The following is a 71,239-nucleotide window of genomic DNA, read 5'->3' as shown; positions in this document are numbered from 1 at the left end:
GCACAGGAGGAGGAAACACATGGACTGTGCACAGGAGGAGGAGGAGACACATGGACTGTGCACAGGAGGAGGAGACACATGGACTGTGCACAGGAGGAGGAGGAGACACATGGACTGCACAGGAGGAGGAGGAGACACATGGACTGTGCACTGGAGGAAGATGAGACACATGGACTGTGCACTGGAGGAGGATGAGACACATGGACTGTGCACAGGAGGAGAAGGAAACACATGGACTGCACAGGAGGAGGAGACACATGGACTGTGCACAGGAGGAGACACATGGACTGTGCACAGGAGGAGGAGGAGATACACAGACTGTGCACAGGAGGAGAAGGAGACACACGGACTGTGCACAGGAGGAGGAAACACATGGACTGTGCACAGGAGGAGGAGGAGACACATGGACTGTGCACAGGAGGAGGAGACACATGGACTGTGCACAGGAAGAGAAAGAAACACATGGACTGTGCACAGGAGGAGGAGACACATGGACTGTGCACAGAAGGAGGAGACACATGGACTGTGCACAGGAAGAGAAAGAAACACATGGACTGTGCACAGGAGGAGGAGACACATGGACTATGCACAGGAGGAGACACATGGACTGTGCACAGGAGGAGACACATGGACTGTGCAGAGGAGGAGGAGGAGACACATGGACTGTGCACAGGAGGAGGAGGAGACACATGGACTGCACAGGAGGAGGAGGAGACACAGGCTGTGCACAGGAGGAGAAGGAAACACATGGACTGTGCACAGGAGGAGGAGACACATGGACTGTGCACAGAAGGAGGAGACACATGGACTGTGCACAGGAGGAGGAGGAGACACATGGACTGTGCACAGGAGGAGGAGGAGACACATGGACTGTGCACAGGAGGAGGAGGAGACACATGGACTGTGCACTGGAGGAGGAGGAGATACATGGACTGTGCACAGGAGGAGAAGGAAACACATGGACTGCACAGGAGGAGGAGACACATGGACTGTGCACAGGAGGAGACACATGGACTGTGCACAGGAGGAGGAGGAGATACACAGACTGTGCACAGGAGGAGAAGGAGACACACGGACTGCGCACAGGAGGAGGAAACACATGGACTGTGCACAGGAGGAGGAGGAGACACATGGACTGTGCACAGGAGGAGGAGGAGACACATGGACTGTGCACAGGAGGAGGAGGAGACACATGGACTGTGCACAGGAGGAGGAGACACATGGACTGTGCACAGGAAGAGAAGGAAACACATGGACTGTGTACAGGAGGAGGAGGAGACACATCGACTGTGCACAGGAGGAGGAGGAGACACATGGACTGTGCACAGGAGGAGGAGGAGACACATGGACTGTGCACAGGAGGAGAAGGAGACACACGGACTGTGCACAGGAGGAGGAAACACATGGACTGTGCACAGGAGGAGGAGGTGACACATGGACTTTGCACAGGACTGGACTGTGCATAGGAGGAGGAGATACACGGACTGTGCACAGGAGGAGAAGGAGACACACGGACTGTGCACAGAAGGAGAAGGAAACACAATGGACTGTGCACAAGAAGAGGAGGAGACACATGGACTGCACAGGAGGAGAAGGAAACACATGGACTGTGCACAGGAGGAGGAAGAGACGCATGAACTGTGCAAAGGAGGAGACGCATGGACTGTGCGCAGGAGGAGGAGACACACGGACTGTGCGCAGGAGGAGGAGACACATGGACTGTGCATAGGCAAAGGAAGAGACATATGGACTTTGTGCAGGAGGAGAATAATGGACTGTGCACAGGAGGAGGAGGAGACACATGGACTGTGCACAAGAGAAGGAGGAGACGCATGGACTGTGCACAGGAAGAGGAGGAGAGACATGAACTGTGCAAAGGAGGAGACACATGGACTGTGCACAGGAGGGGGAGATGACACATGAACTGTGCACAAGAGGAGGAGGAGACACATGGACTGTGCGCAGGAGGAGAAGGAGGCACATCGGCTGTGTGCAGGAGAAGGAAGAGACATATGGACTGTGTGCAGGAGGAGAATAATGGACTGTGCACAGGAGGAGACACATGGACTGTGCACAGGAGGAGGAGGAAACACATAGACTGTGCACAGGAGGAAAAGGAGACACATGGACTGTGCACAGGAGTAGGAGGAGACACATGGACTGTGCACAGGAGGAGGAGACACATGGACTGTGCACAGGAGGAGGAGGAGACACATGGACTTTGCACAGGAGGAGGAGGAGACACATGGACTGTACACAGGAGGAGGAGGAGACACATGGACTGTGCACAGGAGGAGGAGGAGACACATGGACTTTGCACAGGAGGAGGAGACACATGGACTGTACACAGGAGGAGGAGGAGACACATGGACTGTGCACAGGAGGAGGAGGAGACACATGGACTGTACACAGGAGGAGGAGGAGACACATGGACTGTGCACAGGAGGAGGAGGAGACACATGGACTGTGCACAGGAGGAGGAGGAGACACATGGACTGTGCACAGGAGGAGGAGGAGACACAGACTGTGCACAGGAGGAGGAGGAGACACAATGGACTGTGCGCAGGAGAATGTTAGAAAGTGCTCACAAAAAACCCTAATGCTCGGACTGATTTATGTAAACTTACTGACCTCAGGACTAAGGTTAAAACATCCTTAATGTCCACACATGTTAATGCTTTTATCAAAAAGTTAATTTTACCCTCAGGGGGACAGAGGAGGCAAATTAATGGCTTATTTAGTCAAGAAACAAAAGCAAAGATCATATATTCACGAAAAAGCATCCGCTGCCAAAACACAAGATACTAAGCAGATTGTTATAGTGAGCTCCACCATTTATCAGCAAACTCATCGCAACCTGACACTCGTAAAATTGATGGCTCCCTGGCTAAGCTACAGCTCCCGCCCCTCTCCGAGGAAGAACAAGACGTTTTACAGCCTCCTGTTACTATAAATGACGTCTTTAATTTGATCCCTAATGGAAAGTGCCCTGGACCTGACATTCTGACAATTATTTATTATAAAAAATTTATAGAAATTCTTCCCCACTTCACGGCCGAATGTAATAACTTTCTAGAAGGAGGCAAACACGGCATTAGAGGCCCCACATAATTCCTGGGGAAGATACTGGCCAATGCTAAATGTGGACGTGAAGACTAAAACTTTACCAGAGCTTGTCTTACCAGAACAGGCAGGCACAGCTCGGGGACTGCCATTGTTCCTGTTGGGCATCGACAGAGAAGGTTTTGACGGGGTCAGTTGGAAGTTCATGAGACTGTTCTATATAAAATCACTTGATAGTAATTAGTCAGATAAGTAGCTTGGCCAAACTTCCAGTAACTTCAAGTCACAGATTCCGATATAACAGGCTGAAAACACTATGGGACACATTTACTAAACCGTCTCCGGAGTTCACCGAAAGTGCATTGTCCGACGATAATACCCTGTGCCGCGATTCACTAAGATCGTGCCCCGATATCCTGCATGTGTCGCTTCCCCGCTCAGTTCTCCCGGAGTTCACCTTCTTCTTCCCGGTGCATGTAAGCGCTTGATCATGCGACACAATTTGAAAGTTAAATCCTGCGATCAGTTCGAATTAGTCGGATCATCCAATTGCCCGCCCCCTAATTTGTGCCGCATGGAAGCCAGCGCAGCTGCGCCACAATCCGATCGCGTGGGACACAATCCCAGCGCACACCCCTGTTAAATACCTGTCCAAGCCATGTATTCCCTGAAAAAGGCAAACAGTCCAACAAAAAAGCAAGCAGCGACTCTTAGTAAATAAGCCCCTATATACTCGAAAGTTCCTGCTCCGTGAATCCACTTAAGCTCTTAGATCCATCACTTTATATTGTAATTCATTTAACGATACAAGGAGAGGTAGGGAAAGAGTTCTGCTCATGCCTCTGGTTGCTTGGTCTTAGGAGAGGTTCATGCCCTTCATGACAGTCTTGCATCTTCGGCTTCATATGAGTTGCCCACCAGCTTTTAAGCCGCCCCAGATCACATGACTCTTGCAGGACCTATGTCCTCACACATCCCCTCTGCGATGTTTAACCAGCGGAGATCACCGGAACACTCACATGCAGCTCCGCCACGTAAGTAATGGTATCACCTAATTTCCCACAGCCCTTTATTCAAGGAATTTTTTTCCCTTAAATAGGTATGGCAACCCTGCCTGGTGCCATCCGTAAGCCTAAGGCTTATATACGAATGAATGGCACTCTGTCGCGAAGCTTCTCTACAGTAGAGTTGCCCACTCTTGCCATACCATAGAGACCTTGAATAGCCATATCCAACTTGAGGAAAATATTCTGAGCCTGAAAATTGGGGGACACCACCATAGGACTGCTGCCTTTGCGGATGATTTTTTTAATCTATACCTCCAAACCACACTGCACCCTAAAAATTATAACTGATATATTCACTGAATTTGGAAAACTCGCCTTTTTCAAGGTTAACATAGAGAAATCAGAGAGCACCCTTCTTCGTTGGTCGCAGACTCAATAAAATACTTTAGGGATCAGACTTACAGAAGACCGAAACTCAACTACAGACCATAACTACGTGGTATAATTGAATAGGTTTGACTTGATGGACTGATGTCATTCTGTCACCGTTCTTCCCTCCATAAACCTGAGTATTTGATGAAATGGGAAAAAGAGCTACAGATGCAACTCAATCTTCAGGACACAGAAAAGGTTTTTCAAGATGCATTTGTGTCCAAGTCTTGGAGGTGCACGATTGAACAAGGCTCGCTGCTCCATATTTGGTGGTCCTGTCCCCGGATTAGGTTCAGTTACTATCTGAAAATAATAGAATCTGCTCAGACAACTTACCCCTGGACCCTCTGCTTCTATTATTATGGCGACCATCTCCAGAATTCACTCCGAAAATGATTAATCTGCCTACCCAGTTAGACTACTTATCCCACAAATTTGGAGGCAAAGTGGTTCACTGGAGCCTCGGCACAAGAAAGAGATTCCTAACCATCCGGGATCCCTGGTCCAAATATGTAAAGGTCACCGCTGACCAGCCGGCACACACCTCAACACTAACCCAACAAGACTATCCCTGCCCCATATCCCTCCTAACACCTGTCCCAAATTCCATGATTTCACTGTCCAAAGAAAAGCCAAGTATTTATGTCTTACTTGATGTCTTGGCTCATCATCTCAGATGCTCATATAATTATTTTTAACTCTCTTTTAGTTTCCCAGAGACTAAACTTTCTAGTGAAAATAAACGGACTCTGGTTGTTTAATCTTCCATTTTTAAGTAGCTCTGTGCGCTGCACGTCATAGTATTTGGAGCTGGATGTCATTCTGTATATCTCTGCATCTGACTAACTGTCTTGTTTTTTTTTCTGAATACCAATAAAAACAGTTTTAAAAGAAAAGCCGGCAACTCATTAATGTATCTACCGCCCAGCAAGTGTCTCCTCCTCCTCCTGTGCACAGTCCATGTGTCTCCTCCTGTGCACAGTCCATGTGTCTCCTCCTCCTGTGCACAGTCCATGTGTCTCCTCCTCCTGTGCACAGTCCATGTGTCTCCTCCTTCTCTTGTGCACAGTCCATGTGTCTCCTCCTCCTCCTGTGCACAGTCCATGTGTCTTCTCCTCCTGTGCACAGTCCAGGTGTCTCCTCCTCCTGTGCACAGTCCATGTGTCTCCTCCTCCTGTGCACAGTCCATGTGTCTCCTCCTCCTCCTGTGCACAGTCCATGTGTCTCCTCCTCCTCCTGTGCACAGTCCAGGTGTCTCCTCCTCCTCCTGTGCACAGTCCATGTGTCTCCTCCTCCTCCTGTGCACAGTCCATGTGTCTCCTCCTCCTCCTGTGCACAGTCCATGTGTCTTCTCCCCCTACTGTGCACAGTCCATGTGTCTCTTCCCCCTCCTGTGCAGTCCATGTGTCTCCTCCTCCTCCTGTGTACAGTCCATGTGTCTCCTCTTCCTGTGAACAGTCCATGTGTCTCCTCCTCCTGGTCACAGTCCATGTGTCTCCTCCCCCTCCTGTGCACAGTCCATGTGTCTCCTCCCCCTACTGTGCACAGTCCATGTGTCTCTTTCCCCTCCTGTGCACAGTCCATGTGTCTCCTCCTCCTCCTGTGTACAGTCCATGTGTCTCCTCCTCCTCCTGTGCACAGTCCATGTGTCTCCTCCTCCTCCTGTGCACAGTCCATGTGTCTCTTCCCCCTCCTGTGCACAGTCCATGTGTCTCCTCCTCCTCCTGTGCACAGTCCATGTGTCTCCTCCTTCTGTGCATAATCCATGTGTGTCCTCCTCCTGTGCGTAGGAGGCGGAGACACATGGATTGTGCACAGGAGGAGGAGACACATGGACCGTAGAGAGAAAAAGGAGACACACGGAAAGTATAAATGATGACACCATGACCGTGCACAGGAGGAGGAGACACATGGACTGTGCACAGGAGGAGGAGACACACGGACTGTGCAAAGGAGGAGGAGACACATGGACTGTGCACAGGAGACACATGGGGCACATTTACTAAGGGTCCTCACACCACATTTCCGTCGCGTTTCCCGACTATTTCCGATTTATGGCTCATTTAACAGGGGTTTTTGGCGCACGCGATCGGATTTTGGCGCAATCGTGCCGACTTTCATGTGCCACAAATCGGGAGGCGTGGACAACCACACTGATCCGGACTGAGCGCAGGATTTAAAATTCAAATTGTTTTGCAAGACTTGCATTCACATACACCATGAAGAAGAAGGTGAACTCCAGCGGCCCTCAGGATATCAGGCACCGGACTTCATCCTCGTCAGACAACGCACCTCTGGGATTGCGACAGGACCGGGTAAGTAAATGTGCCCCATGATCTTAGATTTCGGAGTTGTTCCAGCTAATTCAGGGATCTGCATCCGCATGGACATTGTTAATCCTAGGAGATGAGGGACATGTGGTGGTGTCACTCCTGGGGAGGAGGGGGTCACTCCAGGTGTGGGCCCAGTGCTGATAGGACGTGACTATCCTGAGGTGAACCCCTCCCCCACCTCCCCGTTCTGTGTACACAGCAGTATGTATGTTAGTAAACATCTGCACCTGTGTGTATGTGTGATGTATACAGGCGCCATCACAGCTGTAGCCCTGGCCGCACACTGCGGTGCTACTCAAAATCTGGTGGGGACCCCCATAATGTCATTTTCTCTATTATAAGCTGCACGTAACCGGCCCCTGGGGGACAGGACACAAACAAAATACCCCTCAATAACTGACCCCAAGAGATGCTGCCCCCCTGTATCTCCCGGCAGATGGGGAAGGATGAAGACTTCCCTCCTCCTCACCTCCTTCCAGCATGGCCTCCTGTATTACCTCTCTTGAGCTTCACATTTAGCCACTGGACTCATCTTTTTCTCTCCCTGACTAATTGTACAGGTGGGAAATCTGACCTGGAAGAAGCCGGGTCATGGACCAGATGATCACACTGCTTTCAGATCTCTGCTGCTTTGCTCTCCATCTCACAGGCCACACGTTGGCATGAAGATGATTAACATGAGTTTTTCTTCCCTAAAACTATGGAGACTCTATTAGGAGGTTACTGTCAGGGAAGGGGTGGGGTAGTTATAATAAGGGAGGCGCTGTCATTTGGCTACTGTGGGTGACACTGTGTCTTATCTACTTTAGGGGCAACTGTCACTTGGCTACTTTGAGGCAATTTGACTATATTGGCTACTGCGGAGGCACTGTTGTTATATTGGCTATTGTGGGGGCACTGTCACTATATTGGTTACTCAGGGACGACTTTAAGAAATGGACTACTATGGGGACACTGTTACTAGACACTGAGGGACTGATACTATATTGGCTACTGTGGAGGCACTGATACTTTTTTGGCTACTGTGGAGGCACTGATACTTTTTTTGGCTACTGTGGAGGCACTGATACTATATTGGCTACTGTGGAGGCACTGATACTATACTAGCTACTGTGGAGGCCCTTACACTATACTGGCTACTGTAGAGGCACTGATACAATACTGGCTACTGTGGTGGTACTGATACTATACTGGCTACTTTGGAGGCCCTTACACTATACTGGCTTCTGTGGATGCACTGATACTATATTGGCTACTGTGGAGGTGCTTACACTATACTGGCTACTGGGGAGGCACTCACACTATACTGGCTACTGTGGAGGCCTTTATACTATACTGGCTACTGTGGAGACACTGATACTATACTGGTTACTGTGGAGACCCTTATACTATACTGGCTACTGTGGAGGCACTGATACTATACTGGCTACTGTGGAGGCCCTTATACTATACTGGCTTCTGTGGATGCACTGATACTATATTGGCTACTGTGGAGGTGCTTACACTATACTGGCTACTGGGGAGGCACTCACACTATACTGGCTACTGTGGAGGCCTTTATACTATACTGGCTACTGTGGAGGCACTGATACTATACTGGTTACTGTGGAGGCCCTTATACTATACTGGCTACTGTGGAGGCACTGATACTATACTGGCTACTGTGGAGGCACTGATACTATACTGGCTACTGTGGAGGCCCTTATACTATACTGGCTACTGTGGAGGCACTGATACTATACAGGCTACTGTGGAGATACTGATACTATACTGGCTACTGTGGATGCACTGATACTATACTAGCTACTGTGGAGGCCCTTATACTATACTGGCTTCTGTGGATGCACTGATACTATATTGTCTACTGTGGAGGTGCTTACACTATACTGGCTACTGGGGAGGCACTCACACTATACTGGCTACTGTGGAGGCCCTTATACTATACTGGCTACTGTGGATGCACTGATACTACACTGGTTACTGTGGAGGCCCTTATACTATACTGGCTACTGTGGAGGCACTGATACTATACTGGTTACTGTGGAGGCCCTTATACTATACTGGCTACTGTGGAGGCACTGATACTATACTAGCTACTGTGGAGGCCCTTAAACTATACTGGCTACTGTGGAGATACTGATACTGTAGTGGCTACTGTGGAAGTCCTTATACTATACTGGCTACTGTGGAGATACTGATACTATACTGGCTACTGTGGAGGCCCTTAAACTATACTGGCTACTGTGGAGGCACTGATACTATACTGGTTACTGTGGAGGCCCTTATACTATACTGGCTACTGTGGAGGCACTGATACTATACTGGTTACTGTGGAGGCCCTTATACTATATTGGCTACTGTGGAGGCACTGATACTATACTGGTTACTGTGGAGGCCCTTATACTATACTGGCTTCTGTGGATGCACTGATACTATATTGTCTACTGTGGAGGTGCTTACACTATACTGGCTACTGGGGAGGCACTCACACTATACTGGCTACTGTGGAGGCCCTTATACTACACTGGCTACTGTGGATGCACTGATACTACACTGGTTACTGTGGAGGCCCTTATACTATACTGGCTACTGTGGAGGCACTGATACTATACTGGTTACTGTGGAGGCCCTTATACTATACTGGCTACTGTGGAGGCACTGATACTATACTAGCTAATGTGGAGGCCCTTAAACTATACTGGCTACTGTGGAGATACTGATACTGTAGTGGCTACTGTGGAGGTCCTTATACTATACTGGCTACTGTGGAGATACTGATACTATACTGTCTACTGTGGAGGCCCTTAAACTATACTGGCTACTGTGGAGGCACTGATACTATACTGGTTACTGTGGAGGCCCTTATACTATACTGGCTACTGTGGAGGCACTGATACTATACTGGTTACTGTGGAGGCCCTTATACTATATTGGCTACTGTGGAGGCACTGATACTATACTGGTTACTGTGGAGGCCCTTATACTATACTGACTACTGTGGAGGCACTGAGACTATACTGGTTACTGTGGAGGCCCTTATACTATACTGGCTACTGTGGATGCACTGATACTATACTAGCTACTGTGGAGGCCCTTACACTATACTGGCTACTGTGGAGATACTGATACTATACTGGCTACTGTGGATGCCCTTATATTATACTGGCTACTGTGGATGCACTGATACTATACTAGCTACTGTAGAGGTCCTTATACTATACTGGCTACTGTGGATGCACTGATACTATACTGGCTACTGTGGAGGCCCTTATACTATACTGGCTTCTGTGGATGCACTGATACTATATTGGTTACTGTGGAGGTGCTTACACTATACTGGCTACTGTGGATGCACTGATACTATACTGGCTACTATGGAGGCCCTTATACTATACTGGCTACTGTGGACGCACTGATACTATTCCGGGTACTGTGGAGGTACTGATACTATACTGGTTACTGTGGAGGCCCTTATACTATACTGGCGACTGTGGAGGCACTGATACTATACTGGTTACTGTGGAGGCCCTTATACTATACTGGCTACTGTGGAGGCACTGATACTATACTGGCTACTGTGGAGGTCCTTAGCCTATACTGGCTACTGTGGAGGCACTGATACTATACTGGCTACTGTGAAGGTCCTTACACTATACTGGCTACTGTGGAGGCACTGATACTATACTGATACTATATTGGCTACTGTGGAGGCACTGATACTATACTAGCTACTGTGGAGGTCCTTACACTATACTGGCTACTGTGGAGGCACTGATACTATACTGATACTATATTGGCTACTGTGGAGGCCCTTACACTATACTGGCTACTGTGGAGGCACTGATACTATACTGATACTATTCTGGCTACTGTAGAGTTCCTAACACTATTTTGGCTACTGTGGAGGCACTGTTACTATATTGTCTCCCCTGTGCTATGACTGTCTGTTATCTTCTCTATGAGGGGAGCTACATGGAGGACAGTCTTATACTATGGCAGATTTATCATCCAGCATTAGAGACTGGTGAATATGGCGCAGTGTAAGACTCTATCTCACTCTGTTTGTGCTCCTAAATCCATGTAGTAATCTTGGTTCTGTATCTATGTACTAAGCTTGGTTCTTGTAACATTTCTATGTAGTAGACTTGGTTCTGGTAACATATCGTTATAATAACCATGGTTCTGATGCCGTATCTGTGTAGTAACATTGGTTTTACTATTGTCTCCATGTAATAAGTTTATTTATGTCATAGTTTCTGTTTATCATAAGAGTCTGAGAAAAAGACTATGCTTGTTGTTATTGCCATCCAATGAGAGCCCAGCTTTCATTTTATAGACTGCTGTGAGAAAATGCAAGCTGAGCTCTGATTGGTTGCCACGAGCAGCTAGAGCAGGTTGGTTCTCATATCCTTCTGATGATTCTCCCATGTAACATGTTTTGTTATGTTGCTGCCCCCCTGTATATTATATGTGACCCCCAATGCTGCTCCCCTGTATATTATATGTGACCCCCAATGCTGCTCCCCTGTATATTATATGTGACCCCCAATGCTGCTCCCCTGTATATTATATGTGACCCCCGATACCGCTCCCCTGTATATTATATGTGACCCCCAATGCTGCTCCCCTGTATATTATATGTGACCCCCAATGCTGCTCCCCTGTATATTATATGTGACCCCCGATACCGTTCCCCTGTATATTATATGTGACCCCCGATACCGTTCCCCTGTATATTATATGTGACCCCCGATGCTGCTCCCCTGTATATTATATGTGACCCCCAATGCTGCTCCCCTGTATATTATATGTGACCCCCAATGCTGCTCCCCTGTATATTATATGTGACCCCCTGCAGCCCCCCTGTATATTATATGTGACCCCCAATGCTGCTCCCCTGTATATTATATGTGACCCCCAATGTTGCTCCCCTGTATATTATAAGTGACCCCCAATGCTGTTCCCCTGTATATTATATGTGAACCCCTCCAATGCTGCTCCCCTGTATATTATATGTGACCCCCGATACCGTTCCCCTGTATATTATATGTGACCCCCAATGTTGCTCCCCTGTATATTATAAGTGACCCCCGATGCTGCTCCCCTGTATATTATATGTGACCCCCGATACCGTTCCCCTGTATATTATATGCGACCCCCGATACCGTTCCCCTGTATATTATATGTGAACCCCTCCAATGCTGCTCCCCTGTATATTATGTGACCCCCGATACCGTTCCCCTGTATATTATATGTGACCCCCGATACCGTTCCCCTGTATATTATATGTGACCCCCGATGCTGCTCCCTTGTATATTATATGTGACCCCCGATGCCGCTCCCCTGTATATTATATGTGACCTCCGATACCGTTCCCCTGTATATTATATGTGACCCCCGATACCGTTCCCCTGTATATTATAAGTGACCCCCGATGCTGCTCCCCTGTATATTATATGTGACCCCCGATACCGTTCCCCTGTATATTATATGTGAACCCCTCCAATGCTGCTCCCCTGTATATTATGTGACCCCCGATACCGTTCCCCTGTATATTATATGTGACCCCCGATACCGTTCCCCTGTATATTATATGTGACCCCCGATGCTGCTCCCTTGTATATTATATGTGACCCCCGATGCCGCTCCCCTGTATATTATATGTGACCTCCGATGCTGCCCCCCCTGTATATTATATGTGACCCCCTGCAGCCCCCCTGTATATTATATGAGACCCCGATGCCGCTCCCCTGTATATTATATGTGACCCCCGATGCTGCTCCCCTGTATATTATATGTGACCCCCAATGTTGCTCCCCTGTATATTATATGTGACCCCCGATGCTGCTCCCCTGTATATTATATGTGACCCCCGATGCTGCTCCCCTGTATATTATATGTGACCCCCAATGCTGCTCCCCTGTATATTATATGTGACCCCCGATACCGCTCCCCTGTATATTATATTTGACCCCCGATACCGCTGCCCTGTATATTATATGTGACCCCCGATGCTGCTCCCCTGTATATTATATGTGACCCCCGATACCGCTCCCCTGTATATTATATGTGACCCCCAATGCTGCTCCCCTGTATATTATATGTGACCCCCAATGCTGCTCCCCTGTATATTATATTTGACCCCCGATACCGCTCCCCTGTATATTATATGTGACCCCCTCCAATGCTGCTCCCCTGTATATTATATGTGACCCCCGATGCTGCTCCCCTGTATATTATATGTGACCCCCTCCAATGCTGCTCCCCTATATATTATATGTGACCCCCGATGCTGCTCCCCTGTATATTATATGTGACCCCCGATACCGGTCCCCTGTATATTATATGTGACCCCCGATACCGTTCCCCTGTATATTATATGTGACCCCCGATACCGCTCCCCTGTATATTATATGTGACCCCCTCCAATGCTGCTCCCCTGTATATTATATGTGACCCCCGATGCTGCTCCCCTGTATATTATATGTGACCCCCTCCAATGCTGCTCCCCTGTATATTATATGTGACCCCCCCTGCTGCTCCCCTGTATATTATATGTTACCCCCTCCAATGCTGCTCCCCTGTATATTATATGTGACCCCCCCTGCTGCTCCCCTGTATATTATATGTGACCCCCGATACCGTTCCTCTGTATATTATATGTGACCCCCGATACCGTTCCTCTGTATATTATATGTGACCCCCGATACCGTTCCCCTGTATATTATATGTGACCCCCGATACCGTTCCCCTGTATATTATATGTGACCCCCGATACCGCTCCCCTGTATATTATATGTGACCCCGATACCGTTTCCCTGTATATTATATGAGACCCCGATGCCGCTCCCCTGTATATTATATGTGACCCCCGATACCGTTCCCCTGTATATTATATGCGACCCCGATACCGTTCCCCTGTATATTATATGTGAACCCCTCCAATGCTGCTCCCCTGTATATTATGTGACCCCCGATACCGTTCCCCTGTATATTATATGTGACCCCCGATATAGTTCCCCTGTATATTATATGTGACCCCCGATGCCGCTCCCCTGTATATTATATGTGACCCCCGATGCCGCTCCCCTGTATATTATATGTGACCCCCGATACCGTTCCCCTGTATATTATATGCGACCCCGATACCGTTCCCCTGTATATTATATGTGAACCCCTCCAATGCTGCTCCCCTGTATATTATGTGACCCCCGATACCGTTCCCCTGTATATTATATGTGACCCCCGATACCGTTCCCCTGTATATTATATGTGACCCCCGATGCTGCTCCCCTGTATATTATATGTGACCTCCGATGCTGCCCCCCTGTATATTATATGTGACCCCCTGCAGCCCCCCTGTATATTATATGTGACCTCCGATGCTGCCCCCCTGTATATTATATGTGACCCCCTGCGGCCCCCCTATTACCCTCTGTCCCGCTCCTGTGATGTCAGGGCAGGGTGAGGCTCGCTATCAGTGTATGCTCCACGTGTCCTGGGGTAACCGCACCCCTGCAGCGCTCTCTGTGTATCTATCAGGTGTGTGTTTATTCCCAGTGATAAGAACCGGAGCGAATGCGTCACCTCCAGGGGCACCCCACCTCGTCATCCACTGACATCCCCAAAACCTGAGCTACAGCTGCTTTAAAATCAACACGTCACTCGCTTACTCCTGCTCACACAGCTGAGGGTTTGATACAATGTACCAGTGCATACAGGAGCTGCTATTTCATAGGAGTGGAGCAAACTCTCAGCTCTGTGAGGACTGAGCGACAGGTTTTCAGGGTTGTGTCCATTCACTGACTGCCAGCAGAGGTGTGAGGAGTAGTGTAAGTGTGTGTGTTGGGGGAGGGGGGTGCTGAGTACTCATAACGGGGGTAAAGGGATTAGTAGTCCTTCTCTCTGTTCAGAATTGGCACTGAACAGTGATGGTCTGGATTAGAGGATTGGCACCTCAGTGGTTAAATGCTGCAGGGCGGTGGCCCCGGGGTCTGGCAGCAGCTGCCGCGTTCCTGGGGCCCATGTGCCTTTGGCCTTGGCAGATATCAGCTTCAGACACAAAGTGCTGGGCACAGGTGAAACAAACACACGTCTCCCCATCACATCCCATCAATGCACCAGCAGTCTCTGGATGAACCATGTGAATACATAGGATAATACATGTAATCTGGGACTTAGCTATAAGGACTGGGACTCCCTCCATTCAAGGGAAATCTCCCATCAGAATCCATCCTGATAAAGCAGGGACATTACTCATAGATCCGAGCACCGGGACTGTGGTATCTTCTTATATTTCTTATCCATGGCCTCCGTCCTTCCAAAACATTTAAAATTATTTTAATGAACCAGAAAGATTATGGGGATTGTTGCCAGAGCCTTATAGTGCTGCAGCTTCACAGGCTGTTACACTGTCTCACCCCCACCCCCTGCACTTCCTGCCTACTTCACAAATACAGAGAAAGCAGCAGGTAGGGTGACACAGTGTAACCCCCTGGGAATCCAGGTCACAGAGGGACTAGGGTAGTTCCTTAGGCTCATTAGTATAGTTTTAAAAGTTGATTTTAGAAGGAAGGAGACCACGGATAGCAGATATAAGAAGATACCACAGTCCCGGTGCCTGGGTCTATGAGCAATGTCCCTGGTTTATCAGAATGGATTGTGATGGTAGATTTCCTTTTAGAATGAACATCACAGGTTATAACGCCCGTAGTTAAAGGTGTACAATACCAGGGGTATCTCTCCTCCTCTTGTCTCCAAACTCTACAAGCAATTCTCTCCTCATGTTACTGAGCTCCACAAGCAGTTTTTTATTTCTCGTGATTCTGAGAACTTCAGACAGTTTTCTCCTGATGTATATAGACAGATATCTATATCCTGCTCATATCTCTTAGCACAACAAAATGTTCTCTGAGCTCTACAGGCAGTTCTCTACTTCTCATGTCACTGAGCACTACAGGCAGTTCTATCCTCGTGTTTCTGAGCTCTACAGACAGTTTTCTAATGTTTCTGAGCTCTACATACAGTTCTCTCCTCATGTTTCCGAGCTCTACAGACAGTTCATTACTGGGCGGCATGGAGGCTGAGTGGTTAGCCTTGCTGCGCTGGGTAATAAACCAATTTGGCAGGCTTTGTGCAGCGCTGCGTAATCTGTAGGCGCTATATAAATAAAGAATTATTATTATTACTCCTCATGTCACTGAGCCCTACAGACAGTTCTCTCCTCCTCATGTTTCTGAGCTCTACAGACAGTGCTATCCTGCTCATGTTTCTGAGCTTTACATACAGTTCTCTCCTCCTCATGTTTCTAAGATCTCTTCTCAAGTCCCTTTGTTCTACAGTTCTGTGTTCTTCCCAGATTACACACAGCTTACTGTAACATGTATGTATGAGTCTGTGCCTATACTATATGTATGTATTTATGTGTGTAGAGATGCAGAGCTGCAGTTATGTGGACCTGTAGATTACAGCAGTTGTTTATAAGGCTGCATTGTGTTATTATGGTGACAAACATGGTCTACATAGCACAATCGCACCCGCAATGCTGCAGCACCACCCACCACGTCTAGGGACTGATACTGCCGTCCTAATTTAGCCACAATCACGTCTAAGAACAGTGTGATATCACAGCTCTGCGTTATCTTCCTGTGTCCACCATGAACTAGTCCTGCACTCGCTACTGAGGGTCTATTGCAATGTATCAGTATACAGATCTCCTTATATGTGTTTGGCCTCCATTTAACATATATGAAGGACGTCCAATTGGTACCATACCTCCAGCACCTATTACCGGCCAGAAGTGGAACAACACTTTCACCAACTTCTGCCTGACCAACTCATTTACTGGCCAGACGGAAGAGCAACTTTTCTACCAGCCAGACGGAAGAGCAACTCTTTTAATAACGAGACAAAAAATCAACTCTTCTAGCGGCCAGGCGAAAGAGCAACTCTTCTAGCGGCCAGACGGAAGGCCAACTCTTCTAGCGGCCAGGCGGAAGGCCAACTCTTCTAGCGGCCAGGCGGAAGGCCAACTCTTCTAGCGGCCAGGCGGAAGGCCAACTCTTCTAGCGGCCAGGCGGAAGGCCAACTCTTCTAGCGGCCAGGCGGAAGGCCAACTCTTCTAGCGGCCAGGCGGAAGGCCAACTCTTCTAGCGGCCAGGCGGAAGGCCAACTCTTCTAGCGGCCAGGCGGAAGGCCAACTCTTCTAGCGGCCAGGCGGAAGGCCAACTCTTCTAGTGGTCAGGTGGAAGGCCAACTCTTCTAGTGGTCAGGCGGAAGGCCAACTCTTCTAGCGGCCAGGCGGAAGGCCAACTCTTCTAGCGGCCAGGCGGAAGGCCAACTCTTCTAGTGGTCAGGCGGAAGGCCAACTCTTCTAGTGGTCAGGCGGAAGGCCAACTCTTCTAGTGGTCAGGCGGAAGGCCAACTCTTCTAGTGGTCAGGCGGAAGGCCAACTCTTCTAGTGGTCAGGCGGAAGGCCAACTCTTCTAGTGGTCAGGCGGAAGGCCAACTCTTCTAGTGGTCAGGCGGAAGGCCAACTCTTCTAGTGGTCAGGCGGAAGGCCAACTCTTCGACCGCCCAGGCGGAAGGCCAACTCTTCGACCGCCCAGGCGGAAGGCCAACTCTTCGACCGCCCAGGTGGAAGGCCAACTCTTCTAGCGGCCAGGCGGAAGGCCAACTCTTCGAGCGGCCAGGCGGAAGGCCAACTCTTCGACCGGCCAGGCGGAAGGCCAACTCTTCGAGCGGCCAGGCGGAAGGCCAACTCTTCTAGCGGCCAGGCGGAAGGCCAACTCTTCGACCGGCTAGGCGGAAGGCTAACTCTTCGACCAACCAGGGGGAAGGCCAACTCTTCTGCTGCGAACAAGCAGCTCTTTTTTTCAGGCCAAGCAGAAAACCTTCTGCCAGTGAAGTTCAGGGCTAAGTCTTCTATAAGCCCGGTAGTTTACTCACTGTTCTACTGGCCAATCAGAAAACCAATTCTTCTTATGGCGCTGCCAAATATCCCTTTCCCAACACCTGCAACTAATATTCACCTTCTACAAAAGTTCCATTTATTTTCACCTCTATCTCCAAGCAGTGATTTTGTCTTCACTGATCCCATCTGTCTTCATCAAGGAAATGACAAGAATTGTTATTAGTGGAGGAACCTGCAGATGTAGATTCTTGCCCCACCACCGGAAGGCGCCGCCATCATGTCAGCAGTGAGGGCTTCACTCTGTCCCAGCTTTCCTTTTTCCTTTTTCATCTCTACATACAAAAATCTGTTGAGTAAACAGTAGTGATACATGAAGAATGAGTCCTGGGTCTGGAGACTGTGGAGGGGGGGCCCCATCTGTCTAGTGTCTGCTCAGTAACTGGGCCTTAACTGGGCCTGTCAGCGGCACACAGAAACCGCTGACACAAGGAAACACCACATAGGAGTGTGTCCTGCATGTCCCATGTCATGGCCCCCACATAATCATCAGGGGGCAGTGGGTCCTCCTATCACTGCTAGGGGTGCCTGACTTCCCTATACCATTGCCCCCCACACCAGCAGGGGGCAGTGTGTCCTCCTACCACTACTAGGGGTGACTGCCTGCCCTATACCATTTCCCCCCACACCAGCAGGGGGCAGTGTTTCTTGTCACTACTTGGGATGACTGTCCCCCATCATGGCTACCCACATCATCACACCAGCAGAGTAGGATTGAAGAGCTCACTGTAAATCCTCTGTACTTTAACCCAACTATCATTGGATCCAAACAGAACCTGGATTCATCCCAGCGGGCAGCCAGTCCACAACATTACTGCCTTCACCATGCAGGAACTGCTGGCACTCCAGCCACATGAGGCCTAGTGTTGTCATGTATCAGAAGGCACCAGAGCCCCTGCACCTCCATATGGTCTCACACTGGGCCAGAGGATCCTGGTACCTAATGTCAGGCCACTACACCATTACCGAACCTGTAGTGCTGGAGGATGGTGGAGGCAGCAGAACGGACTTCATAGAGTTTCAGGACTCAATCACATTTGAGCACTGGGCACCATTGTCCAATCTACCAATCTTGGAAATGCCAATGGCTGTGCACAGCTGTAAGACAAAAACCAACATGTAGACATCTAGCCCTCATGTTTTCTGGTATCTGCTTCTCCTCCATGTCTCCTGGTATCTGCTCCTCCTCCATGTCCCCTGGTGTACTGGTCTGTCTCCTGGTATCTGCTCCTCCTCCATGTCTCCTGGTATCTGCTCCTCCTCCATGTCTCCTGGTGTACTGGCCTGTCTCCTGGTATCTGCTCCTCCTACATGTCTCCTGCTGTACTGGCCTTTCTCCTGGTATCTGCTCCTCCTCCATGTCTCCTGGTGTACTGGCCTGTATCCTGGTCTCTGCTCCTCCTCCAGGTCTTCTGGTCTCTGCTCCTCCTCCATGTCTCCTGGTGAACTGGCCTGTCTCCTGGTCTCTGCTCCTCCTCCATGTCTCCTGGTGTACTGGCCTGTCTCCTGGTCTCTGCTCCTCCTCCATGTCTCCTGGTGTACTGGCCTGTCTCCTGGTCTCTGCTCCTCCTCCATGTCTCCTGGTGTACTGGCCTGTGTCCTGGTCTCTGCTCCTCCTCCAGGTCTTCTGGTTTCTGCTCCTCCTACATGTCTCCTGCTGTACTGGCCTTTCTCCTGGTATCTGCTATCCTACAGGTCTCCTGCTCGCAGTAATGTTCCATCCTGGATGAGCTGCACCCACCTCTGTGGGTTGTAGACGCCTCATGTTACCTCAGAGCGATGAGAAAAGAGAAATGGTCTGTGGTCCCCAACTACAGGACGCTCTTTTATAGGGGTCGTCTTGCTGATTGCTATTGTGGATGCACAATCTGTGTTAATACATAACTGGACAGGATGATGTCAGAGAAGTGATAGATTTGGAGTTACACTGTGCTGTGTATATTGGCACATGGAGAGGGAGCACAGTGTGCCGGTTGTCAGTAACACATCTATGATCTGTCACAGTACAGCGAGGAGGCGGCAGCAGCCTGGGCCGTGCTATGCACAGCGCTGGGGTTTATCTGCTGACAGGTAATGCGTGGGTGAGGGGCGGCTGTGCACAGCGCTGTGTATACTGCAGGACGCTGATCTCTCTATAAACACTGCTCTCTGCTCCTCGTCTCCTCTGTACACAGTCACGTCACCCTCCCGGGATCTGCAGAATGTGAGACGCTCCAGCGTCACCCAATTCCTCATGTAGTCCCAAGAGTCTGTGTCGCCCCTGTCTGCGCCACCTCCCCAATAATACGTCCTTATGTACTAGTCCACATACAGATCAGCGGCCCAGAAGAACCGGCCCTGCTGCTCACAGCATCAAGAGATTAGATTGTAAGCTTATTACGACTGGCGCAAGGGGCATACAAGCTTTGATAAATATCCCCCATTGTGTGTGATAGGGAGATTAGATTGTGAGCTCCTTGGGTCAAGGGTGATGGGAGTGATACATTCTGCATGATATGATATTAGATTGTGAGCTCCTGGCAGGGTCATATTGATGCCCCAGGCACCAAATCTTAGGCCGCGTTCGAACATTCCGGTTGGAAACATAAGGCAGGAGGAAGCAGAACAGTGGTAGGAAACAGCAGGAGGAAGCAGAGCAGTGGTAGGAAACAGCAGGAGGAAGGAGAGCAGTGGTAGGAAACAGCAGGAGGAAGGAGAGCAGTGGTAGGAAACAGCAGGAGGAAGGAGAGCAGTGGTAGGAAACAGCAGGAGGAAGCAGAGCAGTGGTAGGAAACAGCAGGAGGAAGGAGAGCAGTGGTAGGAAACAGCAGGAGGAAGGAGAGCAGTGGTAGGAAACAGCAGGAGGAAGCAGAGCAGTGGTAGGAAACAGCAGGAGGAAGGAGAGCAGTGGTGGGAAACAGCAGGAGGAAGTAGAGCAGTGGTAGGAAACAGCAGGGGGAAGCAGAGCAGTGGTAGGAAACAGCAGGAGGAAGGAGAGCAGTGGTAGGAAACAGCAGGAGGAAGGAGAGCAGTGGTAGGAAACAGCAGGAGAAAGCAGAGCAGTGGTAGGAAACAGCAGGAGGAAGGAGAGCAGTGGTAGGAAACAGCAGGAGGAAGGAGAACAGTGGTAGGAAACAGCAGGAGGAAGGAGAGCAGTGGTAGGAAACAGCAGGAGGAAGGAGAGCAGTGGTAGGAAACAGCAGGAGGAAGGAGAGCAGTGGTAGGAAACAGCAGGAGGAAGGAGAGCAGTGGTAGGAAACAGCAGGAGGAAGGAGAGCAGTGGTAGGAAACAGCAGGAGGAAGCAGAGCAGTGGTAGGAAACAGCAGGAGGAAGGAGAGCAGTGGTAGGAAACAGCAGGAGGAAGCAGAGCAGTAATAGGAAACAGCAGGAGGAAGCAGAGCAGTGGTAGGAAACAGCAGGAGGAAGGAGAGCAGTAATAGGAAACAGCAGGAGGAAGCAGAGACCAGAGGGCATAGCAGGCAGAATGCAGCAGAGGACAGGCAGTAGGAAACAGAGCAGAGACTGGAGGGAACAGAGCAGAGGCAGGGTGTAGTGTAGCAAAGGTAGGAAGAGGCAGTAGAGGCAGGAGGAAGCAGAGTATGTAGGGGGCAGAACATAGAAGAGCCAGAAGCAGCAGAGGTAGCAAACAGTAGAGACAGGAGGCAGTAATAGGCAGCAGAGGCTAGAGGGAGCAGAGCAGAGACAGGGTGCAGGAGAGGCCAGGCAGGAGAGCAGAGACAGGATGCAGCAGCGCAGAGGCCGGCAGGCGCAATCTGATGATGTCACCGCACCTGCCAGCTTCACAGCCTCACATGGCACAGGGGGAGGGGAGCTGTGGGGAGATGTGAGGGGCCACTCACAGTTGCAGGTGACGCTCCGGAGATAGTGAGTTGTGTGAAGAGAAATAGGGCGCGTTCACAAGTTGCGTTTTGGTCGCGTTTTCATTGCGTTTGAAACGCAAATACAACAGCTGATGAGAGGTGATTTGCCTAATTACATTACCGTTTACGTTTGTAAACGCAATGTTAACACATGCGTTAACAAAACACATGCGTTAAAATCGCGTTTACGATGCATTTTGTAAACGGAAATATTAACAGTGATGTAATTAGGCAAATCACCTCTCCTCAGCTGTTATATATGCATTTCAAACGCAATGAAAACGCAGGTCAAAACGCAACGTGTGAACGCGCCCTTAAAGTCCTGATCCCAGGTGTCAACTGGCATTGAGGGCTGGATGTATTTACATGACCCGAGGCCATGGGTCCTACAGACTTCACAGAGGGCCAGGGGGTGCGAGGGGGGGAACGTTTGGGCACAAATCATCACACTGACACTTCAGCACAGATTGCTTTAAAATAATGCTGAAGGGCGCAGTGGCGGGACATTAAAGGGATGTTCCCATTTCAGCAAATTAATGTTATTGTTTGTATTATAAAAAGTTATAAAAATTTCCAGCTTGCTGTCATTCTATAGAAAGCTTCTATGTTTCCTTCCAGTGGACAGAAATGGTCACACAGGTGCACGGCTCGTTATATAACACAGCTCTGATTACTCTCTGTGATACTAATGGGCCGTGCACCTGTGTGACCATGGTCAGATTTCTGTCCACTGGAAGGAAACATAGAAGCTTTCTATAGAAGGACAGCAAGCAGAGATCATGAAAACTGTGAGGCAACCCTATAATTTAACTCCTCCCCGGACACCTGTGTTCAGACCTAACACAGCAATACAAGTGGCGCTACTTACAAGCGTAGGGGGACAATGGATTTTAATGAATTTTAACACATTTCATACAGATAATAGGAAAATGCAGCTCAAAGCACAAGTTTTTACCAAATTGCAGGAATCATTGAAACCTCCAGAATAAATTTCATTGGTGTTAGGGTGAAGACACACATGGCGTTTTTGGGCCGTTTTTACTAAGTGCGTTTTCAGATCGTTAAAAAACGCATCAGTTTTTTAAAAACGCATGCGGTTTTTGAAAACGCATGCGTTTTTGTCCGTTTTCATTGCGCAATTTTGGAAAAACGGACAAAACCGCATGCGTTTTCAAAAATCGTTTTTAACGCATGCGTTTTTAACGATCTGAAAACGCACTTAGTAAAAACGGCCCAAAAACGGCCCAAAAACGCCACGTGTGTCTTCACCCTTAGGGTGAAGACACACGTGGCGTTTTTAGGCCGTTTTTGGGCCGTTTTTAGTTAGCGCGCTTTCAGATCGTAAAAAGAACCACATGCATTAAAAAACGCATCAGTTTTAAAAAAATGCATGGGTTTTTCAATAAACGCATGCATTTTCAATAAACGCATGCGTTTTCAATAAACTCATGCGATTTAAAAAAACGCATGCGTTTTTTACGCTCTGAAAACTAAAAACGGCCCAAAAACGGCCTAAAAACGCCACGTGTGTCTTCACCCTCAGGCTGGCGCCACACGTAGCACTTTGTCTGCGCTTGCAAACGCAGACAAAGTTGTGAAACACGAAACACCGGCGGCTCGTTCCCGATCGCAGGCAATTCCATAGAAACGCTGATGCGATCAGGCCGAGGCCCGCTCTGGTGGGCGCGACTTTGTCTGCGTTTGCAAGCGCAGACAAAGCGCTACGTGTGGCGCCAGCCTTAGGGTGAAGACACACATGGCGTTTTTGGGCCGTTTTTGGGCCGTTTTTACTAATTGCGTTTTCAGATCGTTAAAAACGCATGCGTTAAAAAACGCATCCGTTTTTTAAAAACGCATGCGTTTTTTGAAAACGCATGCGTTTTTGTCCGTTTTTCTGAAATTGCGCAATGAAAAACGGTCAAAAACGCATGCGTTTTCAAAAAACCGCATGCGTTTTTAAAAAACGGATGCGGTTTTTAACGCATGCGTTTTTAACGATCTGAAAACGCACTTAGTAAAAACGGCCCAAAAACGGCCCAAAAACGCCATGTGTGTCTTCACCGTTAGGGTCGCCCTGCTCACCTTTTCAGGGCTAAAACATCTTGCACAGGTATTTAAATATCTGCGCTGGGTTCGTGGCGCACGTGACGCTTTTGTGGCACGGCTGCACTGCTTCCATGCAACACAAATTAGGGGGCGGCCGTCAGACGATCCGACTGATTCGGACTGCGCGCGGGATTTAACTTTCAAATTGTGTCGCAAGCAATGCACTTACATGCACCAGGAAGAAGAAGGTGAACTCCGGCGGAGCTGAGCGGGGAAGCCACACATGCAGGATATCGGACGCAGGATCTTAGTGAATCGCGGCACAGTTCATTATTGTCGGACAATGTACTTTCTGAAAACTCCGATGACCAGGTAAGTCAATGTGCCCCATTGTGTGTGATAGGGTGATTACAATGTGAACTTTTGGGGTTAGGGATAACAGAAGTGATACATTGGGGCACATTTACTTACCTGTCGCGATTCCGCAGTGCGTTGTCCAACAAGGATTCGGGTCTGCCGCGATTCACTAAGTTCGTGCAGGTGTCGCTGCTGCGCTGAGGTCCGCCGGAGTTCAGCTTCTTCTTCCTGGTGCATGTGAGTACTTGATCTTGCGACACAATTTGTTTTTAAATTCCGCGTTTTTTCAAAATCCGTTGGGTTTTCCGACGGCCATGCCCCCGATTTCTGTCGCGTGCAAGCTGACACCGCAGAGCCACAATCCAATCGTGTGCACCAAAAACTCGGGCGCAAATCGGAAATATTTGGGAAACCTGACAAAAGTGCGGCGTTCGGACCCTTAGTAAATGAGCCCCAGAGTGTGCGATAGGGTGATTAGATTGTGAGCTCCCGGGGTTAGGGATGACAGAAGTGAATCATTGTATGCGATAGGAAGATGAGATTGTTAGCTCCTGGGCGCAAGGATGATGGTCCCTGTCAGTCTCTCCCTGGCTCCTGGCCTCTTCCCTGCGCTCTCTCCTCCCACACTGCAGTCTCTGCTCGCAGCTCATATCTTGATCTCAGAGAGTCAACTGTGGAGAGAGAGAGAACAAGTCAGAAATGTAAGGAGCGCTCAGGAATTGTGAGAAAGAGACAGCAGAAAGGATCCAGGACGGGCGAGAAGTGAGACAGAGCCTCCAGATGTGAACAACGGCCGAGAAGAGGAAGAGAAAGTGAAGACAGAGCAAACACGGCACAGCCGGGGAGGAGGTAGGAGACTGTGGAGGAGAGCGCTCTACAAGGGACTGCAAGAAGTGACAGCTCGGAGCGATCGAGTGCCATCAGGATGCTGAACCCCCCAATGATGACGGCACGACCATCCCTTCACCCCACCATCCACCACTTCTGTGAGAACTCCACGCGGGTGCACGCCGATGGTAACCCTGCCACCAGCACCCTCATGTTTCTTATGGGAGTCCTAGGGAACCTGCTGGCTCTGGGCATCTTGGGGGTCCATCGGAGAGAACAGAGGGCACGTGCTTCTCCATTTTGTGTCCTGGTGACGGGCCTGGCTGTGACGGACCTTCTAGGCACCTGTGTCCTCAGCCCGGTGGTGTTTGTCTCCTATGCACAGCAGGCATCGCTCCTGGCACTGGGATGGTGGCCGCTCTGCCATCTTTTTGCTTTTGCCATGACTTTCTTCAACCTGTCCTCCATGATGATCCTGTTCTTCATGGCGTTTGAGCGTTGCCTGGCGCTCAGTCATCCCTATGTGTATGCCCAGCACAGCTGGGGGCACCGCCTGGCACGGGTGTCCTTGCCGATTTCCTACGTTGTGCCAGCACTGCTCTGTGCACTGCCGCTGATTGGAGTTGGTGAACATAAACAATATTGCCCGGGCACCTGGTGCTTTATCCGCATGGCAGTGCCCCCCACCACCGGGAAAGATGGCACTCTGGCCTTCTCTCTGCTGTATGCCATCCTGACGGGGCTCTTAATCCTGGCCATATTACTCTGTAATGCCTCTGTGACTGCCAGCCTGTGCCGCATGAGGAAGGGTCAGCGAGCTAGAAGAGGGTCACTGCGCAGAGGAGGTGCCCGGGGATGGTTCCTGGGAGCCGGAGAAGAGGAGCTGGAACATCTCATCCTCCTGGTGCTCATGACTATTATATTCATGGTGTGCTCCGTGCCCATGACGGTAAGTACACAGGAGAGGTGGGTGCTGTCTGCATGTGTGGGGGAGGGTCCGACTACTATCAATGCATCTGCAGTCAGGAAACAGGCATGCAGAAGTCAATTATACTCTATTAGAGGGTGCAGGGGGTGCCTCAAACGCTGACACTTGGGGGGGACAGGACAGGGACACGCTGACACTCGGGGGGGACAGGACAGGGACACGCTGACACTCGGGGGGGACAGGACAGGGACACGCTGACACTCGGGGGGGACAGGACAGGGACACGCTGACACTCGGGGGGGACAGGACAGGGACACGCTGACACTCGGGGGGGACAGGACAGGGACACGCTGACACTCGGGGGGGACAGGACAGGGACACGCTGACACTCGGGGGGGACAGGACAGGGACACGCTGACACTCGGGGGGGACAGGACAGGGACACGCTGACACTCGGGGGGGACAGGACAGGGACACGCTGACACTCGGGGGGGGACAGGACAGGGACACGCTGACACTCGGGGGGGGACAGGACAGGGACACGCTGACACTCGGGGGGGACAGGACAGGGACACGCTGACACTCGGGGGGGACAGGACAGGGACACGCTGACACTCGGGGGGACAGGACAGGGACACGCTGACACTCGGGGGGGACAGGACAGGGACACGCTGACACTCGGGGGGGACAGGACAGGGACACGCTGACACCTGGGGGGACAGGACAGGGACACGCTGACACCTGGGGGGACAGGACAGGGACACGCTGACACCTGGGGGGACAGGACAGGGACACGCTGACACCTGGGGGGACAGGACAGGGACACGCTGACACCTGGGGGGACAGGACAGGGACACGCTGACACCTGGGGGGACAGGACAGGGACACGCTGACACCTGGGGGGACAGGACAGGGACACGCTGACACCTGGGGGGACAGGACAGGGACACGCTGACACTTGGGGGACCCAGACATCTATGCCATGTGCCTGGTAAAAGAAAGTAGGGGACCCCCCAACTTGTAACTCCCATCCTGCTCCTTGACTCTGCTCACTGCCAGCTCCCCAGTGAGCCTGCCTGTCCCACCATGTGTCAGCGTGTCCCATTCCGGTCCCCCAAGTGTCAGCGTGTCCCTGCCCCCCCCCCCAAGTGTCATTGTGTCCATGCCCCCCCCCTCAAGTGTCAGCGTGTCCCTGTCCTGTCCCAAGTGTCAGCGTGTCCCTGCCCCCCCCCAAGTGTCAGCGTGTCCCTGCCCCCCCCAAGTGTCAGCGTGTCCCTGTCCTGCACCCCCCACGTGCCAGTCTCACACTTGTGCGCTATTAATCCTGAGATGTGAGCACTGAATGTTTGGGGCACCCTCTAATAGACTATATTACTTCTGCGGACACTTGGGGGTAGAGGAACCCACTGACATTTGGGGGGACAGGAGAGGAAGCTGCAGTTGCTGCTACACTGACATCATATTGAGTTGTCCTCCAAGATTGTTATAGTTCCAGCATATTCCTAATACAGGAATAATACAGATCAATCCTGCTGTTTCCACCTCCATGAGCCATACCCCTTCCTATCTCACAGCAGACAGCTCAGTCTGATACAACATAATCCTTCTGCTTTGCTTTCTTTTCCATGGCTTTTCCCTTACTCCTACACCTTCACCTCCTATCTCACAGCAGACATCTCTAATGCAGCTCAATCTTGCTGCTTCCCTCCCTCAGCCATTCCTTCACCCCCCATCACACAGGAGAGTCTTCAGCTCAATCGCCCTGCTTCCTTCACTTTTACCTCCTATCTCACAGCAGACAGCTAAATCTTAGGGTGATGTCACACATGGCGTTTTTAGGTTGTTTTTGGGCTGTTTTTAGTTAGTGTGTTTTCAGATAGTAAAAAACGCATGTGTTAAAAAAAGGATCCGTTTTTTAAATCCGGGTTTCCGAATTTGCGCAATTAAAAACTGACAAAAACGCATGCGTTTTTACGATCTGAAAACGCACTAACTAAAAACGGCCCAAAAACGGCCTTATGTGACATCAGCCTTATACAGCTCAATCCTGCTGCTCCCCTCCCATCTCACAGCACAGTCTGATAAAGCTTAATCCTGCTGCTTCCCGCCATTAGCCACATCTTCACCCCCATTTCACATCAGACACCCAAGTCTGAAACAGCTCAATTCTCCTGCTTCCCGCAGCCATTACCTCCCTTCTCACAGCAGACAGCTCAGAGTGATACAACATAATCCTTCTGCTTCCCTTTCTTTTCCATGGCTTTTCCCTCACCTCCCATCTCACAGCAAACAGTTCAATCTAGATACAGATAAATCCTGCTGCCTCTCTCCCTCAGCCATCCCTAACCCCTCGGCCACACTTTCCCTGACCATCTCACAGCAGACGGCTCATTCTGATAAACCCAGTACTGCGGCTACCCTCCATCAGCTGCACCTAATCCCTCAGCCACACTTTCTATGACTATTAGTGATGGGTCGTTCACACAGAGCCGGCTCTTTCATGTGAACGGGAGTTGTCTCTCCTCAGGGAGCCGATAACTCACCTAACCCTGCCCTAATCGGCACACCATGCCCCCTTTAACCCGATAAAATCGGGTTAAAAGTCGAGTAGGGTGACTTACTGGCCTGCGGCTCCCTATTATATATTTAGTAGGGAGCCGTTCAGGAGTTAGAAGAGACGGCTCTTCTTAGTGAGAAGCTTAATGATCCAGCTCACTAACAAGAGCCGGAATTCCCATCACTAATGGCCATATCACAGCAGATTGATCCTGCTACTTCCCTCACTCAGCCACGTCTTCAACTCTGATCTGACATGTGACCAGCGCTAGGAACCAACCAGAAGTGATAAAGAGGAAGCTGCGGTGTGGAAAACAGCAGGAAGTGACTCCCAGGACTGGTGTCCAGCTCCTGCATCATGTTGGGTGGTTCTGTGGGGAGTGGGATTACATGATATCCAGCAGAACATTGCACCACCAATATCCCCAGCAGAACATTGCAACACCTATATCCCCAGCAGAACATTGCACCACCTATGTCAACAGCAGAACATTGCACCCCTCCCCTATATTCAGCAGAACATTGCACCCCTCCCCTATATTCAGCAGAACATTGCACCCCTCCCCTGTATTCAGCAGAACGTTGCACCCCTCCCCTACATTCAGCAGAACATTGCACCCCCCTATATTCAGCAGAACATTGCACCCCTCCCCTATATTCAGCAGAACGCTGCATCCCTCCCCTATATTCAGCTGATAATTGCACCCCTCCCCTATATTCAGCTGATCATTGCACCCCTCCCCTATATTCAGCAGAACATTGCACCCCTCCCCTATATTCAGCAGAACATTGCACCCCTCCCCTATATTCAGCAGAACATTGCACCCCTCCCCTATATTCAGCAGAACATTGCACCCCTCCCCTATATTCAGCAGAACATTGCACCCCTCCCCTGTATTCAGCAGAACGTTGCACCCCTCCCCTGTATTCAGCAGAACGTTGCACCCCTCCCCTATATTCAGCAGAACATTGCACCCCTCCCCTATATTCAGCAGAACATTGCACCCCTCCCCTATATTCAGCAGAACGTTGCACCCCTCCCCTATATTCAGCTGATAATTGCACCCCTCCCCTATATTCAGCTGATCATTGCACCCCTCCCCTATATTCAGCAGAACATTGCACCCCTCCCCTATATTCAGCAGAACATTGCACCCCTCCCCTATATTCAGCAGAACATTGCACCCCTCCCCTATATTCAGCAGAACATTGCACCCCTCCCCTATATTCAGCAGAACATTGCACCCCTCCCCTGTATTCAGCAGAACGTTGCAACCCCCTATATTCAGCAGAACATTGCACCCCTCCCCTTTATTCAGCAGAACATTGCACCCCTCCCCTATATTCAGCAGAACATTGCACCCCTCCCCTACATTCAGCAGAACATTGCACCCCTCCCCTATATTCAGCAGAACTTTGCACCCCTCCCCTATATTCAGCAGAACATTGCACCCCTATATTCAGCAGAACATTGCACCCCTCCCCTATATTCAGCAGAACATTGCACCCCTCCCCTATATTCAGCAGAACATTGCACCCCTCCCCTATATTCAGCAGTACATTGCACCCCTCCCCTATATTCAGCAGTACATTGCACCCCTCCCCTGTATTCAGCAGTACATTGCACCCCTCCCCTGTATTCAGCAGAACGTTGCACCCCTCCCCTATATTCAGCAGAACATTGCACCCCTCCCCTGTATTCAGCAGTACATTGCACCCCTCCCCTGTATTCAGCAGAACATTGCACCCCTCCCCTATATTCAGCAGAACATTGCACCCCTCCCCTATATTCAGCAGAATATTGCACCCCTCCCCTATATTCAGCAGAACATTGCACCCCTCCCCTATATTCAGCAGAACATTGCACCCCTCCCCTGTATTCAGCAGAACGTTGCATCCCTCCCCTATATTCAGCAGAACATTGCAACCCCCTATATTCAGCAGAACATTGCACCCCTCCCCTTTATTCAGCAGAACATTGCACCCCTCCCCTATATTCAGCAGAACATTGCACCCCTCCCCTACATTCAGCAGAACATTGCACCCCTCCCCTATATTCAGCAGTACATTGCACCTCTCCCCTGTATTCAGCAGAACGTTGCACCCCTCCCCTATATTCAGCAGAACATTGCACCCCTATATTCAGCAAAACATTGCACCCCTCCCCTATATTCAGCAGAACATTGCACCCCTCCCCTATATTCAGCAGTACATTGCACCCCTCCCCTATATTCAGCAGTACATTGCACCCCTCCCCTGTATTCAGCAGTACATTGCACCCCTCCCCTGTATTCAGCAGAACGTTGCACCCCTCCCCTGTATTCAGCAGAACGTTGCACCCCTCCCCTATATTCAGCAGAACATTGCACCCCTCCCCTATATTCAGCAGAACATTGCACCCCTCCCCTATATTCAGCAGAACATTGCACCCCTCCCCTATATTCAGCAGTACATTGCACCCCTCCCCTATATTCAGCAGTACATTGCACCCCTCCCCTATATTCAGCAGTACATTGCACCCCTCCCCTGTATTCAGCAGAACGTTGCACCCCTCCCCTATATTCAGCAGAACATTGCACCCCTCCCCTATATTCAGCAGAACATTGCACCCCTCCCCTATATTCAGCAGAACATTGCACCCCTCCTCTATATTAAGCATGTCATCATGACATTTCCCTTCTTTCGCCCACAGCTCCGCGCCTTCCTGGGTGCCCTCTACAGAAGTGGGAATCCACAAGAAGAATCGGGGGAGCTCATGGCCTTCCGCTTCAGTGCACTTAACCCCATCCTGGACCCCTGGATCTTCATCATATTTCGGGGATCTGTGTTTCGCAAACTCCGCTCTCTGCTCTGCGTGGCTTGGAAGAAGCCCAATAAACCAAGCCTAACCTCCAACTCTGCGGAGACTGGGACCATCAGCCCGATGACCTCCATCACTGGACCTTGAGAAACACCAGAAAGTAGTCACACAATCAGAAGGAGGGGCCTGGAGGCCTCTGCATCACATGATGGCGCTCTGCGGGGGCGGGCACTTTTGGATTGGTCTGTTACATTGTGAAGAGTGAACAGAGGCATCTTATTTATTGCTCCGCCCCTTTCATGGCAAAATATATCAAGCTGCCGATCCTTGTTAGCAGCCACACAACTGCAGTGTTAATAGGAGGTAGGTGGCCGCAGGAGGCCAGAAGGATATGATTTATTGGAGGGTAGATGATGGGTTCATGGCGCTTAGTGACCCCCCCCCCCCTGTCATTGCCCTGAAGACCCCGACCCTGCACTGTGACCCCAATTATTGTCTTTAATTGCACTAAAAAAAAATAATTTGTAAGCCGATCCTGTCTGTGTTTTATTCTTGTAGCATCAGTGTATCAGGAATCCTGGGAATTCAGAGGGGTCCTGTCCAGAGATGGGACCCCCAAAGCAGTAAGGTCACTGCACAGAATGGATTTATAGCAGCAACAGAAACAGTTAAGATAAAGCAACACAGGAGGAGACCGGTAACACATCATCACCACAATAACACCAGAATAGGAGATAGTTCATGTATATGGTACAGGGAGCGGGTGATAACAGAGACAACAGCTCACCCCCTACCAGACACATAGAGGGAGCAGGTGATAACAGAGACAACAGCTCACCCCCTACCAGACACATAGAGGAAACAGGTGATAACAGAGAGAACAGCTCACCCCCTACCAGACACATAGAGGGAGCAGGTGATAACAGAGACAACAGCTCACCCCCCCACCTGACCGCAAGACACATAGAGGGAGCGGGTGATAACAGAGACAACAGCTCACCCCCTACCTGACCCGCTGCACACCTACCACCAAGTTTTAACCCTCAAAAATCCTTTAAGAAAAAATTCAGAAGTGCCAAATAACTGGGAAGAATCAGGATCAGAGCCTGCGCTGCCACCTGGTGTCCGCCTTGTGACACTGCAGCATAAGCATCACCCCTGCGCCTCACCAGGGGATCAGGTCCAAGTACAATCAGAACAAACCATGGGATCTCGCTCCACAGAGGACACGGAGCGGCTGGACCTCCCGCCACATATCGGATCATGAGGACATCAGAACCTTCCATCACATTCCACAATGTTCATTCATATCCGGAGGAAGATCCTGAACGCTCCGATCTCCTCTGCGATACAGGTCGGATGCGGACGCTGTTCTTATTCATATTTAACCCCTGATGTGCAGTTCCTCTGGATAGAATTGTTGGAGTTGTCATACCCTCGTCCTTCTTCCTATGGAGAAGGATTAATAACTTCCCCTTTAAGGACGGCCGGACAGTTCTGTGGATGATGGATCAGGACTCGTTATGTTGGGAGCAGAGAACGACAACGGCTGCAAACATCCGACTTGTATCCTAGAGAAGGATGAACATTGAGGAATGTGATGGAAGGTTCTGATGTCCTCGGGATCCGATCCGTGGCGGGAGGTCCGGCCGCTCCGTGTCCTATATGGATTTTATTTGTCAAACACTCTGGAAAGTTGGGTTGTTCTACTTTCTCGGGACGTGATAATGAAGTCTCATAGTAACATAGGGAGGCGACGTGGTGGACTACAAGGATCAGCAGAGCAATGGGGTTCATCACATGACCTGCTTCTAATCTGCATATGCAAATGAGGAGGCTGCTTATGTGATAATCAGAACCTTTATTAGAAGCAAATTAATTACAGAGAGCGCGGGGGGCGGGGCCTGGAGGACACGCGGTATACAGTGGGGGAGGGGCGGCAGGGTTATTGTGCGTTTGTAGCTGACCCGACCCTCCCGCTCGCGCCCCTCGTCCGCCCTAGGACAGTAATAAAAATATTCCTCTTCTTTAGTTCCTGCCCCTCAGGCTCCGGGGCTAATACCGGGAGAGGCCCCTCTGACCGTCCACCTGGGGGGGCTACTGAGACACGGATCCTCCTCACATCATTCCCAGCTGCAGCAGAGAGTTGGCGTACATCATGGGCTTTACATTGGGGTGCGGCTGTGGAGAGAGAGGGGCAGGTTACTGGACGGATCAGCACCCACACTGCAGTATGGGGGCACCCGGGGAGCAGCTGTGCGGGGGTCACTTGGTAGGATAATTGTTATGTCTTCTGCGGATATCAATTCTGCACCTATAAGCTGTGCTGCCACTACTAGGGGGGCACTGGTCACCACTGGGTCTACTAGGGGGGCACTGGTCACCCCTGCAACTACTAGGGGGGGAACTGGTCACCGCTGCAACTACTAGGGGGGGGGGCACTGGTCACCGCTGCAACTACTAGGGGGGGGGGCACTGGTCACCGCTGCAACTACTAGCGGGGGCACTGGTCACTGCTGGGACTACTAGCGGGGGCACTGGTCACCACTGGGTCTACTAGGGGGGCACTGGTCACCCCTGCAACTACTAAGGGGGGGGGGGGGGGGGCACTGGTCACTGCTGCAACTACTAGAGGGGAACTGGTCACCGGTGCAACTACTAGGGGCGGCACTGGTCACCGGTGCAACTACTAGGGGCGGCACTGGTCACCGCTGGGACTACTAGGGGGGGCACTGGTCACCGCTGGGACTACTAGGGGGGGCACTGGTCACCGCTGGGACTACTAGGGGGGTACTGGTCACCGCTGGGACTACTAGGGGGGTACTGGTCACCGCTGGGACTACTAGGGGGGTACTGGTCACCGCTGGGACTACTAGGGGGGTACTGGTCACCGCTGGGACTACTAGGGGGGCACTGGTCACCACTGGGACTACTAGAGGGGGCACTGGTCACCGCTGCAACTACTAGAGGGGGCACTGGTCGCCGCTGCGACTGCTAGGGGTGGTACTTACCACTGCATCAAACTGGTGGAATTTGGGCTTGAGGTCGGAGCCGCTGAGATGTATGTACGCCCCTTTATTACCCATCTGGTCGCTGTGGGATAGAGAAAGACTTAGACAGGATCCAGGAAGAGGGGAGGGGGCGCAGGGATGAGACCACCCGATTCTCACCAGTAATTTGGAGCGGAGAAGACGGTGACGCAGAGGCCGCTGTGGGTCACCTCGTAGCCTTCAGCCTTCACCTCGTGGCTGCGGATGATGTAGTCCAGACCGTTCTCTTCCAGGAACTTACGGGTGACGTCTGGACCAAACTGACAGCTGACGCCGCGCTTACTGGCCGAGCGACCGTCCTGCGGAAAGAACCGGATGTGGGGCAGGAGGCCAAAGGTCAGGAATACATGAGAGCAAGAAAATCTACAGCAGGGGAGCAACAAGAAACAAAGCAGTGCACAGGTGGAGGGGTAATAGGCAGAGCAGTGCACAGGTGGAGGGGTAATAGGCAGAGCAGTGCACAGGGGGAGGGGTAATAGGCAGAGCAGTGCACAGGGGGAGGGGTAATAAGCAGAGCAGTGCACAGGGGGAGGGGTAATAAGCAGAGCAGTGCACAGGGGGAGGGGTAATAAGCAGAGCAGTGCACAGGGGGAGGGGTAATAGGCAGAGCAGTGCACAGGGGGAGGGGTAAAAAGCAGAGCAGTGCACAGGGGGAGGGGTAATAGGCAGAGCAGTGCACAGGGGGAGGGGTAAAAAGCAGAGCAGTGCACAGGGGGAGGGGTAATAGGCAGAGCAGTGCACAGGGGGAGGGGTAAAAAGCAGAGCAGTGCACAGGGGGAGGGGGGTAAAAAGCAGAGCAGTGCACAGGGGGAAGGGTAATAGGCAGAGCAGTGCACAGGGGGAAGGGTAATAAGCAGAGCAGCGCACAGGGGGAGGGGTAATAAGCAGAGCAGTGCACAGGGGGAGGGGTAATAAGCAGAGCAGTGCACAGGGGGAGGGGTAATAAGCAGAGCAGTGCACAGGGGGAAGGGTAATAAGCAGAGCAGTGCACAGGGGGAAGGGTAATAAGCAGAGCAGTGCACAGGGGCAGGGGTAATAAGCAGAGCAGCGCACAGGTTGGGGGTAATAAGCAGAGCAGTGCACATGGGAGGGGTAATATAAGCAGAGCAGTGCACATGGGAGGGGTAATATAAGCAGAGCAGTGCACATGGGAGGGGTAATATAAGCAGAGCATTGAACGGGGGGAGGGGTAATAAGCAGAGCATTGAACGGGGGAGGGGTAATAAGCAGAGCAGTGCACAGGGGGAGGGGTAATAAGCAGAGCAGTGCACAGGGGGAGGGGTAATAAGCAGAGCAGTGCACAGGGGCAGGGTAATAAGCAGAGCAGTGCATAGGGGGGGGGGGTAATAAGCAGAGCAGTGCACAGGGGGAGGGGTAATAAGCAGAGCAGTGCACAGGGGCAGGGTAATAAGCAGAGCAGTGCATAGGGGGGGGGGTAATAAGCAGAGCAGTGCACAGGGGGAGGGGTAATAAGCAGAGCAGTGCACAGCGGGAGGGGTAATAAGCAGAGCATTGAACGGGGGGAGGGGTAATAAGCAGAGCATTGAACGGGGGGAGGGGTAATAAGCAGAGCATTGAACGGGGGAGGGGTAATAAGCAGAGCATTGAACGGGGGGAGGGGTAATAAGCAGAGCAGTGCACAGGGGGAGGGGTAATAAGCAGAGCAGTGCACAGGGGGAGGGGTAATAAGCAGAGCAGTGCACAGGGGGAGGGGTAATAAGCAGAGCAGTGCACAGGGGGAGGGGTAATAAGCAGAACAGTGCACAGGGGGAGGGGTAATAAGCAGAGCAGTGCACAGGGGGAGGGGTAAGCTGTAAGGACAGAGTAGAGTAGATGATGGGGGTAAAGGATTTGTGGGTTTACCTGTGGCTGGGGATCGGACCACAGGAGGTCACACATTGGTCCTGTAAAATAAAAAACAACAGTCAGAAAACAAGACGGAAGTGTCAGCTCACACGGCCGCCATATTGTAAGAGGTGACGTCACAGCACCCACCTGAGTCTGGCGGCTGCCGATTCCGCTCAATACTACGGATCTGATCTAAGGTGACGCCGTCTTCTGAGAAGAGACCCCCGTGCATGATCTGAAAGAGGGGAGACAAGGACATAAGATGCACAATACACCAGGGGCTGAGGCATGCTGGGACTTGTAGTGTAAGAGCCGCAACCAGGCTGAGCCTCCATTCTTCTGCCTTCTCCTCTTATCTGAATGTAGGAAAGCTGGGTGACGGCCGATGCATCTAATGTGACGCGGTGCAGCTAACACAGGACATGGGAGCTGTGGTCCCTGGGGACCAGACATCAGACGATGAGGAGAGTCTCACCAGGACGCGCTGATTGACGCACATCGCAAGCGGCAGCCACTGGAAAACTTCACTGAAGAGCTGGAACATCTGCGTGGAGTATTTGGCTTTTACCTCTCCCTCAAATCCATACATTTGGTTCATTGTGTCCGTCTCGTGGTTTCCTGACAGAGAAACATAACACAATGTAAGAAAAAGTAATAGTCCCCAAAACATTTACTCCAGAGCTGCACTCACTATTCTGCTGCTGGTGCAGTCACTGTGTACATACATGACATTACTTATCCTGTACTGATCCTGAGTTACATCCTGTATTATACCCCAGAGCTGCACTCACTATTCTGCTGCTGGTGCAGTCACTGTGTACATACATGACATTACTTATCCTGTACTGATCCTGAGTTACATCCTATATTATACCCCAGAGCTGCACTCACTATTCTGCTGCTGGTGCAGTCACTGTGTACATACATGACATTACTTATCCTGTACTGATCCTGAGTTACATCCTGTATTATACCCCAGAGCTGCACTCACTATTCTGCTGCTGGTGCAGTCACTGTGTACATACATGACATTACTTATCCTGTACTGATCCGGAGTTACATCCTGTATTATACCCCAGAGCTGTACTCACTATTCTGCTGGTGCAGTCACTGTGTACATACATGACATTACTTATCCTGTACTGATCCTGAGTTACATCCTGTATTATACCCCAGAGCTGTACTCACTATTCTGCTGGTGCAGTCACTGTGTACATACATGACATTACTTATCCTGTACTGATCCTGAGTTACATCCTGTATTATACCCCAGAACTGCACTCACTATTCTGCTGCTGGTGCAGTCACTGTGTACATACATGACATTACTTATCCTGTACTGATCCTGAGTTACATCCTGTATTATACCCCAGAGCTGCACTCACTATTCTGCTGCTGGTGCAGTCACTGTGTACATACATGACATTACTTATCCTGTACAGATCCTGAGTTACATCCTATATTATACCCCAGAGCTGCACTCACTATTCTGCTGCTGGTGCAGTCACTGTGTACATACATGACATTACTTATCCTGTACTGATCCTGAGTTACATCCTGTATTATACTCCAGAGCTGCACTCACTATTCTGCTGCTGGTGCAGTCACTGTGTACATACATGACATTACTTATCCTGTACTGATCCTGAGTTACATCCTATATTATACCCCAGAGCTGCACTCACTATTCTGCTGCTGGTGCAGTCACTGTGTACATACATGACATTACTTATCCTGTACTGATCCTGAGTTACATCCTGTATTATACCCCAGAGCTGCACTCACTATTCTGCTGCTGGTGCAGTCACTGTGTACATACATGACATTACTTATCCTGTACTGATCCTGAGTTACATCCTGTATTATACTCCAGAGCTGCACTCACTATTCTGCTGCTGGTGCAGTCACTGTGTACATACATGACATTACTTATCCTGTACTGATCCTGAGTTACATCCTGTATTATACCCCAGAGCTGCACTCACTATTCTGCTGCTGGTGCAGTCACTGTGTACATACATGACATTACTTATCCTGTACTGATCCTGAGTTACATCCTGTATTATACCCCAGAGCTGCACTCACTATTCTGCTGCTGGTGCAGTCACTGTGTACATACCATACATGACATTACTTATTCTGTACTGATCCGGAGTTACATCCTGTATTATACTCCAGAGCTGCACTCACTATTCTGCTGCTGGTGCAGTCACTGTGTGCATACATGACATTACTTAGCCTGTGCTGATCCTGAGTTACATCCTGTATTATACCCCAGAGCTGCACTCACTATTCTGCTGCTGGTGCAGTCACTGTGTACATACATGACATTACTTATCCTGTACTGATCCGGAGTTACATCCTGTATTATACCCCAGAGCTGTACTCACTATTCTGCTGGTGCAGTCACTGTGTACATACATGACATTACTTATCCTGTACTGATCCTGAGTTACATCTTGTATTATACCCCAGAGCTGCACTCACTATTCTGCTGGTGCAGTCACTGTGTACATACATGACATTACTTATCCTGTACTGATCCTGAGTTACATCCTGTATTATACCCCAGAACTGCACTCACTATTCTGCTGCTGGTGCAGTCACTGTGTACATACATGACATTACTTATCCTGTACTGATCCTGAGTTACATCCTGTATTATACTCCATAGCTGCACTCACTATTCTGCTGCTGGTGCAGTCACTGTGTACATACATGACATTACTTATCCTGTACTGATCCTGAGTTACATCCTGTACTGATCCTGTATTATACACTATTCTGCTGGAGTAGATACTCACCACGCAGTAGATGGAAGTGTGCAGGAAAGAGCAGTTTGAAGCCGCACAAAGTTACAATCACCTCCACAGAGAAGGATCCGCGGTCTACAAAGTCACCATTAAATATCTGCTGAGAACTCAGGAAGACGAGCACAGAACCTGGGGTCACACTGCTACCTGTATAATAGGGGGAGGGGTGCAGAGGATTTGGGGGTAACACTGTTGCCTGTGCAGATGCTGTGGCCAGTAGCTGCAGGTAAAGGATACGTAGGGGTTGCTCTCGGAGGGGAGGCCATTGAGATGGAAGATGTTCATGAGGTCGTAGAATTGTCCGTGAGTGTCACCGCAGACCGTCACCTGCTGAGACTGACAGGAGAGAAGATGGGGAGAGGTGAGTAGGACCCCCAGCACAGACACCTGTGATGTGTGACCGCGTGATGACGCCATCTCCGAGATCAGGAGGAAGGAACGGACATTGGACAGGGAGAGGATTTCGTTTTGTGGCTCTTTGACTATATTGGCTACTGTGGTGACGCTGTGACTACATTACCTGCTGCCCATCAAAAATTATGTCCGAGTCACCCGATTTACTTTAAGTGCTGGTGTTACCCAAGAGCTCACAATTCTGCAGCATCTCCCCAGCGCTGTGACTCTCTGCTACCTTCTCCAATAAGGGGGAGCTACATGGAGACATCTTATACCACGTCACATTTATCATCAGCATCAGACACAGTGATACATGTGCTGCAGTGTAAGGCTGGCTGTCTCTGCACGGTTCTGGTCATCCTACAAAGAATGGAGAGGTCTGTAATTTTTATTCTAAATAACCTTCACCTGTGAGAGATGAAAACAAAACCCAGAAAATCACTATATATAAATAAAAAAACATTAATTAGCAATAACATTAATTTTATTATCAGCCCAGAACTACACAGGAGGACCTGGTCCATGAGCTGAAGAGATCCGGTACCTCAGTCACACAGATCACCGCTAGTAACACTACACAGTCCTGGACTATATCCTGCAGGACACACCGGCTCCTCCTGCTCGTGTCCAGGCCCAATAACCATCTGGATGATCCGGAGGAGGCCGGGGACAAGGTCGTGTGGTCAATAGACCTTTTTGGTTAGGAGGAAGAAGAAGGAAGGATGACACAAACCCAGGAACATGTCCCAACCATGAAGCCTGTGGGGGGGGGGGGGGGGGGGACACATCAGACTCCGGGGGGATTGTCTGCAATGGTGACAAAACGACGGCAGCGTATAGAAGGGAGGATGGATGGGGCCATGTACCACAACCTCCTCCCTCAGTAAGAGCAGTGCAGATGGGTCGTGGCTGGGTCTTCCACAATGACCCAAAACACACAGCCAGGACAACTAAGGAGCGGCTCTGGAAGGAGAATTTCATGGTCCAGGAGTGTCCCATCCAGTCTCCAGACTTTGAACCCAATCCAAAATCTATGAAGGAGCTGAACCTCCATCCCAGAAACCTGAAACAGCTATACAATGTAATTTCATTAATTATAATTGGTACAATAATCGTTACAGACGTCTCTGTTCTTTGTGGGGGAAAAAAAATGAAATGCAAAATCAACCGCGACTGAAATACATCTCATCTGCGCTGTAGGTGGTAAGATGCACCCCCGGGTGGAAGCCCCCAAATCAGACTCCCTTACACCTCAGGGCAGACACAGAGTGGGCGCTCACCTTCTCCAGGGAGATCTCGACCAGGCTGGGCAGCTGCGACAGGATCTCCTTCACCTGCACCAGGATCTGAAAGAGACACCTTGTAACCAGCGGGCACCGAGACACCAGCTCCATACCGGACGCTCACTCACCCAAGTGCCGCTAACAGATACAACTCAGACACATGTTATATACAGAGAGACCCCCAGAGACACGGCACGCGCCCGCACCCAGAGACGCGGCACGCGCCGGCACCCAGAGACGCGCCACGCGCCGGCACCCAGAGACGCGCCACGCGCCCGCACCCAGAGACGCGCCACGCGCCCGCACCCAGAGACGCGCCACGCGCCCGCACCCAGAGACGCGCCACGCGCCCGCACCCAGAGACGCGCCACGCGCCCGCACCCAGAGACGCGCCACGCGCCCGCACCCAGAGACACGCCACGCGCCCGCACCCAGAGACACGCCACGCGCCCGCACCCAGAGACACGCCACGCGCCCGCACCCAGAGACACGCCACGCGCCCGCACCCAGAGACACGCCACGCGCCCGCACCCAGAGACACGCCACGCGCCCGCACCCAGAGACACGCCACGCGCCCGCACAGTTACCTGATATACACATTTTCTATGCAGTTTCTTCTGCTCTTTATAAAATGTCATTAATTCCACCATGAAGTCCAGCGTCACTCTCCCGTTCTCCAGTTGGGGGCCCGTGTACTCATCCTCGATGGCTGCAGAGCGGGTACAGAACAGGCATTTATATCCACTCTTCCATGTCTGAGGATCTACATCATGTGTACATGTACCCACTACTCCATATCCAGAGAGCTGCCTGTATCATGTGTACATGTACCCACTGCTCCATATCCAGAGAGCTGCCTGTGCCATACGTACATGTACCCACTACTCCATATCCAGAGAGCTGCCTGTACCATACGTACATATACCCATTGCTCCATATCCAGAGACCTGCCTGTACCATATGTACATGTACCCACTGCTCCATATCCAGAGACCTGCCTGTACCATATGTACATGTACCCACTGCTCCATATCCAGAGAGCTGCCTGTATCATGTGTACATGTACCCACTACTACATATCCAGAGAACTTCCTGTACTATATGTACATGTACCCACTGCTCCATAGCCAGAGAGCTGCCTGTACCATATGTACATGTACCCACTGCTCCATATCCAGAGAGCTGCCTGTACCATATGTACATGAACCCACTGCTCCATATCCAGAGAGCTGCCTGTGCCATACGTACATGTACCCACTACTTCATAGCCAGAGAGCTGCCTGTACCATATGTACATGTACCCACTACTCCATATCCAGAGAGCTGCCTGTATCATATGTACATGTACCCACTGCTCCATATCCAGAGAACTTCCTGTACTATATGTACATGTACCCACTGCTCCAGCTGTGTGACCCCTTCCTGCCTGCAGGTCACTTACTCATCCCCTCTATATCCAGGGAGTCCACCACGGATCGGTTTTGTTGGTCGCAGGCGATCGCTCGCTCGAAGGCTTTCTGACGCACCAGCTTACTGCACTCCTGGAACTTCATCTGAGCGTCCTTATCATGGGGGCGCACCTTCACCACCTGGGGGCGACACCGGAGAAGAGGTCAGAGAGCAGGAAGGCATGGGAGGAGGCAAAAGAAAGAGGGCGGAGTCTGGATGGGAAAGACAACAGGCAGAGGGCGAGATCTGGAGTAGGAACGCAATAGACAGAGGGCAGGATCTGAGAGGAGACAACAGGCAAAGGGCGGGGTCTGGGAGGAGACAAGAAGGGGGCGGGCTGTGGAGGGGCAGACAACATGCAAGTGGTGGGGTACGAGGAGGAATCAACAGGCAGAGGGCGGGCTATGGGGGGAGACAACAGGCAAGGGGCGCAGTCTGGAGTAGGAACACAATAGACAGAGGGCGTGGTCTGGGAGGAGACAACAGGCAGAGGGCGGGTTCTGGGGGGGAGACAACAGGCAAGGGGCGGGTTCTGGGGGGGAGACAACAGGCAAGGGGCGGGGTATGGCGGGAGACAACAGGCAGAGGGCGGGGTATGGGGACAGACAACAGGCAGAGGGCGGGGTATGGGGACAGACAACAGGCAGAGGGCGGGGTATGGGGACAGACAACAGGCAGAGGGCAGGGTATGGGGGACAGACAACAGGCAGAGGGCAGGGTATGGGGGACAGACAACAGGCAGAGGGCAGGGTATGGGGGACAGACAACAGGCAGAGGGCGGGGTATGGGGGACAGACAACAGGCAGAGGGCGGGGTATTGGGGGAGACAACAGGCAGAGGGCGGGGTATGGGGGGAGACAACAGGCAGAGGGCGGGGTATGGGGGACAGACAACAGGCAGAGGGCGGGGTATTGGGGGAGACAACAGGCAGAGGGCGGGGTATGGGGGGAGACAACAGGCGGGGACTGGGGCCCGGTATTCGCCTCTTCTGACCGTCTCGTAGTCTTTGAGTGCCGCCTTCAGCTTGCCCAGCGCCATGTTGCTGGCCGCCCGCCTGTAGTAGCCTTTGATGTACTTGGCGTCCAGCTGTATGGCGCGGGAGGCGTCGGCCAGGGCATAGCCGTAGCACTCGGTGCGGAGATACGCCAGGCTGCGGTTCCCATAGTATATGGCGGTGTTGGGACTGAGGGCAATGGCCTGGGAATAATACTGCACAGCGCGGTCATAGTCCTTCACTGCAGAGAGAGAGCAACCATCAATAACCACACCCACAGAGGAAAGACCACACCCACTGTTAACACTCCCATGGAGGCTACACCCACAGAGGGAAGACCACTCCCATAGAGGCCACACCCACTGATACCACTCCCACAGAGGCCACACCCACTGATACTACTGCCATGGAGAAAGGCCACACCCACTGATACTACTCCAATGGAGAAAGGCCACACCCACTGATACCACTCCCATGGAAAAAGGCCACACCCACTGATACTACTCCAATGGAGAAAGGCCACACCCACTCTTTCATAGTTTCCATAACAAGCAGCATACATTTGCACTGAATTCTGGGAGTTGTAGTGCACTGTATATAAGGTCATAATGGATGCTGGGAGTTTTAGCACATTGTATATAATGTGATACAGGATGCTGGGAGTTGTAATAAACTGTTAATAAGGTGACAGAGGATGCTGGGTTTTATAGTGCACGTTATAAACAAGGTGAGAGGATGCTGGGTGTTGTAGTTCCTCTAGTAATGAGGGTTATGAAAGCAGAGAGTTGTAGTACATATTACTGGGAGTTTAAATTCCCCTGATATATAAGGTGACAGGGATGCTGGGAGTTGTGGTCCCCATGATATATAAGGTGATGGATGCTGCGAGTTGTAGTCCCCCTGATATATAAGGTGACAGGGATGTTGGGAGTTGTGGTCCCCATGATATATAAGGTGATGGATGCTGCGAGTTGTAGTCCCCCTGATATATAAGGTGACAGGGATGCTGGGAGTTGTAGTCCCCCTGATATATAAGGTTACAGGGATGCTGGGAGTTGTAGACCCTCTGATATATAAGGTAACAGGGATGCTGTGAGGTGTAGTACCTACTATACATCAGATGACAGGGATGCTGGGAGTTGTATTTCCCCTGATATATAAGGTGACAGGGATGCTGGGAGTTGTAATCCCTCTGATATATAAGGTGACAGGGATGCTGGGAGTTGTAATCCCTCTGATATATAAGGTGATGGATGCTGGGAGTTGTAGTCCACCTGATATAGAACGTGACAGGGATGCCATGAGTTGCAGTGCACTGTATATAAAATGACAGGGATGCTGGGAGTTGTAGTACCTACTATACATCAGATGACAGGGATACTGGGAGTTGTAGTACCTACTATATATATATCAGATGACAGGGATGCTGGGAGTTGTAGCCCCCCTGATATATAAGGTTACAGGGATACTGGGAGTTGTAGTCCCCCTGATATATAAGGTGACAGGCATGCTGGGAGTTGTAGTCCCTCTGATATATAAGGTGATGGATGCTGGGAGTTGTAGCCCCCCTGAAATATAAGGTGACAGGCATGCTGGGAGTTGTAATCCCTCTGATATATAAGGTGATGGATGCTGGGAGTTGTAGTCCACCTGATATAGAACGTGACAGGGATGCTATGAGTTGCAGTGCACTGTATATAAAATGACAGGGATGCTGTGAGGTGTAGTACCTACTATACATCAGATGACAGGGATACTGGGAGTTGTAGTACCTACTATATATATATCAGATGACAGGGATGCTGGGAGTTGTAGTACCCACTATATATCAGATGACAGGGATGCTGGGAGTTGTAGTACCTACTATATATATCAGATGACGGATGCTGGGAGTTGTAGCCCCCCTGATATATAAGGTGACAGGGATGCTGGGAGTTGTAGTCCCCCTGATATATAAGGTTACAGGGATGCTGGGAGTTGTAGTCCCCCTGATATATAAGGTTACAGCGAAGCTGGGAGTTGTAGTCCCCCTGATATATAAGGTGATGGATGCTGCGAGTTGTAGTCCCCCTGATATATAAGGTGACAGGGATGCTGGGAGTTGTAGTCCCCCTGATATATAAGGTTACAGGGATGCTGCGAGTTGTAGTCCCCCTGATATATAAGGTGACAGGGATGCTGGGAGTTGTAGCCCCCCTGATATATAAGGTGACAGGGATGCTGGGAGTTGTAGTACCCACTATATATATCAGATGACAGGGATGCTGGGAGTTGTAGTACCTACTATATATATCAGATGACGGATGCTGGGAGTTGTAGCCCCCCTGATATATAAGGTGACAGGGATGCTGGGAGTTGTAGTCCCCCTGATATATAAGGTTACAGGGATGCTGGGAGTTGTAGTCCCCCTGATATATAAGGTTACAGGGATGTTGGGAGTTGTAGTCCCCCTGATATATAAGGTTACAGGGATGCTGGGAGTTGTAGACCCCCTGATATATAAGGTGACAGGGATGCTGGGAGTTGTAGTACCTACTATATATCAGATGACAGGGATGCTGGGAGTTGTAGTACCTACTATATATATCAGATGACTGATGCTGTAGTTGTAGCCCCCCCTGATATATAAGGTGACAGGGATGCTGGGAGTTGTAGTGCACTGTATCTATGGTGAAAGGGATGCAGTAACTTTTGGTGCACTGTTTATGTAGTGACATGGGATGCTGGGAGATGTAGTACACACTACATATCAGATGACAGGGGATACTGCTATATAAGGGGTTGTAGCACATTGTATATTGAGTGATAGGAGATGCTGAGAGTTGTAGTGCACTGTATATAAAGTGACAGGGATGCTGGCAGCTGTAGCTCCGCTGGTATATAAAGTGTTATGGATGCTGGGAGTTGTAGTGCTGAGTCTGGGGTCCTCCATGTGGAGGTCGGGGCGGCCGTGACGTCGTTACCCCGGAAGTATTCGTTGGCCTGCTCCTTCAGCTCCTCCGCTGTCTTCTCCCCGGCGCCGGCCTCTCCTCCTCCGGTCTCCGCCGCCCGCTCTCCCTCGGCCATCTTCCCGCTGCCGGTCACCGAGTCTGCGTCACCAAGAGAGCGACACAGTGCGACATCCGGCGGCCACATTGGGAATGGCGGCAGCCAACGGAGCACGTGACTGCGCCGCCATCTTGTGGCTGTCACGGGCCATGCCGGTAGTGGCGGCCGCCATGTTGTGGATGGCTTGACTTTTTGGCACATATTTGCGACGGGTTACGGCTTCTGTCTGTGACCTGGTATAATCCCAGGGTTGAGTATATTGTCCCTATATGTAACATGTAATACAGAACATGCCTTATCCTGAGATCCAGGGCTGAGGCCTAGAACCCCACAGCAGCAGCGCCAGGGGGTCACCAGGACCCTCTAAGGTCATTGCTGTATAGTGGTTATACTTCCCATAACCTGGAGAAAGAAGGACACAAAATGGATTAGGATTATTCTCATATATTATAATACCTAATTTAACTCCCGCCATCTTATGGACCCAACTGCACATCATACCGTGGTCACCCGCAACTTTACATGCCCCCTAATGTGACCCACCAGCATAAAATGCCTCTTACTGTACCCAAGAACCCCCCCCTTTCTGTAGGCCCCTCACAATTCATACCTCCCAACTATCTTGGATCTGGCAAAATAGTCCCAGATTTCGGGGTCTACCCTGCGGCCCCGGGTTCTCAGGATGCAGAATTAAGGGCTATTAGGACAAACAGAAAGGGCATAGGTTAAAAGTGAGAACTAAAATAAAGAGGGATATATAGGGGGGCTTCAGGAAGGAAGGGCACTATATGCTGGTGTATACAGTGTGCAGGCCATTGAAGTGGGAAATATACAGTGTGCAGGCCATTGAAGTGGGAGATATACAGTGTGCATGCCATTGAAGCGGGAATTATACAGTGTGGAGTCCATTTAGGTGTGAAATTTACAATGTGGGGGTCATCAAGGTGTGACATTTACTGTGTGGAGGCCATTGAAGTGGGAATCATACAGCTTGGGGGCAATCAAAGTGGGAATACAAGGGGGGGTGGGATAAATTGGCGTGACTTACGGGCTAATTATATTTCAGCGTATGTCTCTTTATCTCAGTGACAAAAATTGAGAGGTATGGATGCCCCAGTAGTTATCATAGGCTTATGCTCCCTCTAATTTGTTACTTTATGACCCCCAGCATCTGCCACCACCCATGGAGCACTAAAGTACCTGACCCGTGTCTGTGCCCCTCTCCATGGAGGGTGGGTGATCAGCGGCAGCAGATCAGTGACATATATTACTATGAGGCTCTGCATGGGAGGAGCTTTGATCTGTGCGCTGCTATTGGACAGGGGCTGTAAACATGGAGGACAGCTACGAGATCTAGATACTGTGTGTCAGAGCTCTTGGGCTTGGACTGTGGTTAGTTTGGGGATCTGCAGGAGCTCCATAAGGTCTCATTTTGGGTTGAACTTACCACAAAACTGAGAAATAATTCCAGCTTAATTGGAACATAATTCACTTTTTATGATGCAGCAGCCTCTGTCTTCCATCCCTATAGAGAATGTGGCTGGTATGTTATAGGCCTCGGCAGAGATCTCTGGAATCATGAAACAATCCTGTTTTCCCCACGGTTTAGAAATAACACCAAAAAGTTCAATCTTCATCTCATCAGAGCAGAGAATCTTATTTTTTATAGTCTGGGATCCTCCATGTCTTTTGCACACTGTATGCGGCTTCCATATGTCTGGCACTGAGGAGAAGCTTTCAGACTCTGCCATAAAGCCCCGACTGCTGGAGGCTGCAGTGATAGGTGACTCCCATCTCCCTCCTGCATCTCTGGAGCTCAGCCACAATGATCTCGGGTACTTCTTTACTTCTCACCAAGGCTCGTCTTTCACAATTGCTTAGTTTAGCTGTACGTCCAGGTCGAGGAAAAGTAGTGGTCATCCCAAACTTCTTCCATTTAAGGAATATAGAGGCCACTGTGCTCTTAGGAACCTTGAGTGCAGCATAAATTCTTTTGTAACCTTGGCCAGATCTGTGCCTTAACACAATTCTGTCTCTGAACTCCTTGGGCAGTTCCTTAAACCTCATGTGCTCTGACATGCACTGTGAGGTCTTATATAGGCAGGCACCCCAGCCTGTGTGTGTCTCCCCCCATGTGCATGAGGAGCCACAGGCTTCAGCTGCCTCTCCCCACAACTCACCACACACTGGTGAGCCTGGTAGTGTGCAGAGTGCTGACAAAGGCATTTATGTCACCAGCCAGGTTTACTTTAACTCGGTTCTACCCACCTAAAGGGAGAGACGAGAGACTAAAAAAACAGAGAGCTCTATGAACTAGGGCACCTAAAAATGTGTGGTTATACCAACTGGCTAGAAGGACATTGGGATTGTGGAGGGTGAACTGCTGCATCTGGCCCCAGGCTGCGACTTACCCAGCATAGAAATGGAGAGTTGTGGCTGTGTCCACACGTGGTGTGCATCAAACCGCATCCATCTAAATAGTGAGGATAGTCTCATCTCCTCACAGACAGTCACTGGATAGTCTCATCTCCTCACAGACAGTCACTGGATAGTCTCATCTCCTTACAGACAGTCACTGGATAGTCTCATCTCCTTACAGTCACTGGATAGTCTCATCTCCTTACAGACAGTCAGTGGATAGTCTCATCTCCTCACAGACAGTCACTGGATAGTCTCATCTCCTTACAGACAGTCACTGCACAGTCTCATCTCCTTACAGATAGTCACTGGATAATCTCATCTCCTTACAGACAGTCACTAGATAGTCTCATCTCCTCACAGACAGTCACTGGATAGTCTCATCTCCTTACAGACAGTCACTGGATACTCTCATCTCCTTACAGTCACTGGATAGTCTCATCTCCTTACAGTCACTGGATAGTCTCATCTCCTTACAGACAGTCACTGGACAGTCTCATCTCCTTACAGACAGTCACTGGACAGTCTCATCTCCTTACAGACAGTCACTGGATAGTCACATCTCCTTACAGACAGTCACTGGATAGTCTCATCTCCTTACAGACAGTCACTGGATAGTCACATCTCCTTACAGACAGTCACTGGATAGTCACATCTCCTTACAGACAGTCACTGGATAGTCTCATCTCCTTACAGACAGTTACTGGATAGTCTCATCTCCTTACAGACAGTCACTGGATAGTGTGATCTCCTTACAGGCAGTCACTGGACAGTCTCATCTCCTTACAAACAGTCACTGGATAGTCTCATCTCCGCACAGATAGTCACTGGATAGTCTCATCTCCTTACAGTTACTGGATAGTCTCATCTCCTTACAGTCACTGAATAGTCTCATCTCCTTACAGACAGTCACTGGATAGTCTCATCTCCTTACAGACAGTCACTGGATGGTGTCATCTCCTTACAGTCACTGGATAGTCTCATCTCCTTACAGTCACTGAATAGTCTCATCTCCTTACAGACAGTCACTGGATAGTCTCATCTCCTTACAGACAGTCACTGGATGGTGTCATCTCCTTACAGTTACTGGATAGTCTCATCTCCTTACAGTCACTGAATAGTCTCATCTCCTTACAGACAGTCACTGGATAGTCTCATCTCCTTACAGACAGTCACTGGATAGTCTCATCTCCTTACAGACAGTCACTGGATGGTCTCATCTCCTTACAGACAGTCACTGGATAGTCTCATCTCATTACAGACAGTCACTGGATACTCTCATCTCCTTACAGACAGTCACTGGATGGTCTCATCTCCTTACAGACAGTCACTGGATAGTCTCATCTCCTTACAGACAGTCACTGGATAGTCTCATCTCCTTACAGTAAGTCCCTGGATAGTCTCATCTCCTTACAGTCAGTCACTGAATAGTCTCATCTCCTTACAGACAGTCACTGGATAGTCTCATCTCCTTACAGACAGTCACTGGATAGTCTCATCTCCTTACAGTCACTGAATAGTCTCATCTCCTTACAGACAGTCACTGGATAGTCTCATCTCCTTACAGACAGTCACTGGATAGTCTCATCTCCTTACAGACAGTCACTGGATAGTCTCATCTCCTTACAGACAGTCACTGGATAGTCTCATCTCCTTACAGACAGTCACTGGATAGTCTCATCTCCTTACAGACAGTCACTGGATGATGTCATCTCCTTACAGTCACTGGATAGTCTTATGTGTGTAGAGGATGTAAGTAGTGGACACCTAGAAGTGAAAACACAATTTTATTTGAACACAAACACCAGCAATAATAACGAGGTTCTTGGATCTCCACAAAACAATCACAGGGTGCTCAGGCCTTCAGCAGGTAATAACAGGGGGTGCTCTGCTCTCCAACAGGTAATAATGGGGTTCTCGACTTTCCAAAAGGCAATAACAGGGTGCCTTGGCCTTCAGCAGATAATAACGGGGTGCTTTGGCCTTCAGCAGATAATAACGGGGTGCCTTGGCCTTCAGCAGATAATAACGGGGTGCCTTGGCCTTCAGCAGATAATAACGGGGTGCCTTGGCCTTCAGAAGATAATAACGGGGTGCCTTGGCCTTCAGCAGATAATAACGGGGTGCCTTGGCCTTCAGCAGATAATAACAGGGTGCTTTGGCCTTCAGCAGATAATAACGGGGTGCTTTGGCCTTCAGCAGATAATAACGGGGTGCTTTTGTGGTCAGCAGGTAACAACTGGGCCCTTCAATCATCGGCAGGTACTTCAGTCAATGGCAGCTACTATCCGAGATCTCGGGGCTCAAGTTATGGGCCCATTGGTTTCCGTGAGCAGCAGCTTTCTCGGCTAGTAGCAGAGAAACAGGTTTTGGGGGTGAGGTGTTCTCCTGCGGGAGCCCCAAGGAGCCTCTTTTCACCAAACGATCATGAAGTAGACTGAACTGTAGAGCCTTCATACTGAAAAAGAGTAGAGTTAATGAGATTCATAAAGGAGAAGGGGCCAGGACTAATGAGGAGGTGGAGTCATTATTAATAAGGAGGTCAGGAAAGAATTAATAAGGAGAGGAGGGGCCTGGATTAATGAGGAGGTGGGGCCAGAATTGATGAGGAGGAGGGAGGACCACAGTTGATAAAGCTGTTTATCAGCTCACTCTCCACTCACCAGTATGGGCGCCTCTCGCGGGGCGACATGACCCTCCATAGCTCTGCCAGGTCCTTAGTCGCGGTTGTCGATGCTTTGCCAGGGTGGGCACTTAAAAGCAATACAGCGGGTCAGATAGCCGTTGCCCTCTGGGGCCATCCCCCGCCCGCGCTGCCTCACGTACCTCAGGTATGGCCTTCGATTTAACCTACAGAACATGATGAACCCATTGACGCACTTCTTACGCAGCTGCTGCAGGCGGGAGAAGGTGCGGGGTCTCTGTGTTAGCGTTGCGCTTTGGTCAGAGTTTGCGGTATTCACGTCATCCCTGGAGGCGCGCGCCTGAAAGTGGAGAATACATAAGTGACACAAGTGACGTCAGCGGAGAGCCCCCTCTGTGCCCCGGCGCTACCTGTGGTCTCCTCTTTGTACTATGTACTTGAATGCATCTCCTGGGTCCAGATCCTTCAGTGCCCCCTACAGGGGGTTGATAAGTTTTGTGAGCTTTGGCCACCGCTGTTCTTTCCATTGTGGCCTGTAGGGGGCAGATGTTGCTGCTTTGACCAGACAACTGATAACTGTGATCCAGTGAGAAGGCCACAGCAGAGCCCTAAACACAGGACCAAGAAATATTATGTGGTACTCAACAAAGTCATGACACGTGGTGGGGGCTATGGGTGGTACTATACAAAGTCATGACATGTGGTGGGGGCTATGGGTGGTACTATACAAAGTCATGACACGTGGTGGGGGCTATGGGTGGTACTATACAAAGTCATGACATGTGGTGGGGGCTATGGGTGGTACTATACAAAGTCATGACATGTGGTGGGGGCTATGGGTGGTACTATACAAAGTCATGACATGTGGTGGGGGCTATGGGTGGTACTATACAAAGTCATGACATGTGGTGGGGGCTATGGGTGGTACTCAACAAAGTCATGGCATGTGGTGGGGGCTATGGGTGGTACTATACAAAGTCATGACATGTGGTGGGGGCTATGGGTGGTACTCAACAAAGTCATGGCATGTGGTGGGGGCTATGGGTGGTACTATACAAAGTCATGACATGTGGTGGGGGCTATGGGTGGTACTCAACAAAGTCATGACATGTGGTGGGGGCTATGGGTGGTACTCAACAAAGTCATGACATGTGGTGGGGGCTATGGGTGGTACTCAACAAAGTCATGACATGTGGTGGGGGCTATGGGTGGTACTCTACAGGATCAAGACATGGGGTGGGGGTTATGGGTGTTATTCTACAGGATCAGGACATGGGGTGGGGGCTATGGGTGCTACTCTGCAGGATCAGGACATGGGGTGGGGGTTATGGGTGCTACTCTACAAGATCAGGACATGTGGTGGGGGCTATGGGTGCTACTCTACAAGATGAGGACATGTGGTGGGGGCTATAGGTGCTACTCTTCAGGATCAGGACATGGGGTGGGGGCTATGGGTGCTACTCTACAGGTTGGGGTATATTGTTTGTACTATACAGGATCAGGTCATAGGACTGGAGTTATCAGTTGTACTCTTTTGAGTCAGGTAACATTGTAGGGACAATAAATTCTACTCCTCAGGGTCAGGTCATGAGGTGGGGGCTATGAATTGTATTCTACAACGGTCTTCTCCAACCTTTTTGTTTCCAGGGACTGGCATCACCCCCAAACATTTTTTTTTTTACCAGGGACTGGGTCAGGTAACCCTCTAATCCCAACCCATTTCCTGCAGCCCCTCCTGGTTGTGCTCCTTTTTCTGTTGTCTGTCTATATAAGAAGGGACTACAGAAAAGGGGACACTATAAAACCCCTTTTTCTATAGCCCCCGACACACACCAATAAGGTCCCCTTGGTTTTAGAAAATCTATGTTTTGTTGGGTTTTAGTATAATTCTTTATACTGTAATTTCGGTTTTATATGTAATTTATTTCTTTAAAATTGTAAAAATTGCTCTGGCCAATAACGCGACAAAATGTCCAGAAATGTCTAGAGCAGAGCCCCTCCCCATCAAAGGAGTTCTCCCAGGAAGCAAGTTACACCCTATCCACAGGATAGGGCCTAACTTACTGATAGGTGGAGGTCACTGAGACCCCCACGGATCACGAGAACAGGGGGGGGGGGGGGGGGCATTGAACCCCCAACGCAACTGGAGCAGTGGGTTGCGCATGCGCTGGCTGCCCCGTTCATCTCTATGGAGCTGACGGAGATTGCTCTGGTCCTCGAGTTGTGCGACAGGGTACATCGAACTCCCGCTGTTGAGGTGGGGTCCCATTAGTGAGACCCCCATCAATCAGCAAGTTAGGCCCTACAATATTATGGTAAACCCAACCCCTTGACCCACCCAAAACCTTCCTCTTTGACAGCCTGAACCACTCATAGGAACCCTAACCTTGAGATACAATCCTAACCCCTGCCATTAACATTGTGGTCCCAGATGACCCCTTAAACATAAGAACCATGAACGCAGCATTGGATGTGATTGGAGTATAAAACACGTGGAGTGCAGCTCTGGGTGTGACTGGTGTATGAGACATGACAATGTGTATACTGTGCAATGCCAATGGGGGTGGGGCTACAAATATTAACTTTCCAGCAACAGCTGCCCTCCATGTGGTTGAGTCAGATGCAGTGCCCCTCAGAGGCCAGGTCTGGGTACAGCACACCAGATGTGGGGGGAGGGGGGGAGTCAGAGGTCAATTACCTGAAAATCCTCCCATGAACAAGATTCCATCTCCACCTCCTCAAATAAAACTGGAAGGAGAAAACCAAACATGAATATTCAATGTACCCCAGAATCCTGCACCCGCATGTACTATCACTCCTGCACCCACATATACTATCACTCCTGCTCCCACCTGGTGGCTGATCATCAGGGGAAGAAAACAGCAGCGGGCTCAGCTCTAGGGGTGCAGCGGAAGAGGACTTGGGGGTACAAGGACCTGCAGACAAAGGAGGATAGACCCCAGGTTATTACATCATCTATAATCCTGTGATGTCATCACTAGCAGATCATTGCTCTCTGTTATCAGCCATTACATCCCGGGGAGAGGAGACTGTACAGGGGGGGGATACAATCTATTACTCTCTGTTATCAGCCATTACATCCCGGGGAGAGGAGACTGTACAGGGGGGATACAATCTATTACTCTCTGTTATCAGCCATTACATCCCGGGGAGAGGAGACTGTACAGGGGGGATACAATCTATTACTCTCTGTTATCAGCCATTACATCCCGGGGAGAGGAGACTGTACAGGAGGGATACTATCTATTACTCTCTGTTATCAGCCATTACATCCCGGGGAGAGGAGACTGTACAGGAGGGATACAATCTATTACTCGCTGTTATCGGCCATTACATCCCCGGGGAGAGGAGACTGTAGAGGGGTATACAATCTATTACTCTCTGTTATCAGCCAGGCATGGTGTACTCCATGATAAAAGTGAAAGTTTTCTATGCATCTTATAAGACAATTAGGGAGTCAATGAAGTCAGGGGCAGTTACTATGGAGATGATACAAGGCACATGGATGCCATGATAACCTCTTTAATATTGTCACAAAATTAAAAAATTCAATCTGTGCCCGGTGGGAGTGGCTTATTTACGTAATGATAGACAGACATGGGTGGAGTCACTCACCGTGTGGAGAGTGTGGGGACACAGAGACAGGGAGCCATGGACCACCATCACCGTTATCAGAGGATGAGGAGGAAACGTAAGGGACCAGCATCTGCCTGGAATGAGACAGAAGGTAAGAGTTCTGCTTATGGAGATTGCCAATTAATGCCACCTGATAGGCTTGTGGAGACTTAAAGCCATTGCTGCTCCACCAGGGAATTCTGGGAAGTATGTAAATATGTCTTCCAGGGTGTTAATGGAAAACAATGGGGGTCATTTACTAAGGGCCGAATCGTTTTTTTTCGTCGGGTTTCCCGAATTTTTCCTTTTTGCCCCGAATTGCCATATTCTTACCTCCTTATATTAGTCTTTGCTTCAGGTCCTTAAAGAGAAAAAGTGGATGTTACTTGTCACCTTTGTTCTCATCACTTGCCCTGCACATCCCTTGCACCCTAAAGGGGAGGCTGTGGGTGCTGAGCCATCAGATTGTTATCTTACCGCTGGGCTTCCATCTTCCCCGGAGCCGCGGACAGGCACATCCATTACGGCTCCCAACAACTGCAGAACGTCTCGGGGTCCAAAGAGGGAGAAGACCTGCAGAACAGACGCTGCTGAGCACTGGCCCTCCCCCCGCTGTGCCAACCCCACAGGAACCAGCGGGCACCACACATAAGATACTGCCAGCATGGCTGTCATATATCCTTCTATATGGTATGAGCCTACCTTCACTTACCCCTTGTCTCCTGGTGTCCCCCCTTACCACTTGTCTCCTGGTGTCCCCCCTTACCCCTTGTCTCCTGGTGTCCCCCCTTTACCACTTGTCTCCTGGTGTCCCCCCTTACCCCTTGTCTCCTGGTGTCCCCCCTTACCACTTGTCTCCTGGTGTCCCCCCTTACCCCTTGTCTCCTGGTGTCCCCCCTTTACCACTTGTCTCCTGGTGTCCCCCCTTACCCCTCGTCTCCTGGTGTCCCCCCTTACCCCTTGTCTCCTGGTGTCCCCCCTTTACCCCTTGTCTCCTGGTGTCCCCCTTTACCCCTTGTCTCCTGGTGTCCCCCCTTACCACTTGTCTCCTGGTGTCCCCCCTTTACCACTTGTCTCCTGGTGTCCCCCCTTTACCCCTTGTCTCCTGGTGTCCCCCCTTACCCCTTGTCTCCTGGTGTCCCCCCTTACCCCTTGTCTCCTGGTGTCCCCCCTTTACCCCTTGTCTCCTGGTGTCCCCCCTTACCACTTGTCTCCTGGTGTCCCCCCTTTACCCCTTGTCTCCTGGTGTCCCCCCTTACCACTTGTCTCCTGGTGTCCCCCCTTTACCACTTGTCTCCTGGTGTCCCCCCTTTACCCCTTGTCTCCTGGTGTCCCCCCCATACCACTTGTCTCCTGGTGTCCCCCCTTTACCCCTTGTCTCCTGGTGTCCCCCCTTACCCCTTGTCTCCTGGTGTCCCCCCTTTACCCCTCGTCTCCTGGTGTCCCCCCTTACCCCTTGTCTCCTGGTGTCCCCCTTTACCCCTTGTCTCCTGGTGTCCCCCCTTACCCCTTGTCTCCTGGTGTCCCCCCTTACCACTTGTCTCCTGGTGTCCCCCCTTTACCACTTGTCTCCTGGTGTCCCCCCTTTACTCCTTGTCTCCTGGTGTCCCCCCTTACCCCTTGTCTCCTGGTGTCCCCCCCTACCCCTTGTCTCCTGGTGTCCCCCCTTTACCCCTTGTCTCCTGGTGTCCCCCCTTACCACTTGTCTCCTGGTGTCCCCCCTTTACCCCTTGTCTCCTGGTGTCCCCCCTTACCACTTGTCTCCTGGTGTCCCCCCTTACCCCTTGTCTCCTGGTGTCCCCCCCATACCACTTGTCTCCTGGTGTCCCCCCTTTACCACTTGTCTCCTGGTGTCCCCCCTTACCCCTTGTCTCCTGGTGTCCCCCCTTTACCCATTGTCTCCTGGTGTCCCCCCTGACCCCCTGGTGTTCCCGCACTTACCCCTTGTCTCCTGGTGCCCCTCCCACTTACCCCTTGTCTCCTGGTGCCCCTCCCACTTTCCCATTGTCTCCTGGTGTCCCCCCTCCTACCCCTCATCTCCTAGTGCCCCCCCACTTACCCCTCATCTCCTAGTGCCCCCCTATTTACCCCTGGGCTTTGGGATCAGTTACCTTGGCGGCTGCTATGTGGGAGGAGTCTAATTTGTGCCTCTTGAATCCTTTGCTGCAGGAACTGGATGTAGGATATGACACAGAGAAGAAGCCGCTAAAAGTAAGTATAAATTGTATAAATATCATGTATACAACACACACTACACACATATATACATACACAACTCTTTATGTTTGGATATTTGGCTTTTGGGGGGTACGAGGCGGGAGCTGGGGGGGGACACAATGTGAGGGAGGAGATGGGGGGACACAATGTGAAGGGGAGCAGGAGGGACACAATGTAGGGTGAAGCTGGGGGGACACAATGTGAGGTGAGGCTGGGGGGACACAATGTGAGGGGGAGATGAAGGACACTAAGGGGGGAATTATACAGTGTGGGGGTGAAATAGGGGTGCGCTGCATCATGTGACCCTTGTTCACCACTGTGTGTTGTGAGGTTTATGGCAGAGATTTATTGTGCCCCGGCGCATGATAAAGTCCAGCCCCCTGGCGGATACATAATGGGGCTTAGACCTCATGCTCTATCCACTGGCCATTCTGGTGTGGTTTTCAGTAAAAATCACTAAAATTCTCCAGTGAATGTTTGCTGATTTCTACAAATTGCGCAGGCAGGGGGCAGGCAGCCCTGTGGTTGCCCTCTCCGTCGGCAGCTGCACCCCTCCACACCCACATGGCATGGAGGTGGCGAGGTCAATAGAATAGTTTCTTGCAATGCACCAAAAAACTGGTGTAGAAGCAGTGAGACATCCCCCATGTGTGACACATCACCCAGTATAGGGCATGATCCATAGAGGAGCGGACACTAGCACATTACACAGCACCAGGCACAGAACAGATACATGTCTATGATCGGGGGCCATACATTGTGCATTATGAAACCTACAGACCTTGTCTCCGCACTGCACCCGCTGACCCCCAGGAAGGGCCCCGGCCAACTCCATCATGTGCACCGACTGCCGGCCCCTGCCAGAGAAACTCATATTAGTATTGGAGGAGCAGAATGTAAACACTCGCTGTAATGGAGTGTGGACCCCTGGTGTAGCAGAGTGTGGACCCCTGGTGTAGCAGAGTGTGGACCCCTGGTGTAGCAGAGTGTGGACCCCTGGTGTAGCAGAGTGTGGACCCCTGGTGTAGCAGAGTGTGGACCCCTGATGTAGCAGAGTGTGGACCCCTTGTGTAGCAGAGTGTGGACCCCTGGTGTAGCAGAGTGTGGACCCCTTGTGTAGCAGAGTGTGGACCCCTGGTGTAGCAGAGTGTGGACCCCTGATGTAGCAGAGTGTGGACCCCTGGTGTAGCAGAGTGTGGACCCCTGGTGTAGCAAAGTGTGGACCCCTGATGTAGCAGAGTGTGGACCCCTTGTGTAGCAGAGTGTGGACCCCTTGTGTAGCAGAGTGTGGACCCCTGGTGTAGCAGAGTGTGGACCCCTTGTGTAGCAGAGTGTGGACCCCTTGTGTAGCAGAGTGTGGACCCCTGGTGTAGCAGAGTGTGGACCCCTGATGTAGCAGAGTGTGGACCTCTTGTGTAGCAGAGTGTGGACCCCTGGTGTAGCAGAGTGTGGACCCCTGATGTAGCAGAGTGTGGACCCCTTGTGTAGCAGAGTGTGGACCCCTGGTGTAGCAGAGTGTGGACCCTCTATGTAGCAGAGTGTGGACCCCTGGTGTAGCAGAGAGTGGACCCCTGGTGTAGCAGAGTGTGGACCCCTGATGTAGCTGAGTGTGGACACTCGCTGTAGTGGAGTGTGGACCCCCCCCCCCCCCCCCCCCCCCATGTAGCTGAGTGTGGACCCTTGCTGTAGTGGAGTGTGGACCCTCCATGTAGCAGTGTGGTGTAGCTGAGTGTGGACCCCCTATGTAGCTGAGTGTGGACCCCCCATGTAGCAGAGTGTGGACCCTCGCTGTAGCAGTATGATGACACTCTGGTAATGTGGCCCCACGATGTGTCGGGGTGGGGCCCCACCTGTTATGGCGCCATATCAGTAACCATGGTGACCCCGCACTAGTGACACGGGCCCTCACATAATCCGACTAGGAGAACAGCATCACCATGGACGACAGAAACGGCTCCATGTGACCACTGACCTCCTCCGCGGAGCCCGGGCAGGGCGGGGCCTTAGAGGAGCCGCGGGAAATGCACCGCGTGCCGCCACCATCACCGAGAAGAGCAGCGCGCAACGGCAGGGCGTGGCTTCTGTAGCGACACGCTTAGGGGAACGGGTTGTCCCTCCCACGCAGCTCTGAGACAAGCCCCATCACGTGACCCCCGAAGCCGCGAGGCCGAGGAGCCCCGGAGATGCCACGTGGTGCAACTGACCAACAACCAACAGAGCGAGATACATCACCCCCCAGATACCTCACACATCACCTCCCAGATACCTCACACATCACCTCCCAGATACCTCACACATCACCTCCCAGATACCTCACACATCACCCCCCAGATACCTCACACATCACCCCCCAGATACCTCACACATCACCCCCCAGATACCTCACACATCACCCCCAGATACCTCACACATCACCTCCCAGATACCTCACACATCACCTCCCAGATACCTCACACATCACCCCCAGATACCTCACACATCACCCCCCAGATACCTCACACATCACCCCCCAGATACCTCCCACATCACCTCTCAGATACCTCACACATCACCTCCCAGATACCTCACACATCACCTCCCAGATACCTCACACATCACCCCCCAGATACCTCACACATCACCCCCCAGATACCTCACACATCACCTCCCAGATACCTCACACATCACCCCCCAGATACCTCACATATCACCCCCCAGATACCTCACACATCACCCCCCAGATACCTCACACATCACCCCCCAGATACCTCACACATCACCCCCCAGATACCTCACACATCACCCCCAGATACCTCACACATCACCCCCCAGATACCTCACATATCACCCCCCAGATACCTCACACATCACCCCCCAGATACCTCACACATCACCCCCCAGATACCTCACATATCACCCCCCAGATACCTCACACATCACCCCCCAGATACCTCACACATCACCCCCCAGATACCTCACACATCACCCCCCAGATACCTCACACATCACCCCCAGATACCTCACACATTACTCCTCGGTCCTTTGGGTGTTCAGCAGTACTTGCTTGTAGTTTAGATGTAGTTGGTCACTTCCCAGGGGCGCCCTTTGGTTTTCCATCCCACATATTGGCTTTACCACCCACCACTGATAAGAGGCTGAGAAGCGATAGCTGCTGGGAAACCCACCATAAGCATCTCAGTGCCCCCAGAGACGAGCCGCACCCTGGGAGGACCACCTCAGTGACCTTACCATCTCCCTGGCCACCTGATTGCTGACGCTCTACATCGCAGAGGCCAGGCATGGATGGGAGAGCCACCAGCTGCTAGATCTGCGCACAACCACGACATGAAAACCAACACAGCTGATGACTGCGGGTGACAATGAACAATGACGACAATGGCCGCCGGACAAATATTTATCTGCTTGAGCGCTGTGAGACACCCTGTACCTCCACCTCCTATTACTGTGCTTCGGCAAAAGCCACATGTTACAAGGGTCAGCCCCCTGTAAGTGTCAGTCCTGCTTTCTTCTCTGTGTACGTGGGGGGTTGTGTGGCCACCCTGTGCACTGCACCCCACATACGGCTGGGTGAGACCGCCACTTTATGTGGGGGGACTTGTACATGTCACGTTTTGTTCACCGCTGTGTAGATACCTTGATTCCAATCTCTCTCTCCACAAAAAAAAAAAAAGCCGGAAAGCCAGTGCGGGCCGTCGCGGTGGTGCAGCCTGTCCATCCCCTGGATCGCAACACCGGCTCATGACTATTTGTTTTCTTCAGCTCACGCTTGGCTGGGCAAGGACATTACAGATGGTGGCACGGGTGATAAGAGACGGAGCTGATTGTGACGCGTGCAACCTGCGCCTGGGACAAGAAGTCTCGGACAACACCGCTCACAAATTATTATTTTATCCCTGGGAAACGGCACGGGCTGCGGCGATGGGATGTACCTGCAGATTTATTAGGCTACCCCTGAACCACAAGTGGCAAGAATTGGAACGTGGGCTCTGAGGAAAGATGCTCATTCATGGCAAACCACCATCTCTGTGACCAAGTGACAGCAGGATCTGGATACAAATCACTACTGCTCGTGAGGACGGTTATGGAAATTGGAGGAGGCCATTGTTATCATAGAAGACGTGGGCGTGTAGACTCATCTATCACATGTGCCACAGCCGCTCCCTGAGCCACCGTCTGAGTGACTGTAGGGTTCTTCTGTCACTTTCTATGCCTCCAGTCTCACCTCTCAGATCTCTGGAATAATCTAGATCTGCAGACAGAGGTTCCTGACTCACAATCTTATATCCTCAATCTCATCTCCCAATCTTCAGAAGAGAGCTGATCTTGTGACATTGATGCTACTTCCAATTTTTGGATTATAAGGATTCACCTCCATGGGATGACTGACTTTTCTTCTTGTCCACCATGAACCTGATGTATAGCGTTACCGGGAGCGCTGCTTCCGCGCCTTTGGTGACCGTGTCCCACGTTCCGTACTTAGTGACTGAAGTTCTGACCGCCATCATCTCAGTGGTGGGCAACACTCTGATCTGCCTGGCAATTATAAATGACCGCAGGCTTCGTACAGTCACCAATAATTTCTTACTATCTCTAGCCACTGCGGACATCCTTGTAGGGGCTGTGGCCATCCCATGCGCCATCTTGCTGGATTTGGGCGTGGCACGCTGCAGTCTGTACTCCTGCCTTCTCATGCTCTGCAACCTTATGACATTTTCTTTGGCATCCATCTTTGGACTTCTAGCAGTGGCAGTAGAGCGCTACATCTCCATTCTATGTCCCTTCCATTACCGTGCCCTGGTCACACCACGCTCTTCCGTAATAGTAATCATATGCACCTGGATGCTGGCAGCACTCACTGGACTGATGCCCCTAATGGGTTGGCGTAAATCGTTCCCTCCAGAGAGCGAATGTCTCTTCAGCAGTCTCATCTCGGAGTCCTACATGGTCTACCTGATATTCTTTGGCTGTGTCATACCCCCGCTGGTTGCCATGCTTGTTCTATACGCTCGCATCTTCCTGGAAATCCGCAGGCAGATCCGACAGATTGCTGAATGGGCGGTGGATGTGAGCCGGAGGCGGAGAAGGCGGCGCATTGTGGTCAGGGAGTTCCGGATGGCCACGTCGCTATTCCTTGTTGTCTTTTGCTTTGTCATTTGCTGGTTTCCGATTCATATCTTGAACGTTGTGCGACTCTTTTGGCCTCATTGTGTGGTGCCCACGGACCTGGTGCTCTCAGCCGTCATCCTGTCTCACGCCAATTCTGCCCTGAATCCAATTATTTACGTGTTCAGGATGAGGACTTTCCGTCGGGCGATAGAGGCCACCTTGTCCTGCTCCTGTGGAACCAGTGCTATAGGAAGCATCACTGCATCCAGTCTGGCAAAGGCTACACATAACCAGAGACATGACAGGCACTTCAAGGACGTTCCACTGCCCGGTACTTAAACACGACACTCCACTGGAGGCGCAAAAAGAATGAAGATAGAAAACTTTGGAGCCTCATCTGGCATCTGAGGGTGAGGAACCCTTCCCGAAGCTTTGTAACTTCCTGAGGTTACCCAGCTGTCCATACATCCTGAATGGCAAACACGTACTGATAAGCACTAGGTATGCAAACTAAATGCAATACACCTAAGCCTGTAATTCCATGTTTTGGAAAGTTTGACCTTTTAATTTAAAGTCCGACCCATTAATCCTAAATGATGGGGGTGACAGTAACAGGACCCTAAATAAAGTTATAATGTGACTCCAATGTAGTCTGATGTATAAACTCTATTGGATGTCATCAATATTGGCGAGAGGCTGTGAATCAGGGAGCTGGGCGGGGGGGTTGTAGTACAACAGGGGATCATGGACCCCAGAGGCCACCAGAACCAAGGCTCAGCAGGTAAGTGTAGCGCCTGTGTATGGATGTGTGCTAGATGGGGTGGGGGAGACCTCATTAAGGATAACAGCAGATTCCTGTTTTAATCAGAAAACACCTACCTAGGGCGGTAGATTATGAGGCCAGAAGCATAATGCACGCTCTTAAATCTCTCATCATTACCAGACACTTGCAGAGTGATCTATAATCACAGGGAGCATATTTGCATATATAAAAACGAATAAACCCTGCACAGGTTTACAAGTGAAGGGGGGGCGACAACGACGACAGTGGAGTCTGGAAGAGAGAGGGGTTGCGACAGAGCGAGGGGGGGGGGGGGGAGGCAAAACAGCGGTCTACAGGAGAGGCATGGGCAAAAATAGGGGTCTGCGGGGGGGGATGAAGAAAGGAGTCTGTAACAGAGGGGGCAATGACAGAAGGGTCTGGAGGAGAGATGGGGGATGACTGAGGGTTCTGGAGTGAAGAGGGGTCCCGACAGGGGTCTGGGGAAGCAAGAGATGGGACGACACCGGCGCAAGAGTGGGGGGGGGAGGAGAGAGGTGGGGAGAGGGGGCGCATAGCTTTCTGGAGGATAGGGGGGCGGCATCATAGTCTGGAGGAGAGGGGGAGGCAGCATAGCGAACTGAAGGAGAGAGGGGGGTCAACAACAGGGATTTGAAGGAAAGATGGAGCCACAACAGAGGGCTGTAGGAAAGTGAGAGAGACGACAGAGGGGTCTGGAAAAGGGTGCAACGACAGAGGGGTTTGGCGATGACCGAGAGGTCTGGAAGAAAGGGGGTAATGAAAGGGGCTGGAGGAGGGATTATTATGTCAGAGGGGTCTGGAGGAGAGGGGTCACATCAGAGGAGTCGATCACAGGCGTCTGGAGAAGAGGGGCAATGACAGCGTGGTCTGAAGGGAGGCAAAGATAGAGGGTTCTGGATGAGAGGTGGGGAGTAGCGGCATAGTGATCTGGAGGAACCACATTGCAGTGTGGAGAAGGTGTGCGTCGACAGGGCAGGTCTGGAGGAGAGGCGAGGTGTGCGTCGACAGGGCAGGTCTGGAGGAGAGGCGAGGTGTGCGTCGACAGGGCAGGTCTGGAGGAGAGGCGAGGTGTGCGTCGACAGGGCAGGTCTGGAGGAGAGGCGAGGTGTGCGTCGACAGGGCAGGTCTGGAGGAGAGGCGAGGTGTGCGTCGACAGGGCAGGTCTGGAGGAGAGGCGAGGTGTGCGTCGACAGGGCAGGTCTGGAGGAGAGGCGAGGTGTGCGTCGACAGGGCAGGTCTGGAGGAGAGGCGAGGTGTGCGTCGACAGGGCAGGTCTGGAGGAGAGGCGAGGTGTGCGTCGACAGGGCAGGTCTGGAGGAGAGGCGAGGTGTGCGTCGACAGGGCAGGTCTGGAGGAGAGGCGAGGTGTGCGTCGACAGGGCAGGTCTGGAGGAGAGGCGAGGTGTGCGTCGACAGGGCAGGTCTGGAGGAGAGGCGAGGTGTGCGGCGACAGGGCAGGTCTGGAGGAGAGGCGAGGTGTGCGGCGACAGGGCAGGTCTGGAGGAGAGGCGAGGTGTGCGGCGACAGAGCAGGTCTGGAGGAGAGGCGAGGTGTGCGGCGACAGAGCAGGTCTGGAGGAGAGGCGAGGTGTGCGGCGACAGAGCAGGTCTGGAGGAGAGGCGAGGTGTGCGGCGACAGAGCAGGTCTGGAGGAGAGGCGAGGTGTGCGGCGACAGAGCAGGTCTGGAGGAGAGGCGAGGTGTGCGGCGACAGAGCAGGTCTGGAGGAGAGGCGAGGTGTGCGGCGACAGAGCAGGTCTGGAGGAGAGGCGAGGTGTGCGGCGACAGAGCAGGTCTGGAGGAGAGGCGAGGTGTGCGGCGACAGAGCAGGTCTGGAGGAGAGGCGAGGTGTGCGGCGACAGAGCAGGTCTGGAGGAGAGGCGAGGTGTGCGGCGACAGAGCAGGTCTGGAGGAGAGGCGAGGTGTGCGGCGACAGAGCAGGTCTGGAGGAGAGGCGAGGTGTGCGGCGACAGAGCAGGTCTGGAGGAGAGGCGAGGTGTGCGGCGACAGAGCAGGTCTGGAGGAGAGGCGAGGTGTGCGGCGACAGAGCAGGTCTGGAGGAGAGGCGAGGTGTGCGGCGACAGAGCAGGTCTGGAGGAGAGGCGAGGTGTGCGGCGACAGAGCAGGTCTGGAGGAGAGGCAAGTGGGGGGTTGGCGACAGAACAGTCTGGAGGAGAGTGAGAGGACAACAACAGGTGTACGGTGGAGAGGCGGCGACACAGCAGTTTGAAGAAGAGGCACGGGTGGGGAGCAACAGCAGAGCGGTCTGGAAAAGAGAGGGCGGGGACAGATCATTCAGGAGGAGAGGGGGGCCACAACAGAGGAGTCTATACGAGGGAGGGGATGTCAGCAGTCTGGGAAGGGGGGGGGGGTGGAAATGACATAATGGTCTAGAGGACAAGGGGGCGATATAGCGGTCTGGAGGAGAGGGGGAAGACGACAAAGAACTGGAGGAAAGGAGGGGGCAACTTCGCTGTCTGAAGGTGGCAATATAGTGATCTGAAGAAGTCAAAAGTAATTTCTTATGAAGAACAATGACATATGCCAGAGGGGAAGGAGTCTGGAGGGGGGACAAGAGGGGTCTGGGAAAGGGGAAGAAGGTCATGATATTGGAGTGTGGAGAGGCCAGGCGAGGGGGTGTGGCGACAGAGGAGTCCGGAGGAGAGGGGCTGGTATTCTTCTGGAGAAGAGGGTAGATGGAGGGGTCCGGAGGCAAGGAAAGGGGTGGAATACGCAGAGGGGTCTGGAGGAGTGGGGGGACATAATCATTTAAGAAGCGGAGCATCAGCCTCCTGTTGAACAGTCCTGTAATAATGTCCTCACCACAGGGTGGGCAGGACATGCTGTAGGAATCCAGGCCAGTGTCAAGCCCTGCTCCTCATCAACCCCCCCCTCCCCTGACAGGCGGCAGTGTCTCCTCTCCTCACCACCCCCCTGCCAACAGATCATCATCTTCTCCAACTACAACCCCCTCCAGACGAATTGTGTCCCCTTTCATCACGCCCTTAACCTCCTGGAAACCAGTGCCATCAAACTTCTGTTCACTGACTCGACATAAGAAATCTGAAGATTTTGTTTATTACAAAAGAAAAACAATGTAAATCACATCAGTTCCCATAAAACAAAAAAATTCCCCCTTTCCCCCCAATAATACGCGAGAGTCCCCAGAGTCATCTCCTACTTGGCGTAAACCACCCGGACACACTGAGCGGATGGTGGACACTGCACATAATGAGGTCATCACTTTCCTGCCAGCAGGGGGTTTCTGAGCACCACTATAACGCTGTCTCCTCGCAGGAACATCTTGGAGATGTATCTATCCTTGTTGACTGGCTTGGACTTCTTCTTGCCTTTGCCACTTTTAGGGACCTCCGTCCACATCTCCTTGACATTCTCCAGGACCATGTTACAATGTCTGTGAGAAGAATGAGGTGCAAGTTAGGTTGAAGAAAAAAGGAACGTTGGGGTGAGGTTACAGTACTGTAGGGTGCTGCGTGCGCTCACCTGTCAAAGGCCTTTACCCTCCCCAGTAGCTTCTTGTTGTTCCTGCAGTTGATGAGCACCTGAGTGTTGTTCTTCACCGATTGGGTTAGTACCGACAGGGGCCCCGTATTAAACTCCTCCTCCTCCCGCTTCTGCAGCTCCTCAGGAGTCATTTCACTCTTCGGTTTGTTAAGGAGACTCCTGGAGGTAAAGAGAACAAGTATTAAGGAGAGATCCATGTACAGTCCACAATACATGAGTGGCATGTACCATCATGTAACACCTTAATAAAAAAATAACCAAATAAAGGAGGGGGGGGGGGGAGGACCCAGATAAAGAAGAAAGTGCTTAGAATCAGTTACCATTTTTGCAGTTTCCAAGGGGAAAAAAATTTCAAGTAGAATATGTTTTTAATCTTCGTTATGCACGGCATTTGCAGCTTATAACCTCCATTGGAAGTGGTAGGTTTCCTTTAACTCCACTCTGCTCGCCCACTGACTTTAGATGTCAGTGGGAACAGTTCCAAAAGCTGTTTTTTACTGCTCCCGCGCTATCTGGGTTATTTCCCCTCTAACTGAGGCTCTTATAGATGCCTCAGTTACATGGGAAAACTTGTAAAAGAAAAAAAATAAATAAAAAAGTGATAATGTCTCCCAGGGGTCATTTATGACCTCATGGGGGACATATAAAGTAAACACACAAAAAAATATTAATAAAAATTAAAAAACACAATGACATTTCCCCAAAATGACCGAAACAAAATAGGGATTTCATTAATGAAGTTCATTACTAGCTATAAATTACTAGCTCTTTTTGTTCCCCCCCAAAACACACTGCAAAAAATTATAATGTAGGACGCCAAAAAAAAAAAGTTATGGCGCTTAAACCAGCACTAAAATGCCCCGGTCACTAAAGCCTTTTCAGGCCACGTCACTAAGGGGTAAATAGATCCTTTCAAAAAAACCATATACCTTGCTTTCTGCTAGTCATTTCCTGTTTTTTCATTATTTTATATCCATCCGTTTTTTTTTTGTGTGTTTTTTTTTTTTTTTTTTTTATAATTTCTCTGCTTTGGCCACTAGAGGTGACAGGGAAACTCTGGAGTTACAGGGCGTGCTCAGTATAAAGGAGCAGGTGCAAACTAATGCAGATCAAGGCCATCCATCATCCATAGAAGAAAAAAATTATTATGGAAAGGAGTCTCCCCTTACAGTGTCACTTCGAGGAAAAAGTTGCTCAGAACTTAAAGTCTAACTGTCCCCTTACATACAACAACAACAGGGAGGCAATGATCTCACAGCCAGCAGCACACACACACCCCTCAGGCTCATATCATAACCTACACAGCAAATATCGCATCATAGATAACACATAAGATCATATCTATCTCGAGGACATAACGCTGACAGAACATTAATATGAACACCGGACAAAGTCCTTAAACAGTATAATAAAATATAAATTATTTATATCTCTATATCACATAGATAGACATATCCGTACATCACCCCCTCCCTCCATATTATATACATCACACAGGACATATCTGTACATCACCCCCTCCCTCCATATTATATACATCACACAGGACATATCCATACATCACCCCCTCCCTCCATATTATATACATCACCCCCTCCCTCCATATTACATACACACAGGACATATCCGTACATCACCCCCTCCCTCCATATTATTTACATCACACAGGACATATATATCACCCTCCTCCATATAATATAGAGATACACCGGTCACGTACATCTTTCCCTCTCTGCACGTTGTCCTGCCGTTTCGCCGCTCTGCCGCCGAACTACTTCCGTTTCCGGGAGAGAAGGGGGTCATAAGAGGAACTTCCGTCTCCGGTTTCTATGGTGACCAGTGTGTAACTTTATTGTAATTCTCGAACGGACAATCTTCCGCCGGGCGCGCATTGTGTACTTTTCCCTTCACACATCCACAGCGGTATAAACCGCGAGAGCAGAACCGCCTCATGTGTCCTGTGCCCTGCCTGTACACCCGCAATATGGAGAAACAGTCTCCTCATGTGTCTTGGATACATCTTCTATACCCAGGGGAGAGGGTGCAGATATCAGGGTGATGGATATAAAGGAGGGGGTGCAGATATCAGGGTGATGGATACAGAGGAGGGGGTGCAGATATCAGGGTGATGGATATAGAGGAGGGGCTGCAGATATCAGGGTGATGGATATAGAGGAGGGGCTGCAGATATCAGGGTGATGGATATAGAGGAGGGGCTGCAGATATCAGGGTGATGAATGTAGAGGAGGGAGTGCAGATATCAGGGTGATGGATACAGAGGAGGGGGTGCAGATATCAGGGTGATGAATGTAGAGGAGGGAGTGCAGATATCAGGGTGATGGATACAGAGGAGGGGCTGCAGATATCAGGGTGATGAATGTAGAGGAGGGAGTGCAGATATCAGGGTGATGGATACAGAGGAGGGGGTGCAGATATCAGGGTGATGGATATAGAGGAGGGGGTGCAGATATCAGGGTGATGGATACAGAGGAGGGGTGCAGATATCAGGGTGATGGATATAGAGGAGGGGGTGCAGATATCAGGGTGATGGATATAAAGGAGGGGGTGCAGATATCAGGGTGATGGATACAGAGGAGGGGGTGCAGATATCAGGGTGATGGATACAGAGGAGGGGGTGCAGATATCAGGGTGATGGATATAGAGGAGGGAGTGCAGATATCAGGGTGATGGATAGAGAGGAGGGGGTGCAGATATCAGGGTGATGGATATAGAGGAGGGGCTGCAGATATCAGGGTGATGGATATAGAGGAGGGGCTGCAGATATCAGGGTGATGAATGTAGAGGAGGGAGTGCAGATATCAGGGTGATGGATATAGAGGAGGGGCTGCAGATATCAGGGTGATGGATACAGAGGAGGGGCTGCAGATATCAGGGTGATGAATGTAGAGGAGGGAGTGCAGATATCAGGGTGATGGATACAGAGGAGGGGGTGCAGATATCAGGGTGATGGATATAGAGGAGGGGGTGCAGATATCAGGGTGATGGATACAGAGGAGGGGTGCAGATATCAGGGTGATGGATATAGAGGAGGGGGTGCAGATATCAGGGTGATGGATATAAAGGAGGGGGTGCAGATATCAGGGTGATGGATACAGAGGAGGGGGTGCAGATATCAGGGTGATGGATACAGAGGAGGGGGTGCAGATATCAGGGTGATGGATATAGAGGAGGGAGTGCAGATATCAGGGTGATGGATAGAGAGGAGGGGGTGCAGATATCAGGGTGATGGATATAGAGGAGGGGCTGCAGATATCAGGGTGATGGATATAGAGGAGGGGCTGCAGATATCAGGGTGATGAATGTAGAGGAGGGAGTGCAGATATCAGGGTGATGGATACAGAGGAGGGGGTGCAGATATCAGGGTGATGGATATAGAGGAGGGGGTGCAGATATCAGGGTGATGGATACAGAGGAGGGGTGCAGATATCAGGGTGATGGATATAGAGGAGGGGGTGCAGATATCAGGGTGATGGATATAAAGGAGGGGGTGCAGATATCAGGGTGATGGATACAGAGGAGGGGGTGCAGATATCAGGGTGATGGATACAGAGGAGGGGCTGCAGATATCAGGGTGATGGATATAGAGGAGGGAGTGCAGATATCAGGGTGATGGATACAGAGGAGGGGGTGCAGATATCAGGGTGATGGATACAGAGGAGGGGGTGCAGATATCAGGGTGATGGATATAAAGGAGGGGGTGCAGATATCAGGGTGATGGATACAGAGGAGGGGGTGCAGATATCAGGGTGATGGATACAGAGGAGGGGGTGCAGATATCAGGGTGATGGATATAGAGGAGGGGGTGCAGATATCAGGGTGATGGATACAGAGGAGGGGTGCAGATATCAGGGTGATGGATATAAAGGAGGGGGTGCAGATATCAGGGTGATGGATACAGAGGAGGGGGTGCAGATATCAGGGTGATGAATGTAGAGGAGGGAGTGCAGATATCAGGGTGATGGATACAGAGGAGGGGGTGCAGATATCAGGGTGATGGATATAGAGGAGGGGGTGCAGATATCAGGGTGATGGATACAGAGGAGGGGTGCAGATATCAGGGTGATGGAGCGCATGCGCGCGGGCTTAATGGCGGACGCGTCTCCTTGAGCTCCGCTACCGCTGAAGGCCCCGCGGCGACTACAAGCTAATATTAGCGCCGAACGGAGAGGAGACCGGTTGGGAAAAGAGGCGGAAGATCGCGGGGAGGAAGTATGCCCGGGGGAAATAGAAAGAAGGAGACAGGAGCTGGCAATGCACAGCCGACCCCGGCACGGGAGGAAGCACAGCGCTCCCGCCAGAATGTGAAGGCCGTGAGGCATCACTCCCAGCAGCGGGACACACACAGCCCGGCCTCATCGCACCATGAGGAGGAGAGCCTAACAGGGTCTGGTGGAACCCCAGACCCCCAAGGTATAACAAATACCCCTGATTTATTCATAGCCTCCCCGGCCTCTACTATGTCCTCACTGGACCAAGCTATGGCGGCAGCCATTTTTAGCCAACAATCTATGGAGCTACAGCAAGCCCCTACAGTGATGCAAGCCCCTCTGTACTCTGCAGATAATGTATTACTAGCCCGTTTCTCACATATGCTACAAAGTGAACTAGCGAAGGCATGCTCACAAATTACTTCTGATCTTAAAGGAGACTTCCAGGCAATAGGGTCCAGAATAGAGGCAATTGAAAATAAAGTGGATGAAACTGGAACTAGGGTGAATCAGAATTGTGACCGCATTGCTGATATACGTGTTAGAGATGATGTTAGGGCCCTTATTTATCCAGTCTCCCGTAGTAATTTAACTACGGGCGAAA

The 71,239-nt window shown here is 51.0% G+C and overlaps 4 protein-coding genes and 1 pseudogene across 6 annotated transcripts; 2 read left to right on the top strand and 3 right to left on the bottom strand.

Moving 5' to 3' along the window:
- Window positions 1-24,725: 24,725 nt before the first annotated feature.
- On the top strand, window positions 24,726-31,692 carry PTGIR (prostaglandin I2 receptor). The gene is made up of 2 exons (XM_072123123.1): window positions 24,726-25,845; window positions 31,073-31,692. The coding sequence occupies exons 1-2, from the start codon at window positions 24,994-24,996 to the stop codon at window positions 31,325-31,327; spliced, it is 1,107 nt and encodes a 368-aa protein (XP_071979224.1). The 5' UTR covers window positions 24,726-24,993; the 3' UTR covers window positions 31,328-31,692.
- A 1,329-nt stretch (window positions 31,693-33,021) lies between these two features.
- PPP5C (protein phosphatase 5 catalytic subunit) lies at window positions 33,022-46,166 on the bottom strand. Its single transcript, XM_072123401.1, has 13 exons — window positions 45,977-46,166; window positions 43,013-43,254; window positions 42,012-42,159; window positions 41,158-41,279; window positions 40,568-40,633; window positions 39,129-39,227; window positions 38,883-38,988; window positions 36,554-36,696; window positions 36,226-36,313; window positions 36,094-36,134; window positions 34,351-34,529; window positions 34,192-34,273; window positions 33,022-33,361 (listed from the first exon to the last, which is right to left on the bottom strand). Exons 1-13 carry the CDS (start codon window positions 46,146-46,148, stop codon window positions 33,299-33,301), a joined length of 1,551 nt encoding a protein of 516 aa, XP_071979502.1. The 5' UTR covers window positions 46,149-46,166; the 3' UTR covers window positions 33,022-33,298.
- Window positions 46,167-50,658: 4,492 nt separating this feature from the next.
- On the bottom strand, window positions 50,659-59,065 carry MEIOSIN (meiosis initiator). Of its 3 annotated transcripts, none has more exons than XM_072123308.1 (12): window positions 58,949-59,065; window positions 57,758-57,833; window positions 56,871-56,964; window positions 55,237-55,332; window positions 55,093-55,120; window positions 54,760-54,854; window positions 53,976-54,059; window positions 53,822-53,871; window positions 51,534-51,731; window positions 51,306-51,463; window positions 51,143-51,232; window positions 50,659-50,937 (listed from the first exon to the last, which is right to left on the bottom strand). In XM_072123308.1, exons 1-12 carry the CDS (start codon window positions 59,017-59,019, stop codon window positions 50,751-50,753), a joined length of 1,227 nt encoding a protein of 408 aa, XP_071979409.1. In that variant the 5' UTR covers window positions 59,020-59,065; the 3' UTR covers window positions 50,659-50,750. The 3 variants fall into 3 exon arrangements, with proteins under 3 accessions (XP_071979409.1, XP_071979411.1, XP_071979412.1); XM_072123310.1 differs by having other exon boundaries at window positions 58,827-58,959; XM_072123311.1 differs by lacking the exon at window positions 55,237-55,332.
- A 2,244-nt stretch (window positions 59,066-61,309) lies between these two features.
- On the top strand, window positions 61,310-62,685 carry LOC140077205 (adenosine receptor A1 pseudogene; annotated as a pseudogene).
- Window positions 62,686-65,940: 3,255 nt separating this feature from the next.
- SNRPD2 (small nuclear ribonucleoprotein D2 polypeptide) lies at window positions 65,941-68,255 on the bottom strand. The gene is made up of 3 exons (XM_072123097.1): window positions 68,127-68,255; window positions 66,386-66,565; window positions 65,941-66,296 (listed from the first exon to the last, which is right to left on the bottom strand). Exons 1-3 carry the CDS (start codon window positions 68,207-68,209, stop codon window positions 66,122-66,124), a joined length of 438 nt encoding a protein of 145 aa, XP_071979198.1. The 5' UTR covers window positions 68,210-68,255; the 3' UTR covers window positions 65,941-66,121.
- Window positions 68,256-71,239: the final 2,984 nt, after the last annotated feature.

This window comes from Engystomops pustulosus, chromosome 9 (assembly GCF_040894005.1).
Source record: "Engystomops pustulosus chromosome 9, aEngPut4.maternal, whole genome shotgun sequence".
NCBI lineage: Eukaryota > Metazoa > Chordata > Amphibia > Anura > Leptodactylidae > Engystomops > Engystomops pustulosus.
Note: the sequence above shows the minus strand (reverse complement) of the source record. Positions and strands in the feature narration are given on the sequence as shown.

Excerpts from the sequence above, each read along its gene's own strand:
- SNRPD2 (XM_072123097.1), bottom strand. The coding sequence starts at position 68,209 with ATGACCCCCTTCTCTCCCGGAAACGGAAGTAGTTCGGCGGCAGAGCGG. Across the intron at positions 66,566-68,126 it reads ACGTGCAGAGAGGGAAAGAT|GAGTCTCCTTAACAAACCGA; the intron begins GTACGTGACCGG and ends CTTTACCTCCAG. Across the intron at positions 66,297-66,385 it reads AGGGTAAAGGCCTTTGACAG|ACATTGTAACATGGTCCTGG; the intron begins GTGAGCGCACGC and ends TTCTTCTCACAG.
- PTGIR (XM_072123123.1), top strand. The coding sequence starts at position 24,994 with ATGCTGAACCCCCCAATGATGACGGCACGACCATCCCTTCACCCCACC. Across the intron at positions 25,846-31,072 it reads TGTGCTCCGTGCCCATGACG|CTCCGCGCCTTCCTGGGTGC; the intron begins GTAAGTACACAG and ends TTTCGCCCACAG.
- PPP5C (XM_072123401.1), bottom strand. The coding sequence starts at position 46,148 with ATGTGGCCGCCGGATGTCGCACTGTGTCGCTCTCTTGGTGACGCAGAC. Across the intron at positions 41,280-42,011 it reads CCTGGATATAGAGGGGATGA|CCATCGAGGATGAGTACACG; the intron begins GTAAGTGACCTG and ends CCCGCTCTGCAG. Across the intron at positions 33,362-34,191 it reads TCCACCAGTTTGATGCAGTG|CCGCACCCCAATGTAAAGCC; the intron begins GTAAGTACCACC and ends CTCTCTCCACAG.
- MEIOSIN (XM_072123308.1), bottom strand. The coding sequence starts at position 59,019 with ATGGTGGCGGCACGCGGTGCATTTCCCGCGGCTCCTCTAAGGCCCCGC. Across the intron at positions 56,965-57,757 it reads GGGTGCAGTGCGGAGACAAG|CGGCTTCTTCTCTGTGTCAT; the intron begins GTCTGTAGGTTT and ends ACTTACTTTTAG. Across the intron at positions 51,732-53,821 it reads GTTCATGGGAGGATTTTCAG|GGCTCTGCTGTGGCCTTCTC; the intron begins GTAATTGACCTC and ends TCCTGTGTTTAG.